Below are 72089 nucleotides of genomic sequence, written 5' to 3'. Positions count from 1 at the left end.
TCTCAGCAGCAGGTTCCATGTGGGCTTTGCTCACCACTGGATACTAGCACATCTTACATAATGCTGAATACCTTATAATATTGAGACATAAATGGGTTAAATGAATGAACGAACGAACAAATGATAATCAAGGGATCATACAAAGATTAAAAATCTCCTGCCCTATCTTCGTCAAATGACAGTTTTACAGATCAAATGAGATAAAAAATATATGCAAATGTGTTGGGAAGCACAGTGATTCACAGGTAAAATACCATGACTTTGTTAACCTGTCTCAGGAGTTTCATAACTGGCTAGGAAGCAAAATAGTAAAGATTAACTATATTTATCAGTCCTAAAAAGCCTTTTTGAGAATGTGGCCCAAAAGGCAGCAGAGACTGCAGTGTTGGGGAGATTTGTTAAAAGTGTGCTTCTGCCTCTTGCTGAAGGCACGACACACGATGGTAGCAGGACATAGAGGAACCGAGCTGGAGCTGACCTGGAAATGTCTCCCTGCTGGCTACCTTTCCTAGTGGCAGAAGGTGCCTCTGCATTTGCTGAGGGAGAAAACTCATGAACAGACCTACCCAGAGATGGACCCTGCGTGCAGTACCAACCTGCCCGGCAAGATGCTCCCACTGGTGTTATAGTGGCATGGTGATTATGGGGGTAACCCAATCAAATTGGGTTTGAGCTCTGCTACACAGGAGGGAGTTTGTGACTGGTACTGCAAACCTGATCAAAAGCTCATAGCCAGGAAGGTCATCAGCTATAGGGAGAAGTTAGTATTAGTTTGCCGAATGGACATGGTATCAAGCCAGCTGCCTTCTAAATGTTTATATCTATTCACATAGATTGATGCTGCTCTCAACTCGGCCAGAGAAGCTTCTGTAGTGGGCAGTTGTCAATAGAGAGACCCATCACTGGTTAAAGTATTGAAAATAAGTGACTGCTGAGTGTGTGGCCATTACTGGGACATCTGCCTCATTCTCCTCAAGGCTCAGGGAACATTGTGAAGGGGTGGGTAGAAAAATGTGAGAGCTGGAGGATGAAGAGAAGCTCTGTGAAATGCTTTCTTGTGAACATAACGTGGCCATTGCATTCATGAACTGATAGCAGCTAGTTACCTGCATAGGATCTGTACCAAATGAAGCCTGTCAACATTCTAGCTCAGATGAGGTAGCCAAACACCAAACTGAGGAGCTATTGGAAGCTGAGCCGGGGGAGAGACAGTCATTTTTCTTTAGTAATGTGGATGCTGGTAGGTTGTCCATGCTTAGATAAGGGGTCCCAACCCCATGAACACACAGCAACACTAACTGGACTCAGTGGGTTTTAATAGAAGGGAAAAGGGCATGAAGTGTAGAGGGGGGTGTATTGGAGGATGGAGCAGGAGAATGGGAGGGGAGAACTGAGGGTGGGTAGGATCAAGATACATCCTGAGCACATAGGAAAGGTCAATAAGTAGCCTGGTACCTCTTAATGCATTCCTAGACCCTACCCAACACCACTGAATCAGATTCTTGGAGAACCAAGCTCCCAACTCTGCATTGTCGTAAGCTGTCTAGGAACTGGGTCAGACACAGTGTCCTTCAGGACACACTTTCTCCCTTTCCATTTAATTTGTAGTCTGCTTTTAAAAATTAGCATTATGCTAATTGGTTCTTGCTGACCTTCTCCTATGTCCCCTTGGCCCTCTTACACCCCTCTACCCTCAGTTTCCCTGTCTAGTGTCACATGTGTCCTATTATCCCCATTACCTTTCTCAAAACCATGTTTTCCTTTCACATGGTCCCCTTTTTGATTACATGACCTGGCTTCATACCATATTTAAACTGCATACATGAATATTAAAATCCATGATCCACATACGAAAGAGAGTATGTACTATTTGCCTTTGTGAGTTTGGGTTGCCTTGCTTGAAATTTCCAGATACAGCCACTCTCCCCCAAATGTCCTAAGTTCGTGCTTCTTTATGGCTAAATGAAGTTCTGTTGTGTGATATCGGTGCCACATTTTCATTACCCACTCTTCAACTGATGCCTTCTTCAATTTCCTCGATATTGTGAAGAGAGCAGCAATAGATATGGATGCCCAAGTATCTCTGTGATAGGAGAGAGCCCCGGAAGTGATACAGCTGGGTCATATGGTGGTTTTACTTTTAGTCTTTTGAGAAACTTCCACACTGGTTTCCATAATGGATGTGAAAGTGGAAATTATAGTTTACACCCCTAACCACAGTAAATAAGTTTCCCTCTCCCCCACATCCCTGCATATGTTTTCTTGATGATAGTCATTTCAACTGGGGTGAGATGGGATTTGCATTTCCTGATGGCTAAGGCTAAAAAAAAAATTTTTATTTATTTATTTATTTATTTATTTATTTATTTATTTATTTATTTATTTATTTATTTTGCATTTCCCTGATGGCTAAGGATGTTGAAGCATTTTGAAAAGTACTTATTGGCCATTTGTGTTTCTTCTTCTGAGAACTGTTTTTTAAGGTCCTTAGTCCAATTGCTGATTGGCAGTTTTATTCTTCTGTTCTGTATTTATTTTTACTGTTTATTTTTACAGTTCTTCAAATACAGAGACCCACAACCACACATTATGCAGAGAACGAGACCTTGGAACACTCAGCCCTAAATGGGATGTCTCCATCAAATCCCTCCTCTCAGGGACCTTGTGGAAGAAGAGGCAGAGAGAGCCAGAGGAGATGGAGGACACCAAAAAAAAATAAAGCCCTCTAAATCAGTGTGACTGATGCACACATGCACTCACAGAGACCGAGGCAGCATGCACGGGGCCTGCATGGATCTGCACAAGGTAGTGTCCTAGAGATGAAAGGAATAGACAAATGCCCCATCCCTAATCCAGAGACAGCCTCCAATTGATAACCTTTGGCAAGTGAAAATTTCGTTTCCTCCAAAGGAGTCTCATTGGGAAAACAAACTACTCTTAAGGGTAGGTTGAATGCCCAGCAGTAGATGACCAACACAAAAAGAACTCAATGGCATCTTTGGAGGTTCCTTGTCTCATGATGCCATGCCAGGGCTTATCCCCCCATTAAAAACAAATTTACTATTTCTTATTTCATTTAAATAGTTTTCTTCTCTCTTTCTACCCTGCAGGTCCTTTGTGTATATAGTATATACTATACATATATACTTTGCGTATATACTATGGCTTCCAATTTATTGTTCTTGTGGGATTCCTGAGTGTGTGACAAGTGGGTCTCTGTTTCTTGTGTCTTTTCTTGGGCTCTTTTCCCTATATTTGTTTGTGTCATCCTATTCCAATGGGTTGGTTTTTGTTTTATCTTAATTTATTTTATTATAATCCCTTAGGAACCTGTTTGTTTTCTAATGAGAGACAGAAAAAGGGTGAATCCAGATGGGAGGGGAAATGAGGAGGGACTTGGAGGAATAGATGGAGGGGAAACTGTAATCAGGATATATTACATGAGAAAAATCAATTTTGAATAAAAGGAAAGAAATGCTTTTCTTCTATATTATAGAAATTAACATTCTTGAAGTACAGCTAGCAAAGATTTTTCACTTCTATGGGGTCCCTATAGGACACTCTTAAGAAGGCTTTCAGAATGACTACATTTTATAATTTGTCTTTAAAATTATTATTTTACTTATTGTATTGATCGTTTTTATGCCAATTGGACACAGGTGAGTGTCATGGGGGAAGAGGGAGTTTCAATTGACAAAATACTTCTATGAGATTTGTCTGTAGTCAAGTCTGTAGTGCATGTTCTTGACTAATAATTGATGTGGATGGATCAAGATCTCTGAGGGTGGTGCCCTGACCCTGGGCAGGTGGTCCTGGACTGCATAAGAAAGCAGGCTGAGCAAGCCGTGGGGAGCAAGCCAGTAAGCAACATTCCTCCATGTCCTCTGCTTCAGTTCCTGCCTCCAGGTTCCTGTCCTGTTTGAGTTTCTACCCTGACTTCCCTCCACAAGGGACAGCTATAAGAGTCAGCTAAAATAAACCCTTTCCTCCCCAGCTTGCTTTTGGTCACTGTGTTTATCACAGGAAAAGAAACCCTGAGACACTTATCTAAGTAATCGCTTTACATCTCAGATTATGCTGATCTTAATTTTGAAAGGCCAAAGTCCTCATAAAGGCCTTCAGTAGATATTGGTGTCATAAAGAAACATCGGTCCCTGGTTTATTAATGTCATTACAGCTGTGGGTTTTTATTTGGTATACTTACTTGGTTTTTGTCTGTGTCTCTTAAATAGGTTGAGGTTTTCATAACCAACAATCATCCGTGTTTGTGAACACATTGGCTCAGAGTAAACTAAACAGCACCTGTCTACTAGGGAATGTCCACAGCAATGCTTTTCCAACAGCTCAGGCCTGTGGACTGAGACAGCACAGCTTTGTCACTGAGGCTGATGCTTGGCCTCACAGGGAAATTCCCACCTGCTTCCTGAGAATCGATATAGGTCTGGTGAATTCTTCAGTTCTTTAGATTTTAATATTGCTTTTTTCCTTTATAAAAGAAATTGAGATGCCCATCTGGTGGTGAGGACTGAATGTTCCCTATACCCCTGGGCCAACATCATTCAATCATATTTCTGCTGTAATTTAGACTTTCCCAGCACAGGAATTCTGTATCGTTAACTCTTGGTTACCTACAAGTAATTTGTTTTTCATGAATTTTGTTTGAGTCCTTGATAGAATTGTATAGATTTAAGTACTCCATCACTCCTAGCAGAATTCCGCCCAGCAACATCTCTTCTTTCAAAAATAATCACGTCTCCCAGGAAAGAAGTATATGCATGCTAAACTTGGAGTTTTCTTCCGACAGGGTTGAGAAAAGAGATTGCTTCTGTCCCCATCCTTAGCTGCTGGATGGAGAGGAGCCTGAGCATGGATCCCGGCTAGATGCCAAGTTTCTGGACCCATGATGCCCTTATTTCTCCAGTGTACATTGACTTTATCCAAAGAATGGGGCTGTAGGAATAGCTAAGTCTACCCACTTTCCACAGGAGTCCTTTTTTTTTTTTTTTTTTTTTCCTGGAGCTCACTTGGTAGCCCAGGCTGGCCTCGAACTCACAGCGATCCGCCTGGCTCTGCCTCCCCCACAGGAGTCCTTTAAGAAAGTGTTTGCTATTGGATTGCACATAGCAAACTGCACTTTCGAAAGAGTCAAGGGAAGATATTTCTGTAAAACCACATTTATAATGTTACCCCCAAAACAGCCACATATTTTACAACCAGGTGTCACTTGATCAGGGGATCCATTGTGAGACGTATGTCATTAAGAGGATTCATCCTCCTGTGAATGACAGGCAGCGAACTTACTTGTGGTGGTTGGCTTCAGCTCTCAATGTCACACAAACCTAGAGGCACCTTGGAAACGGAACCTCAACCAAAGAACTGCCTGGCACAGCCTGGCCTTCAGCCATGTTTGGGAGGCATTTTCTTCATTGCAAAGTGGTGTAGGAGAGCCCAGCCCATTGGGCTCAGGTTGTATAAGAAAGTCAGCTGAGCAAGCCATGGGTACAAGCCAGTAAACTATTCCTCCATGGCCGCTGCTTTCAGTTCCTGCCTCCAGGTTCCTACCTTGAGTACCTGCTTGGCTTTCCTCAATGATGGACTGCAACCTGTGAGCCAAATAAACCCGTTCTTTGCCCAGGTTGGTTTGGGTCATTGTTTTATCATAGTAACAAAAAGCAAAGTAGTTCATGCCTTAACTCTGGATATTATAACCTTCCACACAACTAGGTAACATGAGAAGGCGCTGAGTTTCTGTCTGCCCCCCATGACTGAAATGTAAGAAATTTGTGGCTAGATCTAAAAATAGTCCAGTTCTAAAAGGAAAAAAATGCCCAATAAATCTGATGACGTCATCTTCTAAGGGAAGGAAGTGATCTCAATCCCTTCTGTGGTACCGGCAAGGGGCGGGGCAGGGACAGTTCCTGCTTAGGACCAAGCTGACCAATGAGTTTCTTCCAAGCTACAGATACCACTTCCTCATACTCAGCCTGCTTCCCTTCCCCTCTTCCTTATACTCGGCCTGCTCCACCGCCCCACCCCCCTTTTTAAACTAACATCACCTATTGGGATATTTGTAGGTCTTTTCTTCCCTAGAATGAGCTGTTATGTACTCAGTGTCTGTTAAGGCTAATTGAGAAATTCATGAGGAAAGCTTCGAACCATTACTTTCTACAAGAAAAAGCAACAGAAAGCATCCAAAGTAACCATCGTGGAGAAGACAATGGTTTGGAACTGTTGGATGCTGGTCTTTATCACACTTCTAACTTCTCTCCTGGTCTTGGGATAGATCCATAGCATTGAGCTCTGCTTGTGAACTGTCCCCCAGCCCCTTATTTCTAAGTTAGCAGCTGGAGCCACCCCTGGACTCCAGTTTCCGTCTCTCTTCCTAACATTGCAGTCCATCAAATGTAACCATCACTTCCTTGATTTGATTTTTCATTAAGAGTATTCAGTTCTCTCCCTCTAAGAAAGTTTCAGATGCAGGCAATGGAGGAGAGTTAACAGATCTACCCATTTATGATACCTTTTAGACTAAATGACACTCACCCTAGTGGAACTCAGCCACACGTAAAAGTCACACTTGAACCAACCTTTAGATTAGACAATAGTTATCTTAATGCATCTCTACCACGTGCAGATGTAACCTTTTCCCCCTCATTGTATGTATATGTATGTTCATGTGTTTTGGAGGCCAGGGAACAACCTTGAGTATCTTTGTTCAGGAGCCAGTCATCATATTTTAAGAGAATGCCAAGCCTAGGCTGGCTGGCGACAGAACTCTGGGCTTCTGCTTCTTCAAGTGCTTGGATTTTCCCCCTGGGTCCCAGGATCAAACTCAGATCCTCATGAGTCATTAGCTAAATGTTGGAGCCGCCCTGTCTTCCCATTAGTTGTAATGCACTGTCCATCTTGTTTCTATGCCTGAAGCCATATTGGAGGAAGGGGCTGACCAGACCATTCTAAATGTTTTGTTGTTGTTTGTTTGTTTTGTTGTTGTTTGGTTGGTTGGTTGTTTTTTGGTTTTGGTTTTGGTTTTTGTTTTGCTTGCTTGCTTGCTTGCTTAAAGATTTCATTCCTTACTCTACTAGGATCTCAATGGCCATAGCACTGACTTGTTGGTAGGCAGTCAGTAAGATGGAGCTGGTCATCATTAGCACAGTGTCCAGTGACTCAAGAGGCTAGAGTTTCTCAAGATCAGCATCCTTTCATGGAATTACCCTGCTTTCCAGGCAGTGTAAGAGTGAAACTAGGCCTTAAATTGGAAATTAGATGTGTGGCATCAAGAAGTCATGGAAATGTCACCAAGGAAGATAACAGGTTTGGGGTTTTATGGCGACGATGATGGCTGGTTTCCAGTTTTGTTTTATGAAAAGCAGGTCCAGTGCTTTAGAGGGCATTCAGCCCTGGCCTATCCCTGCCACAATGACCAGAGCCTCACTCTGATTCTTGCTCAACAGGAAGTGAATAGTCTCCCCACCTCCCTCCTGGTACCACAAAGGGCAGATACCCCACTGCATGAAACCTAGCGGCCACCATAGACTGAAAGCTCTGAGCTCTAAGCAAAAATCTCTTCTTTCTACTGTTCATATGAGGCATTTTGTGATGCCAAACAAAGCCCAACAGAGACTTCAAAGAAACTGATTCACGAATTAAACAGATTGGCCCAAAGTATACACAGGGAAGGTTAGAGGCCACACTGAGTGGTATAAGAAAATAAAGGGCAGAGTAAGCAGGACTTTCTGTTGCTGCGTGACCAATGCAAGAGAAGTCGCACTGGCTTTGGGCTTACGGAGGGCATGAAAATACATTAAAAACTCCAGTGAGCCAAATGAGGCCATCCATGAAAGAGAAGATCCAGAACTTTCCATCGGGTCTCCAAGAGACAAGCTGACACAGCTTTAGTGGAGAAGTGCTGCTGTATCCTGTGAGGAACCAGGATGAGACTGGCCAGACAAGAGCCCCCTCCTATGAAGAGCACTGTGGCAGCTACCCAAGGAAGACAGACGGAGAGCCTTGAAAGGCCCTCGCATCAGGCTGTAAACACCTCCAAGGCCAGCGGGCAGCAACCCACTTTATTGCAGCATCTATGAGACTTCTCCAGCATCCCTGGACCTTTCCTTTCCAGCCCTTGCTAGGCCCCTGCAGTCCTCAAGTGGAGAGGCTTGGAGCTGACTTCAAAGAAGGATGGAACTTCCAGGGTCACCTAGTTTCAGCGTGGTAAATACTGAATTAGGATTGCTTTGTGATAAAGAGACTTCGGGGCTTTTGATTTCTCGGGGTCTATTCAAGTTTTTAATCTAAGAGTATGGAGGGGGGAAAACCCTACCACAATGAGCAGGCATAAAGGGAAAATAAGAATCAACATTAAGTTGCTTGACTGTTTATATCCCATGAGTTCTGCGCTTTCAATGCACCAGTTACTTTTCTATTATACACTGACTGTGTGTTCTGCACTAAGAAAAGAATTTCAGAATGGAATAAAAGCACACACAATTACAATTTCGTGAAATTGTGTATTGCTGAGGTGGCAGAGACAAGGCTCTTATCTATTACTGAATGCACATAATTGTGACCATAAAGCCTTGTCTCCAAACTCTTGTAAACTATTGATGCAGATGGAAATTGCAGCCATACGATAATTAGAAGAGCTGAGCTCTAGTTAAAGTTTTGTTACTGAGAAGCAGTGAGACACAGGCTCTTCATCTAACTTTTCTGATGCTTTGTTAGCATATCTGTAGCTTGAGCGGGACCAGGCTCCATAAACCAAATAGCACCTTATAGGTTTGAAATTCTATGATCCTATTATCATTAGGTAGCATTATTCATCCTAGCTAAGAATTGGAAATAAACCAATTTGTTTTATTATTAAATCGTGCCTAGATGGATGAAGTGTTGTATAGCCGCACTTGACAACAAAACAAAAAGGAGATAATAATACATGTTTCAAACAAGTGGGAGTCTTGAAAAATGCCACGCTAAGCAAAAGAAGCCAGACACAAAAGACCTCACGTTCTCATGATTCCACACAGGTGAAGATTGGAATGAGAAAATCTACTGAAGCAGAAAAGAGATCAGTGACTGTATCGCTGCTGAGAACGGATGAGCCCTGGAAAAGGGACTACTAAACATCATAGAAATCACTCCTGAATCAACTGTGACAATGGCTGTGGGATTCTTGATATACCGTACACTGCAGATCTTCTACATTATATCAGTGAACTGTATGACTGTGCTTACCGATGTTAATGACACCTTTATTACTTTTAAAGCTAATACTTTGATATAAATTATAGGATTAAGTCCCGAGAACACACTAAACAATAGAGTACCAGCTCAGAGGAGGGCCTGTGGTAAGCTTATTTCATAGTAGTACCACACCAGCTAAAGAGGGGGTGTCTTTATTGCTAAAGACTTTTTATTAAAGAGTCACTCTACTGTTATTTGTTTATGTGTGTGCTTGTATCTGTATGAATGTATGACATGTGTATGTAGGTGCCTGCATTGTCCAGAAGAGGGCGTGGGATTCCCTGGAGCTAGAGTTACAGGAGGTGGTGAGCCACCTGGAACTGAACTCAGGTCCTCTGAGAGAGCAGACAGCTTTTTTAACTGCTGAGCCAACTCTCCATCCTAATGTTTACTTCTCACATTTCAGCAGCCTGGAATCAGGCACAGTTTACTTCATAGGAATAATGAAATGAAAAAAAAAAAAAACGATTTGAGTCAACAGACTAATTCTACTATTTTCTCCTTTTAACATTTAAGTTTTAACACTAGAATTCTGAGTGCTTGTGATACATCATTGGTGGCTGAGTATTTAGGATGTACTGGTACTTCTTAACTTTTGACAAATAACTGTAATCTATGGAGGGGAAGGGGTGGGGAAGGTGCCTATATTAGCTCAATTTTGTGTTCTAGGCCTTGTGCCAAGTGAGTGAATTATCTGCGTCCCATGCCAATGCTTGATAAAAAACTGGATTATCTCGATGACACAGTGGGGTGAACCAGGACCGAGAAAGACACTATTTGCACAGAGATACACAGAACTGCTCAGTAGATTTTAGACTTAACTCTAAGCCATTGGAAAACAAAGATGGAAACTGACACACCAGTGAGGGTAAAGACAGCCTGTCAAGTCTGGAGTGAACTCCCTAGCTCAGTGCTGAGGCCTCTGCTAACCTGGCCTCAGTTTAAAGCCTCTCTCTCTCTCTCTCTCTCTCTCTCTCTCTCTCTCTCTCTCTCTCTCTCTCTCTCTCTCTCTCTCTCTCTCTCAGGATTGCAGTTCCTAATTTGCTCACCCATAGTTTTCTTACTGGATAACGATAATTTCCTTTTCACATTCCGAGGTCTATCCCTCCTTAGTAGAGAGTGCTAGTCTAAACTTGAGTTGACATCCTGTCTTAACTGTTTTGCTAAATGATGGGAATGGCTCTGGAGGTCAGTCTGCTGACTACAGGAACTGATGGAGAAGAGAGGCCCTGCAGAGACGAAATAGGAGAGAGCCCTATGTCTTCTGTTCTGGCTCCGTGGTTTGATGTCATACAGCTTTGGGAAGAGAGGTTGCAAACATTTCTTTCCTTCAGATGCCATAAAATACAGACCTGAGGGAATTATTACCATCACAGATGAGAGGTTGTTAACTAGAACATGGCAAAGGCAGGTTTCCTGTTATGTTTATATAAAACAGAGAATGAGCATGGCCCCAAGATGTGCCTGGGAGAACTCGACACCCCCGCCTTACCCCAAACCTGGAGTGTGAAGGACCAGAACATGTCCTGCATGTCATGAACCAGGGCCTTTCTCACAGCTAGCACTAATGTCAGCACTGATGGCATTTCCCCTAAGTGACCCCTGAGGTCATCACCATCCATCGGAGAGGTGTGAAAACCTGAGAAGGGAGCGGGGAGCTGATGTACAAGTCATTAAGTGTCAACAGAACTGACAGGATGAGATTTCCTAGCAGACCAGGTTCCTATAATGACAGAGAACTCACGTCAGTAAACTTGAATCTGTGATCGCTAAAGTGATGCTTCAGTTTGCATGAGGTAGAGAAGGCAGGGGAAACAGTTATGACTTAGCCTACACACTGTACAGTAAATGTGTCTGCTGCTCCAGTCCACATCGATCTCTTTTCTATCTATACTATTGTTTCGTTGTGCATTTACAAAATGATAAATTCATCTAGATTGTAGTCACACAGGTTGACTCCCTTATGTCAGGGGATGACCACAGGGCAGTAAGTCTCAGAGAAAAAGAAAGGGAATTGACCTTTGTTGATCACTTACTTTGCATAAGACCTGTCCTAAGTAATTTGCATGTTAGCATGAAGAGTCTTTTTTTTTTTTAAGCATCTATTAATTTGTAGAAAATACCAGATTTCATCAAGATGCCATATACATGTCTGGGATGCATTTTCATCATATTTCTCCATCACTCTCTCTTGCCTTTATCCCCCAAGGTTGCATCGTCTTAGGGACAACTCGTGTGATAACTCACATTACTCTCTCTAGGCAATAAAGAAAGATGAATCACTTGCCCATTCAAGTGCCTGTGCTAAGGTGCTACAAGATGGTGAAACTAGGTGCATCTGGTTCAAACAGCCTCGTGGCTGAAGGAACCAGACATGCACGACATTTGAAGCTTCCTCAAGTCTGAGTTGAAGAGGTTTGCAGATGCAATCAAGGAAACTCAAGCAGGAGATTCACCAAACATCTCATTAAAGCGCAACCTTCCAAGAGCAATGCCCAAAGCTATCTAGATCTGGCCGGAGATTTTGTTAACGGGATGGAACCAAAACAGACACTGTGAAGAGCTCTGACAGACATTCCTTTCACATGTGTGGGGCTACTACGGTTAACCAGGGAACACGACTTTGATCCTCCAATCAGATAACCGGGAAGCGATCTGGAATTCTTTAAATATTCATTACCATGCTCCAGGCAGAGCACGGGGCAGACATTTTTACTCGGATGAAAAGACCAGGCAGGGCCCCAGGCAGTGTTTTGCTCTTCAGTTTCTACTTTGAACAGGGCAGGAAGTCGCTGAAGATTAACAAAGTAAGCAAACTTGTTGGCTGCCCAAACTGTAGATCAGTTTGAGGGTAACTTCGGGGACTCTGAACCCTTGGACTGGGCTGTGACGTTTCCATAACAACGAATGACAGGCAACACGGCAAACAGACGTGACTCATATGAAATGCTTCGGTTCAGTTCGCAGAGGCCAAATTTGGTCACTGGGAGACCTTTAAAGAATAGTCATCCCTGTCTAACTAATCACATTCAAAGAGCAAAGCATCCCTCAGGAAGAACGGCCTCCCCCCACCCCCACCCCTTCAGGAGCCGCCAAGAATCCCTGTTAGTCAGTCACACATGGCAACTCCCTCCAAAGGCCCACTGCTTGACCTATAGGGACTGAGTAGGGTAGGTCTCCGTGGTGCTGGGTGGTGCTGGGTGGTGCTGGGTGGTGTTGGGTGGTGCTGGGTGCTAGCTAGTCTCCCATTTCAGAGGTGGGGTCACCTGCAATGGCTACAAATGGCAATGGCAGTGGGATGAGGAAGAAACAGGAGAGCGCCCCCATTTGTAAAACGGAATCCTGAGGGTCACACACACACACACACACACACACACACACACACACACACACACACACACACACACACAGTCTGCAAGCCTGCAGGCCACCTGCCCCAGCCCTAAGGCAAGCTTGCTAAGGCTGCTCCTCCGGGGTGTGTGCCCTGCTGACTCCAGCTGCTGCGGCATCCTGGAGACACAGCCCTCCAGGACTTGTTTGTTGCCCAGTTTGCGCGTCTAGCCCCTCCTTGCCCCCAAAGCTTACTTCCTCCATGCCACCTCCTCGATGCTTGGTGTCACCCAGGTCCCTTTATTCTCTCCATTTACAGTTTCGTCCCTTGTCCTGTCTACCTGCCACACAGTAACTACAGAGAGTTTTGAGTATCCCTTTGTCTTGTTCTAAGGGCAGGACACATATGCCAGGTGCTGAAATCCAGGCACCAGCTTCCCCCCTCATCCCCCAGAACTTTCTTTCTCTCTTCGCAGCTCTTTCTGAATCTTCTCTCGCTTCCTCACCTGGCAGGTTTTCCTTCATGAGTACCGATAGAAAGTAAGGCTTCTCTGGCATTTTCCCTCCCATGATCATATTCTGCAATGATGCATTTGTATTTGTGACTAGCTTTTCTTCCCATATGTACAACTACAGGATCCAAGCCTGTTTTGCAGGTTATATTTGCAGCCCGTCCGCCACAGAACCTGGCGACAGTACGAGACACATACACACACAACACAGAGAGACAGAGAGACAGAGAGACAGAGGGACAGACAGAGAAAGAGACACACAGAGAGAGAGAGATTTAACTGCATCTGACTCATCTTATTTACGCACAATGGATTTCACGGGGAGGCGGCTTTTAGATCCACCCACTCTGCAGGTGGAGATTGCCAAAGACAAAGGGTAGACCTGATTTCCCAATGTTCAGCGCCTGTGGAATAACTGAGTAGGCCTTTCAGGGAAGGCTGGTCGGGCAAGCCCCCTCCTGCCAGCGCAGAGGCAGCCAGGCGCTGGCTCCTGAATCATTTCCTGTTGGCTCCCGCAGCCCTGCAGCCCTGAAGAGCCAAGCAGAACTGCTGTGACAGTGAGCTCAAGCCAGCCCTGTGTTGTGGGGAATGTCTTTACCTGAGGGCGTTTCTCAGGGAAAGTCGGGGCATTCTAAGTTGATGCAGTTGGCAGCTGACAGAGACACTGTGCCCAAGACACTCGGTAAAACGTTCTCCTTGCTGATAAGCTGCAACGGTGAAATCTAAACCAGAAACTTACCCATAAGGAATCTAAGTCATCAAGACAGATGGTCCTTAGCCCTCCAACACTGCCTTTGGTTGGTTTTTTTTCTGTCCCGACATCTTCAATTTTAAATCGGAATGAAAGGGCTGGGGCGAGAGGAGTAGACATAACTTCAGTAGTTATGTGTGGGCTCATTTATTGAAGAACGAGCCTCTGAAACGGGTATTATCTACTTCATTACTCCAGTAAAGGGAGTGAGGTTGAGCCATGAGATGGCTGGTCTACCATGCCAAGTGTGACGGGGCCAGGCAAGGGCCCCGAGACCTGCTCACCCACGGCCAGCCAGCTCTGTGCAGCTGCTCTGTTCTCAAGTGCAGAGGTTTCTGCTGAACCAAGAGAAAAACACAGCTGGATGGATGGTACAGTTGAAATGCTGGGAACCAAAGGAACGTCTTTCCTAAAACACTGAGTCGGAACAGTTGGTGAAAATGTGCTTCTTCTCTTCGTTGGAGAATACGTTTAGTATAAATCACTCAGAATTGGCATTTTCCTACTTTGGAAACAATGGGAAAGTGGTAACTTCAAACTGAGTTTGTTCTCAAATGGTCTCTTTCTCCTGATTCCACTCTGTTTTGTCTATTTTTAGCTAGGAGAACATCAAATCCATAGCAGAAACCCAGGAAACATTTACTGAATAAATGAACAAACTAAAAACTCTGTAATCAGAAATGCAAATGTGCTTGGAGAGTATACTTTTTGCATACAGACATCCAATTTTAATACAACAATTGAAACTTACTCTAGAATCAAGTGCACGGGCTGTGGAGTTGGGGGAGTCAGTTTTTACCTTCGGTGTTAACTCTGGGGGACCTCAGGCGAAGCGTCAGTCACCCCTGCCTCTTCCCAGGTCTGTAAAACAGAAAAACAACGGAAACTGGGCCGTGTAGGATGAGAGCGCAAGCCTGCGAGGATTGCCGTGCAAATTAAATGATACGAAACTGCAGAGTGAATATAACACACAGCCTTATCCCCCACTCCTGACTGTGTAAATTAAATGACACACAACTGCAGTGTGTCTATAGCACACAGCCATATCCCCACTCCCTAACTGCCTCCAAGTTATCGCTTACAAATAACTAAGTTGCCATTTAATTCTCTACAGGAAAACATAGGCCATTAAACCCATCTGTTAACATGGATTTCAGCTAAGTCCCAACGATGATGCTTAGCCGGCAAGAGAACGTTTATAAGTTATTTTAAAATCTGCAAACAAAAACGTTTCATGAAGCAATCTTCCTGGAGTATTAATTATGTGACTGCCCTACCATATTAATACAGCATATTAATGTCAGCAGCGTGGAGAAAATGAAAAGGCTGGCCTCTTTTTTCCTTTGTGGGAGAGGTGCCTCTGTAGTGGCCTTCTATTTTAGTACAGTTAACGGGTAAACTTCCTGTGTTCCGAGTTCATTACCATCGCCTGCCCTATGAAGATGATAATGGTCAGCAAAACAGGGTTATTTTGGTACCACATAGAGCTGCAAAATCTTCCTCATCAGCAGAATTGGAAAGAGACAGGGAAAGGATTTCATGTTTGGAGTGAAGTGGGTCTCTTTTGATATTTAATAGTAACAAAACAAAACCCTTGTTGATCTAACACAATTTGGTATGCTAGGGGAAAGAAAAGATAATTCACAAGAGAAAATGTCTTAGATTTCATTTTGTTGCTACTGATTAAAAAAAATGTTCTTCATTAAAGAAACATGTAATGTGAATTTACTATATGGGAGGGAATTCCGGTTTCTCTGGCTTTCTCTTGAGTCAGGAAATGCCCCCAAACACCACCCTTGTTTGGTTTTTCTCCTTATTCTGGCAAAATGAGGCTCTTACCCCAACTTTGGCCCCTTCCTTTTCCAGGGACTAAATTTGTGATTATCCACAGAATGGAAAGGTTCAGTACCTTCTTTCATTTAGCGTTTGAAAGATATTTATTGATTATTCACTCCACACAAAACACAGTTTAGGGTCTGAAGGCCTTAGTATCAGCAAGTAAAAAATAAGTCTCATCAAATACACATTGTATGTTATTTCCTTGCCTTGATAACTGCAGTCTACATTTTATTATAACTCAAGGTGACCTGTGTTGTCTGTCCTGACTCACTGAATAGGACATTATATACAGATACACACAGACGCAAGCATACACATGTACACATTTGTTTCCACATACAGTAGTATTTTAATTCAAATCCAACTGAACAAATATTTATTAAAGTCCGGCCCTATAACAAGCAGATGCCTACCATCTGAGGATCTGGGTGAACCAGACCAAGTTCTCCTTCAAGGAGTCTTTGATTTACTTAGGGAAAAGACTTGGGAAGAAGCACCCACCAGGAAGGGCAGAGGTCAAGTGTACTGATGAAGCCCAGAGCAGTGGAGCACACCTGCAGTCCTACAGAGTGTGGGCCAGCCAGGGACACCCAATACAATGGATACCAGCTCAATCAAGGGGAATGCCCATAGTCTCACTCTTAGCAAATTCGGAGGTTTAGAAGAGGGATGTTTCCAGGGAGTCACAGAATTACCACTACTCTTCACTTTGTAGACCCATCAAAAGCATCACCCGGAAGCTTGTTAGAAAAGCAAAATGGCAGAGATCACCACAACCCCCCACCCCGCCAACACCAACCCTCCAGGATCAGAATCTGCTTTGTAAGGCTGAGCGGCACTGGGGCCCCAACCCAAGATGGGACTGTGGCCTACTGGAAGATCTGCAACCAGAGTCAACATTCCAGAACCCAGACTACTACCAGCTGGGACAGGGGACAGACAGACTGAAAACAACAGCCAAGGATGAGAAAGCCTTTCTTCAGTCAAGCTGAGGCGTGCACAGCTTCTAGGCAAGGACCACTTAGCTAGTGCCGTTATTGCAGTACTTTGGTGTGCGGCGCCTACTGCCTCACGTTACAGTGATTTGTAGAGGTGTCTACCCTCATTCTCTCCTCCCTAGCTCCACTGTCAAAATTTAAAGCAGGCCTATCCATCTTTGCATCTCCTGAATCTCGGGCTTTAAGAAACAATGGGCCTGGCGCATGTTCAGCCATGCGATTGTTAGAAGTGAGAGCAGAGCCTCCCCTCATGGCTCACAGGTCAATACTGTAGGCTTGACGTGGCTGTTCATCATTTATTCACTCGCTCAGCAGCTACAGCTTAATGCTAGCTGTCTTCAAGTTTGAAATCTTGCCCCGATCAGCATCCCAACCAAATTCTGATTCCACCCACAAAGACTCTTAGATACCAGGCTGGGGAAGTTGAACTTGGTTCGGCAGACAATGAGTGAGAGCTGAAAGTTTTGAGCAGGGAAAAGTGTCACATTCTGAGCATGACCGTATCCCTTCACCCTGTAACAGGGCCAGCTACGGAAGGCTTGTCCCCAGCTGGTGGAACTGTTTCAGAGGTCGCGGAAACTTAAGGAAGGAGCCTGTAATTAGAAGAAATAGGTCATTGGGGCCATGTCTTTAAAAGTTAAATATGACCCCCAGCCCCTTCCTGTCTTGACTTCCTGTATGCATTAGGTCAGGAGTCTCCTCTATTTCCCTGTACCCCATCCCTGCTGCCCTGATGCTCAGCCATAACTCAGGCCCCAAGTCATGAAGATCTCTGGAACCATGTGCCCAATAAACCCTTCTTTCCTTCACCTTTATGTCAGGGATTATTGTCACGGTGATTAAAAAAAAAATTCTGAGATATGCAGAAGTTACATGAGTGCTGTGGCATCAAACTCATGGGCAAGGGCCCGACCACTGGGCTACCCCTTCATATCAAACTCATGGGCAAGGGCCCCACCACTGTGCTACCCCTCCATATCAAACTCATGGGCAAGGGCCCGACCACTGGGCTACCCCTTCATATCAAACTCATGGGCAAGGGCCCCACCACTGGGCTACCCCTTCATATCAAACTCATGGGCAAGGGCCCCACCACTGGGCTACCCCCTCAGATCAAACTCTTGGCCAAGGGCCCCACCACTGGGATACCCCATCAGGCCTTGCAGAGTGATGCTTTAGAAAATAAGAGCTAGCTGTAGGGGGGGAAAAAGGCACATTGAGAAGTAAGATCTGCAGACTGTGGACTTCAAGAGAAACAGGACATTAGGGGATGCTGAGAGGCCCCAGGATGGCGGTGGTAGTGCTGGTGAAAATGACCGATTGCCAGCGCATCTCCAAAGTCTGTGGATACTGCCTCCGAAAAGGTCTCCAAAATCTAACTACTGTGTCCATCTCCGTTTCAACTGTCTCTGATCTGCTCAGCGCAGTAGCTACTGGGGAGACTCACACTGTATGCTGTTGCTACCCTCTGGTAGAAAGAAAGCCAGAATGCCCTTTAAAAGGCACAAATTAAGCCAGTTGTAGCCCCAGCACATGTGAGACAGAGGCAGGCAGATCTTTATGAGTTCAAGACCAGCCTGGTCTACACAGCTACAAAGTGAGTTCCTGGCCCACCAAAGCTGCATAGAAAGAGCCTGCCTATAAACACACATTGCGCGCACACACACACACACACACACACCCCAAACCATTCCTTTCTCCATCTTGGAATTCCCCAGGGGCACTGCTGACACCATTGCACCAGGCACACTTTGAGGACCCCCCTGGCCAGCCATGCTGTCACCCCTGACTGGGCTCCTGCAGCATAGCCTTGACCTAATGGTCTTGGATCTGCTTCACCTCTCCAAATACAGAATTGTGTTATTTAGCAGCATCTTTCTTGGTCTTGTGTCATAATATGCCCACACATCCTAGTCACTCTGGCACAGTGACTGGCTTACTTACAGTTCCTGCCTACAGAGGCTACAAGATTTTGAAATCCATCAAAGTAATTCTGAGATTAGACGATGCTAACACTTCAGGAAAGGGGACTGTTCTTAAACATTGGCACTAAAATCCTACCTTAATTTTAACTTCAGTTTTATTCTAAAATGTAGTTTGTTTATTTGTTTATTTACATTTGTTAGTTTATTGATTTAGATTTTTACTGAGATCTTTAAAGGTATGATTTCACTATATATTCCAGGCTGGTCTTGAACTCACTGTGGAGTCTAGGCTGATCTGACTAGAGATCAAATTGACCCAGTCTCCCCAGTGTTGGGATCACTGCTGTATACATCTTCTTTATAATATAATTATATTTCCCACTTTAGGTATTTTAGATGTAAAGTTAAGTGGCACAAAGCACATTCATATTCATATCAACCATCATCTAACGCCAAAGTTCTACTACTTCCAAATTAGAACTCCAGATCCATTAAACTCTCCATTTCCCCTCTGCCAGCCCCAAACCGAGCCGCCTGCCCTCGCCTTCACCCCCAGGCCTCACTCAGGCCTATGAGAACTGGCAGGGCTTGCCCTTTAGTGCTTGACTTATTCTCCTCAGCATGATGGCTTCAGGACTCACCCAGGTCTGGTGTGCGTCAGAACTCTAAGGCTGAATCACATCTCATTTATCTGTGTAACTCTATATTATCCATCCACTCACCGAGGTGCGCCCCGCCCCTGCCTTTGGCTAATAGGAATTAGGATAACAGGAATGTGTGTGCACCAGGGACTTGCTCAGCTCTGCTCTTGGGTTCTCGGGGTGCAGAACCAGAGGTCAGTTTGCTGAGTCTTCGGGTCATTCTACAGCAAAACATCTAAATACCTGCCATACTGTTTCCCACACTGTCTACCTAGAGTGGGCAAGGATTCTACTTCCTCTGAGTCCTTGGTGACACTTAGTTCCTGGGTCACTCTTGTTACAGTTGGACTGTAGCTATCCTAATGGGCACAAAGTCCATTTATGACTCCATTGTAGTATAGAAACAAGGGTGGCTGAAATTCTATTTCATTCTCCTTCTTTATGCACAGAAGGTGCTGGAATGCCCCAAGTCAAGTAACTTATACAGCGTTACATAGAACGGAATCAGACCATTGGCTCCAGTCCTCTTTATTCCCAAAGCCTCTAAGAGTCTCTTGACACTAAATACAGAAATGGGGACTAAAAACTGCTAAGTACCAGAGTTTGGAATTCATTAGGGATAACAGTGAGATGTTGTGTGGGATGGACTTGGAGCCCTGGGCTTGTAGTTTTCTTTCCAATAAAATCAGATAGGCACCGGGAAAGCAGATGAGCCTCAATGTACCTCAGTCTACCTGTCTCCAAAGTGGAGATGATAATACTTGCCTGCCAGGAATGCTGAAAAAATTAACTGAAATAATGAATCATTCTATATAGTCCTGATACTATATACCCAGGCATTGAAAAAAAAAAAATCACGACACTTCACCTGGACTTGCAAATTTGACGTGGTTTGAAGACAGATTCTAAGTTGGTTTGGCTTTATCTTATTTCTGGTAGTTTCTTTCCAGTTTAGGGAGGGTTCTAACAAAAGGTCAGAGGAACAACAGCAGCAGATGGACTTCCTGAACCGTGTGCCAAAAGGATCCTTGGATGTCTTCAGGCTGCAGCCTCCGCCCGCCACACAGTGTGGAAGCTCAAGGCCAGACCCCAACATTGTGACTGCGCCTTCCTGGACACTCCCTGTGCAGACTCCAAGTCTGATGCGGAAAATGTGCTGCGATCATCACTGGGGCCAAAGCAGCTGCTCGAGGTGGAGTCTATTGTCCCGGTTCTCCGGGTAACAAAAAGAGGAAAGGCCTATCAAAGCATTTCCTGCTTGCAGGAGCCATATGCTTCCATTAATTCTTTGCCCTGAGTCAGTCTGTCTCCCCCAGGCCAGCATCGCAGCATGTCCACTGTCCCCGAGAACAGAACAGGCAGTTAATTTTAAAACCTTTCCCGGCGAAGGTTAATAAGTGAACAAGTTCAGAGGCCCAGTGACATCACCTACACTTCTGTGGAGAATGGCAAGGAGACTTCACAGTCGGTCAGAATCCTGCTGATCTTTGCTAACCGCTTGGGCGCTGCCACAGACATGTGAGGACAAGAGTGAAGCCTTTGCTCTTCCCATACCACCAAGGGGGTGGTATAGAAAAAGCAATAACGGATGCTCTCTGAACACTGCTTTGGCATATTCACAGATTATGGAAGAACGAGCTAGTGACAGAGACAAGTCACGAAGCATTTCTGAGAGGGTGGTTGAGTGTTGAGAACTGCACTAGTTATCCATGGGGTGAGTTAAAAACCCCTAAATGAACTTGATTCTCAGAGCTAGAGTGTAGTTATGCAGGTAATCTCACGGAGAACATGTGCGGTAAGCAGAGTATACAGCAATGAGGCAGACAAACAGGAAGGAGTTGAGAAATGCGTAGATAGCAATTCTGTGGCTGAGTACAAAATGCTAATCTGGGGCCCAACCTGGTAGAAATCAGGTTATCCTGGCCAAGAGCCTGCCAGTCACCTTCCATCTGGGTGAGGTCGTCTCATATCATCCAGCTCCCAGCTGACCACAGAGGCACCACAGAACCTGGCAGAAGACGGTGGCATTGGCTCGGGCTGGAAGAATGCCAACAGCCCCACACAGAGCTACGTGCTAAGCACGGCAGGGTTCACCTCAAGTCACTAGGTATTGGGGTGATCTGTGACACGTCATACCCGTATGTCTCAGAGGTCAAGAGGTGAGCTCTGCTGTGGAAAGTCCTTCGAAGCTTGCCAAGATGAGGTGAACGCCCTCAGGTCTCTCCAACTGTCCTGTTATTTAGGGGTTAAATTTCTCCCATAAATTAATACATCAGGAGTCACCCTTTATATTGCAGATGGTGCATTTTGTCTTCCTGAGTCTCTCAGCTGTGATCCCCAGAATGTTGAGTGTCTGGTCTTTCTTAGCTTGGCTGCAGAGCTCTGAGTAGGAATATAGCGGATCTGTCCCAGCATGGCCCAAGCAACCATTGTGCCTCATTTGACCTGTGTTTTTTACAGATGTCTCAGAAAGCAAGAGTGAGCTTTAAATTTAAAAACTAAAACTTAGTCCTTTTGTATCTCTTTAAATAACAAGAAGCTACTGTAAAGTAATAGAAAGAGGAATAGGTTTGAAATCCAGCCAGTTGGACATAGGCCCATTGATATCTTTTAGGACTGAGACAAATTCACATGCTAGGCTTGATCTTCCAATGTGGAAGAAAAAGATAGTCATTCTTGGCTACTCACTGCGACTGTGAAAAAATTGAAGACAAAAATCAGATACTCCAATTGTTACTTTGTCTATATAATATCCTGTACTTACTTCACTGATTTAGTTCAGCCAACTTATCTTATTAAATGATTATTTACGATAACTCAATATGATCTTTGTAGTTGGTAATTAAATTCAACCCCCAATAAAGCTTGGTTGGGAAAACATAAGCGAGACTTCCTTCCCCAGTTCCCACACTTCTTAAGCACAGATTATGGAGCTGCCTAAGCCATTCCATTGATTCTGAAATTCTTTCCCTACAAGGTAAGATATATAGAGTTACTTCTGTGGTCAGCACAGCCTTTTCCTTGTAGAGGAACTACCTTCCCTTTGTCTCGTTCACCCGGACGAAATGCCCAGGCTGGGGCAATAACCGGTTGTGATAGGACTCTGACTGGAAGAGGCCAGGACACAGTGTTCAGCTGTCTTAGATCTGTACCAAGACATACAGAGACTCAATCAAAAACAACAGACTAGAGTGTCAGCAAAGCCAGTTCCCCAGTGATCAGAGAATGTGTTTGCTTCCACTGAGGGATTTCAAGCTACCAGGCTGGAGGGAAAGAAGGCACCGTGCTTAGTAGAAGCAATGGACCCTGGCAGAGTGCTGTCGTTCTCAGGCCTTTCAACATGAACCATGGCTCTCGCTGATGGGCCACTGTGGACAGAGCCCTCTTTTGATAGCCTGGAGTGATAGAGGGATGCCAGTGAATGTTCAGAGGGTACTGTGGTTACCACAAACAAATACCTGTGTTGAAGTGATATCTGTTTGTGTTAAAAACTGAACAGACACTTGTGAAGTGCCTTATTCCACATTAAACTCTATGCTAGAAGCACTTGTAATGTTTAACCGAGGGCAGCGCTCACACACCCTTCCGGGCACTTATCCAAGAGCTTAACTGCCACATGGGTTATTATGTCAGACTTACAGCAATCAAGAGAGACAGGTACAGAGGTGTTAGGAGTTGTGGTACAGCCTCAGTGAAAATCTGTATGCTGAAATATCTCAGAATATGACTCTATTTGTTGGTAGACCCTGAAAGAAGAAATTCTCCAATTAGACTGGTATCTGGACTCATATCTAGTCCAATATGACTGGTGACTTTATGAGAAAGGCACTTAAGCCACAACCATGAGATACACACAGAAGGAAGGGCGTGTGAAAGGCTTGGGAGCCTGTTTTCCACATGGAGAGGAGCCATAGGCAACAGCAGCCCTGAGCTTACACACGGCCTCCAGAACTGGGAAGAAGTAAATTTGTCCCGCTGAAGCTGATCAATCAATGGTTGTATTAGTTATGCTTTAGGTCACTGTGACCCAGTCCCCGACAGAGCAGCTTAAGGAGGGAGGATTTACTTTGACTCACGGGTTTAGACTATACAGTCAGCAGGGCAGGGAATGCATGGTGAGGTTCATGGCAGAGGGAGAATATGGCTGTATCGAGATATATGATAACACTGTGAACCCCACATTTGCATTTGTGTTAATTAAATAAAATAAACCTTGGGTCAGGAGGCAGAGCTAGCAACTAGTTGGCAGAAAGTAATCATAGAGAGTCAGAGGGAGTCCAGAAAACTGATGCTGAGACACACAGGAAATGGTGGTAGTGGTGGTGGTGGGGACTTTGAGTGTGGCAGTCTCTTTTGGTTTGGGGGAGTGGAAGGACGCTCTTTTTCAGAGATGTCAGCAAAGGGGGAAGGTCTGCTAGTTGCTCCTCGGCCTCTGAGCTAGCAGGTTTTCACCCCAGCCTCTAGCTCCTGAGTCCTATTGGTAAACAGAACAATAGAGATTTAGTTAAAAACTGCATTGGCTGCGTCAGCAGGAGGCGGATCTGGATAGATGTAGAAGTCCCACCTGGCTGCTCCCAGAGAAGCAAGCCAGTAACTGCCCCACAGCCACAATTACTGGCTGAAACATGAGCAGATTCAGGTGCAGCACTGTGCCGGACATAAAACAGCTTGTGGTGATTGCTGTTTGCATTGTGGTAGATTGGAAAACAGAGAGCATACCTGAACCAGGATCTGCTCGAACCTCCAAGTGCTCACTGCTAGTACCCGACTTGTACCAGATGTGTTCTACCTCCTAGAAGTTCGATAAACTTTCAAAACATTGCCACTCTTTGGGAATAAGCCTTCAAAACATAAATCAGGAACATTTCAGATTCAAACCATAACAAACTGAAATACTATTATATTGTCACTACTATTTTTTCTGATAATTACATGGCTTTAGCAAAGCATAAATAACTTCCTCAAAATTCCATGTACCTAATAAAAGTCTACAACAGGACTTGAACCAACCCAAATCTTACAAAATCCTATCACCCTACTCGGTTTGTCTTTCTGTTGTCTGTCACACAGTATGGACATGAAGTTATCGAGAGGGTCACCAGAGAGGGTCAAGGTGGGAAAAAAAATCAGAGAGCAGATTTGTTCTTTGGCATACTGTCATGGCTGGTTGTTTTATTGTTGCTGATTTCAGGCATCCCCTGTTCCTGACCTGGGTCTTCTAGGTTGTCTGCTGGGCTCCCTGTAGGGTTCTCTGTGGAGGAGAATCATCAGGAGGAGGTTGCTCCTGTAACTGCTAATGCACTAACTGGAATAAGTGACTGCTAGTGATGTTCATGAAATCATCCTTTTGAAAACACTAAGTTGTCTGGAGTAAGGTGGAAACTTCTAGAATAGCAGATATAGGGGAATCTGTGAAGGGGATAAAGACATTCCCTTCTTTTGAAAAACACAGTGAGGCTGGGTGGTGGTGGCACATGCCTTTAATCCCAGCATTAAGGAGGCAGAGGCAGGTAGATCTCTGTGTTCGAGGCCAGCCTGATCTACAGAGTGAGTTTCAGGATTGCCAGAACTACATAGAGAATCCTTATCTCAAGAAGAAAAAAAAAAATCACAGTGATTGTTAAGACTATATGCTTTGTGGAATTTCAATAATGATGTAATCATTGGGGACTGGTACAATCAGGTTAGATTCCTCAGAACAGAAAGTCAAAGGCATGGTATTATTTGATTAGATATGATAAGAATGAGACATTTCATGATAAGGGACAAATCACGCCTTGGGTCAATGGTTTGCGAACAGGTTGGCCCACAATGCACCTGGGGATGTATGGATGAGCAGAAATGAGCCGTGTCTTTACAGTGAGCACAGTGTGTTACTCTAATCTAGGTCAGTGGTTCTCAATCTGACTGAGCCGAGCTGTAATGGGACCCCAGGAGCAATTGCAGCAGGGTCCAGCCCCACAAACTCTGGTTCATTAAATCCAACCTGGATTTCAAAGTGCTCCCCATGGGGTTCTGATAAGAACGAATCGCAAGGAAGTGTCTGGACCTGGGTCTTCCACAGTGTCAACAGGGGGGGCTCCCCCAGAACCACGGCGTTCTCCTGAACCTTCCAAATGCTAAGAGCTAGGCATAAACTCTAAGGACAGAAACATTTCAGGAGAATGAGAAACGAAAGTGATGGGAGGCAAACCCTCCTGATAAACCTACATGTATGCCACATGTCGGACTAAATCCAAAGAAAATACTTGTCAGCAAAGTGAAGGGGATAGTCTACACCTACTGTAATCATCACAATCAGGGAAATGCTCCCCTCAAAATGTGATCTTCTGAGCCATGTTTTCAATGAATGACAGAATTACTATGCTAAGAAAGGCTACATTGCCACGAGATAGACCCTTTTTCTTGGTCTTACATTAGCAAGGGCCAGAAGATCCAGCGTAACCCAAGCAAGGGTTCTGTAACTCTGATGTTTTCTACAGTGGGTCATGGAGCTTTGTGAAAAGGTATCCGTGACCAGAGGGTGTGGAATTAGGAAAGCACACAGATGTTTACAGCTCTATCCACAGTGGAGATGGGCTCAGTGACTCTGCCCTTGAGTAGAAGTCAAAGCGGGAAAAACATTAACAGCCCAGTCTGGGCAGGGAGCACCAACCACCCACCCAGAACAGACAGGGTCTGTAAGCACAGGGGACCCACACAAGGCCACGTCTCTCACCTTGTGCCTCTGGCGACCATGGCTAAGCATCAAAACTTGGCACTGGTTTTTCATTGTATTTAAGAGAAATTTCTTCTTCTGGTGGAATGCCAGCTGATCACCGGAGGCAAGGCAGGTCCTGCTCACCATTGCCCTTGAGGAAGACGGAGAGGACAAAAGAGGGCAGATGTCATCTAGTCACAGACAAAGGTCAGAAAGGAATTTGTCCAAAGAAGAGTTAGGAACCCTCCCTCCCTGGAATCCCCACCTCAATCTGGCGGTATTTGCACAATGCCACTGTCCTCAGGTGAGGCGACAAGGCCAGGGGGTGGGGGTGGGGCCAAGAGGTTCCCTGGGACCCAGCAGGTATGTCTGCAGTTTTTGGTGTAGTGTATAGAGGGCAAGTTGCTACAGGAAAAACCTGTTTGTTTTTTATTTTTTTCCTAAGCTCCACAAAACTTTATGGGGACACAATGTTTATTGCCAAAATTCTGTAAGGTAATTTTGCTAGCAGGTTTCTGAACTGGGTCTACCAATCATGTGTGTTCACACTGAAATAGAATCGTTTTCATGGGCCTGTGGCAGACGCCCCAAGTATCTAGACACTACCGAAGGCTTGTCCATATGAGAACAGCCAGGCAGCTATTGATGCTAGCGAAATCGTCAGACTCAATGCATGATCTAAGCAGCAACGGATCCGAAGGTTTTAACTGGGCAGTACGGGAGACTGACATTCCCCCATCTCATCCCGCAGCCTGTTCTTCTCGGTGTCTTCTGTGTCATCGATAGCTGCCTCGTAGTCGTTTGCTGTCCCCAAGTAAAGTGCCTTTCCCTCTGCCTCACATGGAAAAGGTTGTGGGGTTCTGGAGGAATCTTTCGAGTGACCGTGAGTTCAGCGGCTCTTTAATACATTATTTTTCAAGGTCAGATGTGCACTGCCAGCTGCCAAGTGTCACCAGCGTGTGTAAAGTCCCTAATAATTCTGTTGCTTTCGGGACAAATCAATCCTGACCAGTCCTTCAAGGCCTAGACATCTTCTAATTGTCTCTCTATCGCTTAGGCCCCCAGTCACTCACGTGACCCACTCTGTCCTGCCTCCCTACCTCTGTGAACTATGTGTCCATGGACCAGCAAAACGGTCTTCCTTCTTGTCTGCTATTCCTCCACGGAATCTTGAAGCATCTCCCAGGTTAGGGCTATGTGCTAATCTACCCTGGACACACAGATACAGACTGACAGACATATTCACATAACTATAGAATATAGACATGGACCTACATTCTCACAAACCACACACACATATGCACTCACCCCTACATATGACACAGAAGCATACATGAATGTGCAACCTCACACAGATACACAGACACACGCACACAAAGAAACACACGTGAACAATCACACAGATACACATGTGTACATACAGATGAACACAGATACACACATGGAAATACACATAGATATATATTTTTTCACACATGCATACACAGACATACCTATATGCACACACCCAGATATACGTATATGCACACACACACAAACACAGATGATGCACATGTGAATACACATTCTCATACAGTCACATAGACACACACACATATAATTACCAGATACATGTGCATTCACCAGATACAAACATAAATATAGACACACTCACACAAACATACCCATGTATGCACTCTTCCAGATACACATCCATACACATGAACACAGATGACACACTCACATAAACATGCATTCTCATACAGTCTTGGGACAAAGACACCCAAATATTCACTTGCCCATTCAGCCAACTGTGTATACAAATGAATAGAAAGACACACATGTATGAACATACATCCTCACATGGATGCATACATAGACACACACATGTGCTCACATAGATACATACATGTGAACAGATACATACAGACACACGTACATAGAAACACAGTCACATAGCTGCATGTACACAGTGTATATTTTCAAATAAATATTCAAATAAACACAGCAACAGAGACACATGCATGCATAGACATCCTACCCATGAAAAACATATGCAGCCATGAAGACACACACAGACACATAGACTCACAGTCCAAAACACATGGGCATTCCCAGATACATAGCCACACATACATGCAAATGTAGTGATATATACATGTACACTCAGATACAGACACATATCCACAGAGGCACATACATATGTACAAATACACACACTTTATGCATCTACACAGACAAACATAGTCTCTCTCTCTGTGTCTCTCTATCTCTGTCTCTCTCTTACACACACACACACACACACACACACACACACACACACACATACCCCAGACACAATTAGGCTCATTCAGACACACAGGCAGATACATCACTTATATAGCCAGCCACAAGACATGCAGCCTCCACACATATGATACACATTCAGACACATATACATACTAGATGTACATACAGGCGCACATAACACCAAATGCATATGCTCACAGACACAGACGTGCAAATATATGCAGGTCCATACACAAATACAGCCTACCAAGAAATACACACACGTGCACAGGAACAGATTTGCTTAGACACACACACATAAAACATGTTCTCTCTCTCTCTCTCTCTCTCTCTCTCTCTCTCTCTCTCTCACACACACACACACACACACACACACACACACACACACACGTGCACACACACACACACACACACATGCACAGTCACAACCACAGTTTCTGCTGTTCAAATGACTGCTTCCTGTTTGTTTCAAAGCCCTTGTCAACCCTCTAGCAGGAAGCAGTGTCTTTTCTGGCCTTGGCTAACACTTCTAGGTGCGTCCTGTACGAGTGGATAAGGGACAGATTCAGCCCCCATACATGAAGGGTCATCTAAGACCGAGGCCGTGCTGGGAACTTGAGTGCCAGCCAAAAGGTGCCCTATGTGTTCTGCAAGGACACAGATGCCCCAGACAGTGGCCCTCTTTTAAGTCAGCAGATTCAACGTCTCAGGGAAATGTCAAGTCACCCTCAGATCACCCCACGACGGTGGAAGAGCCTGTAGCTGGACACGCGACCTTTCTCAGTAGAATCCATCTGCTATGGGGGCCTCCTTTTACTGTGAGCAGGTAGGAAACTGAGTCAATAAACGGTGCTTTCCAACACTCCTCGTGGCCTGGAGGAGACCTGAGGAGTGGCCATGGCTCCGAGATGCAAACACGGTGCTGCCTCAGCTGTGTGAAACCACCAAAACTATCACCTAGAACGTACGTGTTCCTCGCGGTAAACAGACGGACAAATGCAGGTGGAAACGAAGTGACCAGCAGAAGCCATGCTTTTCTGTCTTCCCAGTCGACTAGTGGATCCGTCACTACAGAGGAGAAGGGAAGTTTGTCTGTCCTGGACACGTGGTCAAAGCTGCTGCGAGGGCACGGAGGCCATCCTTCCTGGAGCTGTGTGTCACTGGCAAGGTTCCCCAGCTACTGAAGCTCACAGCCTTGTGCTCACAGGAGACATAAATACAGCCACATGTGCTCCTACCTCTTACATCACAAAAATATTTAGGGAATTATCCGGCCACCGGGACTACGTCTCACTCGGCAAAAGTTAATTATTACTATGACCCAGTGAGCTGATGTCCTTAATGAGTTACTGAGCCCTTTATATTTTTATTTCTCTTATTACAAGATCTTACCATTGATTTGACTCTCCCTGTGCCAGAAAGAGAACTCAGGGCCGAACGAATCCTCTTTTACATTTGTTTAAGATTTATTTTTGATTATGAATGTATGTATGTATGTATGTATGTATGTATGTGTGTGGATTTGTACACATTAGTGCAGAGGCCCACTGAGGCTAGAGGAATCAGATCCCTGGGGTTACAGGTGATTTTGAGTCACGTGTGTGTCCTTGGAACCGAACCAGTCCTCTGCAAGGACAGCGTGTGCTCGTAACAACCCCGCCACCTCTCTGGCTCCGTAGTCCTCCTTTTCTGATAAAGCCTGTTTTCATCTGACACTACACAATGTGCATTACGCACCTAAAGACCGCCCTGGGCAATCACACTGATTCCACTCTGGGTTCTCCCCAGAGGAGAGAAGAGCGCTTGTAACAACCTATTGGAGGGGTTTTTGTTTCTCCCCCTCATGTATTGGGGTTGAAATCAGAAAATAATAATAATAATAATAATAGGTCACCAAAACCAGGTTAATTAATGTGCGTGTGTCAGAGGACAAGACCACACTGCACACTACAGGGAACAACAGCAGCAGACGAGTTCTGAGTGCATTTCGTGCACTGAACCCCCATCTCAGCTCAGCCTCAAGATGCACTTCCTTCATTGGGGGGCGTGGAGGAATGGGTGAACTGATTTGATTTTTTTTTTTTTTTTTTTAGTTTTTCGAGACAAGGTTTCTCTGTGTAGCTTTGCGCCTTTCCTGGAACTCACTTGGTAGCCCAGGCTGGCCTCGAACTCACAGAGATCCGCCTGGCTCTGCCTCCCGAGTGCTGGGATTAAAGGCGTGCGCCACCACCGCCCGGCCTGATTTGATTTTTAAGACTTGCTGGCCTCAAACTCATGATCCTCCTGAGCGGTAGGATTTCAAGCAGGGGAGGCCATGCCCAGCTCTGTCTTTGAATGAAGTGCAGCTTAAAAGTTCCCTATGATGGTTCCCATAAGGAACAGGAAACTTATTCCAGGTGCACACAGACAGCAGACAGCTAGCTCAGGGTGCATCAGGTAGAGAGACAGGAATGAGCAGAGGGCTGCTCCACGGCCTCCATTTTCATAATCGTATTCTGGGTACCTGACTGTTCCCTGTGAAGCCCCGCTCTGTGGGTCTTAAATTCTTTTGGTTTAATTGTTGTCTTTGAAAATCTGATGATGATTGTGAATAATACTCCCAGAAAAATGCTCAAGGGCATTACACACACACACACACACACACTTCTAGAATAACTTTTCCTTCACTTTTTCTTTATTTCCTGGCCAAGTGATCAAATACTAACTACAACCCTAGATAAGGATCTAGGGTCCCAAGGACTAATTTGTAATGACCTTCAACAACTTAATAATTATTAGCTGAATATAGTTTTATTTTAGCCACCTTACTCTCCTTTTATAAGTTTTGTATTTAAAATCCTGGCTTTTAACCCTCCTGAAGATTTCAGATAGGTCAAGTGTTTTGATATACTGTAGTCAGCATTTAAAAAAAAAATCTTGGTAGGTTTTGCTGTAATAATTTCTGGGGACTGTTTTGACTTTCTGTTAAGAAAGCACAGTGGGTATTTGTGTATGCCTCCTTATAAATGCTTTATTATAAATTATGCTGAAATAAGGAAAGAGATGGTAATGTTATAATAACCCACAGGAACTTTATCATAATTCACTCTAACTTCAAGACATACTGTTCAGAAAGAAATAAGTAGATACACACGCATATCTGCTTTAGTGACAGAGAAGACATTTCACAAACATGAAACTATATAGTGGATATATAAAAGCAGTGTTGGCAAATTAACTCTGTTGATAACCATATCCATGCCACAATGTTTAACACTGGGGCAATACTTTGTTTGGGGCAAGTCTGGCAGGTCAGCTTAAAGCTGTTCTCAAAGCCCCTTCAGCTTACGACAGCCCCTATAAAAGTTTATAGTCATCCAAACTTACCGTCCTATTTTTTCCTTTGGGACCAATCATCACAGACCAAGAGAAGCTAAATTGATAATAATTTATTAGGGCTGCGTATCGCTTACAATCTATAATAAATTATAAAGACCACAGCATCCTTCTGAAATCTTCCATATTCCCTTCCTAACACTTGCTGCAGTATCTTTAGGACATTTCATTAGATTCGATGCTAGTGTTAGTCAGAGAGTAAAAAACATTAGAAAATTGTTCACAGTACTTCAGATTTATGAAGAGCCCCATTGTTTCAACTTTGTGCAAACCTGTTTGAAATGTGTGTAAGTCCTCTAGAAACATGTAGACAGTGGTGCGGGTTTTCCCGGGCTGGGCAAAGCACGCAGTTCCTTGACTTTAACACCAGGCGATGCACTTTCTTAGGCATTGAAATAAACGCAAGCAGTCAATTACTGATTTCTAAAAATCTTGACCAATAAACAGCATGGAGGTTTAGCCACGTTTTAAACATTCAGATTTAAAAAACGCAGTAAACCATCTGTTCGATAGTCTTCCTCCTTCCTCCCTCTCCCTACCCACTTTGACACTTTTTTCTTTTAAAAAAAAAAAAAAAAAAAAGGAAAAGAAAAACAAAATAACAAACGAAACAACAACAACTAAAACCAAGTTAGGTTTGAGTTCAGTCTTAGGGCCTGGCGGGTGACCCTGGGTGCACTCAGTCCCCGTCTGCCACGTTCTATCCTGTGCTTCTGTCCTCATCTACCAGGTCCGTGTCAGCCCTTTCCTGCTGGGAGAGTTCTCAACCGCCTGCTGAAGGCACTTTGCTCTCCGTGTGGCAGCTCAGCTCAGGGCTGACACAGAGTTGAAGTCTTTGTAGCTGGTGTGCTCCGTCCCTTTCCATCCTCAGGGTCCTGATGGAAGAGGCGCTCAAGCCGGTGCGCGGGACGCTGCCCTGGCCGGGCTGGCAGGCTCACTGGGTCTGTCTTTAAAGGTCCATTGGTGGATAAGCTCCTTACCCATCCTTCGAGGAGGCTCAGTGCACCTTGATGGAATACTTCCGCAGCCTGAGAAACTGCAGAAGCTTGTCTTTCGTCCTCTTCTTCAGGGCCATCAGGGCCCGTGTTTTCTCCTCCAGATCTTGATCGATGGCAAGGATGATCTTGGCCCGTTCCTCTGCCTTCTTGTCTCCGGAGTTCCTGAAGAGCCTCTGCAGGGACTGCTGGTCTACGTTTTCAAAGATGTTGCCCACAGCCTTCTTGCGGGAGGCCGTGTCAAAGTGGTAGCCGTGGATGGACGGGCTTACTCGGAGAGACGAGGACATGCTGGTGCCTTGGTGGCTTCGCTTCGCTTTCATCGATATAAGTCTTTCCCTAGCTCAGCTCGGGCCCTTCCAGGGAGTCTGTCCTAACATCAGCCCTGGACTGCTATTTAAAGTGTGAACAAAGCTCCCGGACTCAAATTACACTGGTGACGTCACATTGATCCCAGGGAGGGGAAAAAGAAAAAAAAAACCACAGAAAGTTAACAGTTGAGTTGCCAAATATCTGGCTCCGGATGCTGGAATGCCTTTCAAAGCTGTGTTCAGTGGGAGTTGGCTACGTACGGGGCTTCCCAGACGACGCTGTGTTGTACAAACGGGCTCTTCGCTTCCAGAAGAAGCTGAAACCAGAAGAGAGAAAGGAAGAGCCCCAAGGCTCCAAATCTCCGCTGAGTCCTGCCGAGCGAGCTCAAGAGAGTTTTAATTAGTACAGAAGTTTAAAAATGCGGGCCAAACCCTGACAGCCTAGGGCTGTGAGCCTTTTGGGCGACCCTGTTGGGGAAGGGCTGCTTGCTGAGCGAGGGTGTGTGGAAGTCCAGGAAATACTTTGGTGGATATCTGATTCTAGAGCCACAGTGTTCTGACGGAAGACTGACCCGGCTCGGCCCCGAACCCAGGGCTCTCAAACTGTGGGCAAGTGCAATCTGCGGTCTCCCCCAGGAAACTGCAAGTGAAACGGTCAAGGGCAGCGGATGGTAACTGTGTAGGTGCTTGGGAGGGGATTGATAGCCACAGCTATCTAAAAGCAGGGAGCAAAGGTTAATGGGGCGCTTTGAGTACTTCAGGCTCCCGAGGAAAGAGCTGACCTTTTGTTTTGAGGTTTAGTTTGGAGTCACTCAGCATAATTAGAGTGATGTTGTCTTCACTAAGAGTTTCAATTTATTACTTTTGCCATCTACAAGACTCAGGCATGTGTGGCTATTGTATGCTAAATGTTACCTTCACCTGGCCTAGAGACACCTCTTTGTGAACCAGATCTCTACTGTACTTTCTGGTCCTCCAAAAAAAAAAAATCAGGATGAGCCTTTATTTTATTTCTTATATAGTCAAGAAAGTCACACACCTGTAATCCTATCTCTCCTGGAAGGCTGAGGCAGGGTGGCAAGCTTCAGGACAGGCTGAGCTACACAGGAATACCCTGTCTCAAAATTGAAATAAATAGCATAGAAATAAAATCGCTATTTTACCTTAATAAAGTTTACATCTTACTAGGAGAAAGGAATGGGGAATTCTTGGGTACAATCTTCATGTGATCTGAAAATAACATCCAGTATGGATAAACATGCCCCAGAGCTGCATGAGCCTAGAAGGCAAGAGAAAACTGGGGTTTGTGGAGGCTAGAGGGGGAAGGGTGTGTCTTAGTTAGGATCCCCGTTGCTGTGATGAAACACCATGACCAAAGCAACTTGGGGAGGAAAGGGTTTATTCGGTTTACATTGCTGTATCGCATTCATCATCAAGGCAGTCAGTTCCGCAACTCAAACGGGGCAGGAACCTGGAGGCAGGGGCTGACGCAGAGACCACGGAGGGGAGCTGCTTACTGGCTTGCTTTCCATGGCTTGCTCAGCCAGCTTTCTTACAGCACCCAGGACCACCAGCCCAGGGATGGCACCACAGTGGACTGGGCCCTCTCCCATCAGTCACTAATTAAGGTGATACCATGCAGCTGGATCTTACGAGGGCATTGTCTCAATTAAGGTTCCTTCCCTTCAGGTAACTCTAGCTCGTATCAAGTTGATATAAGGCTAGCCAGCACAGGTATCTTCTCATGTGACCTGGGCAGCCCTGAAGGAGGTGGGAGCGAGCTGGAGTACCACCCGGGGCAGGAGTGTGTCATAGGCTGGGGGAGCAGTAAGTACAGAGGCCTGGCACAGAGCAGGTGTGTGGCTAGCAGGGGCCAGTGTGGTTGGCCCTACACTGTGAACTGGCGGGTGGGGTGAGAGGGGAGCCCAGGTCAGGAGAAGAAGGTGGTAGAAGACAGCAGACCAGACTATGATCTCAAAGAATCCCATCCCTGCTGAGCCGATTCCCCAGGAGGCGCGTGGCCGCGGGACATACTGAAGCAGGGGAGTGGGGATGTTTTTGTTCATGTTTTAAAGAGCTGTCGCTTCTCAGTGAGGAGTGGGGGGAGTAAGAAGACCCTCTTGGAGACCTCCAAGTCACCTAGACAAGACATGTCGGAGCACATCTGACTCTGGGCCTTCCTCCGTGAAGTTGAAGTCAGGAGGATTGAAGGGTCAGAGGTGAGGCAGGAGGACAATGTGAGCCGTGGGTGACTTTCTCTGCAGAAGCTCCTGTGGAGAACATTTCTTCTTAGATCGGGAACCGTTACTGCTATGGAAACAATGATTTATTGAGATTTTATGATGTGCCAGGCATGGCAACAAGAAATTTCTATAACTCAGTTCCTAACGCTCTTCAAAGCTGTGGGAGCCGATTCTTACACAGGCTCTGACATTCTATTATGCATCGCTTATTGATGGCTCCCAAATGTTACCCAGCCCAGACCTATACCCCGAAGTATAATTCACCTTCATGTGGCTGTATAAAAATATGGCCCGCGTATCTATTGTGTTAAAAATTTGAAACTCCGTCTAACTCCCAGCACCCACAGGTTAGTGGGTACTCACCAGCTCTCAGCAGACAAGCTTGATTTTGCAATGAACAGCAATGAACACAGAATGCCCCTGGTCAGCGTGCAGAGGATACGTAACTGCGGACTGCTCATGCCTATAGGAGACATTGATAGCACACCCGCTCCAACCAGGTTCAGGAAACATTGAAAGACTGAAAGAACCAGGGGTTAGGCAGAGTGTCTGTGAAGCAGTGTCCTATGACCATGCCCAGTCCAGTGTACTCAGGAACTCACAGCGACCTGCACAAGATCTAGACAAGAACAAGCAAGCCGAGGTTCCAGAGTAGACGATGCCCAAGCCAGAACTCCCTAGCTGTCACCCCCATCACCGACTACCACAGTGGTAGCCACCAGGAGATATATAGGTAGCTAGGAGGGAGGAGCAGGTTATTTGGGAGACCTTCAACATGAGATGCTCAATTCTTTTAGCAATGAGGGGTCAGGTGCACTTCAGAGCATCAGCGATGCTGGCTGAGATCTTCCTCTGCCAGCTCCTGTTCCCTACCACTTTGCAGGCATGGCTCCCGGGGGCTCTCTGCTATGGAGCCTCCTAGCCTGTGATTGTTTTCTGTAGATTCGCTCCCTCACAAGCTGAGCCTGTGACACCCTATGCTCTCTCCCCAGGACTGAGACCAAGCCTTTGACCCGCATTCCAGACCCCAGCAATGCTCTAGATTCTCTACCCAGAGACGTGGTCTTCGATAGGCCGTCTGACGCAACTTCTTTTAGCGTTCCTCTTGGGATCACGCCGGGAGCTTTTCTAAATTTTGAAAAGTTCTTTAATTTTGTACATGGACATAATGTATCTGGGGTCCTTTTTACTCCTCGGTTCCCTCGTCCACTCATTTCCCACTCCTACTGAATCCTTTATTCTTCCCACCAAGTCCCTCTCTTACGTCCACGTCTTGTGTTTTATTTTGTTTGTTTTGGTATTTTCTTGTGACTCACCGCAGTTATTTAGGGTTGCATGCATGAGCATGAGCAGGGGGTTTTGTTTGTTTTTGTTTATGGAAGCACAGGGCAATTTATCAGTGGCTACACCACTAAAGAAACTTACTCTCCCGTCGCCTAGCAACCATTGGCTGACAGTTTCTCCTCAGGGAAGGGGGGGGCTCAGGATCCCCTCCTCTGGAATGTTAACTGAAATAATCTTGCGTGGGTGACCCCAGCCCCTGTGAGTTTGAGAACACAGTCCCCGTGCCATGTCCAGAAGACAGTGTCTCACTGCTCTCGTCCCCATCTCCTGACTCTTGCGTGGTTTCTTCCTCCGCATCTGGGATGGTCCCTGGGTCTTTCAGAGATGGAAACACAGCCTCACGTAGAGATGAGCATGCAACAGGCACTTATTCTCAGGGCTTTGTCCAATTAAGCCCTAACCACCACCCACTGCAAACAGAAGCCTCTCTGCTCGGATCTTATTCTCTGGAACTAGCAGCACTAGCCTGTGAGCATAAAAATAAATATTTAGAAGGCTGTTAGACACCATATCCATTTATGAGAACAGTAGTAGGTTTCTACCTAGAGTCTAGGATATCCACAGCCATTGGCTTTTAACCAGGTTTACGTTACAGACATGGATTCCCTCCTTGGGATTGGGCCTCATAGCCAATAAGAAGGGGGTCGCTTACCCCACAACAGTCATGCACTGTAACTGGATTTTTCTGAGTGTGAGCAGCTGTGGTGTACCTCTGCAGCATCTCATCACCCAATGAGACTCTGCAGACCTGAGTTGAGAGTCTTGTGGTGTTGCGATTCACCCTCTTTCAGGAGTCAGTCTGCTGAATGAGAGGAGTCTTTTATAAGAGAGACGTGGAAGGTCCGAAGTGAAAGATGCTGAGCTTTCAAGATGGTAGGAGGAGCCATATACCAAGGAATCCCTGTTTTATAGTCTACTCTGATTCCCTCTCAGGGTCCCCAGAAGGACTGTATCCCTGAAGAACTAATTGAGACTGCGGGCTTCCTAACATGCATGGTAACAACTTTGTGTTGTTTTTTCTTTAAAGCTACATAAATTTGTGGTGATGTGTTATTGCAGCAGACAGAACTGAATACACTCTTCAAGCCCTGTAAGTATGAAGACTTGATCCAGAATTCCTTGATTCTAAAGCCTGTGAATATAATCCTATGTCAGGGAATTCTCAAATCCATCATAAGCTCTGTCTTCATGAATTCTGGCTCTTATGTATATGTCGTGTGTGTGTGTGTGTGTGTGTGTGTGTGTGTGTGTGTGTCTGTTTGAGCAGCACTCCTGAAGGGCTGCCTAAGAGCATTCACATGAATTTGAGACACGAAGAAATTTCAGATCTGTTTGGGTGACAAGCCCCGTCCACAGGGAGACAACGTCAGTGTCTTTGTCCAGCAATGTGACACGGGTCTGATCGATGCACTTTGCCCAGGGAAACTCCACACCGCTGGGAAGCCCTTTGCACCTGCTTCCTCCCTTCCTCGTCCGACTATTTTCAGCAACTGATGCGGAAGACGGGATCAAAAAGCTGCTTGAGGGGACTCTGAGGTTGCACCTGGATGCCCGGCAGTTTTTAATCCCTGCAATAAAGAAGAGAGCCGATGAAGGTATTTTAAAGGGAACGTCTACGTGACCAGTGTAGTTCCTTCTGGGCATTAATTTTCCAGTATTTGCTTATTATGGGAAGAGATGAGATGTTTGCCAGCAACGAATGTGTATGTTAGTTTTGTGCTCAGTGGAGGAATTTGGAAAACACAGGGAAAGAAGCATCTACTATGTAGACATACCTGTTTTTCTTCCGTGTGGGTCATCCCTCCAAACAGCACTGGAGACAGGTAGTGTTCTGACCCTTATCTGCTCCACAGGAAAGGATTGGAGATGGTGAACCCCCAACTTGTCTCTAGGGACTATTTTAATCCACAAACTCTCCTCTGAGGACATTTTCTGACCCTTCGCCTAGGTGACTTCCCTCTCTTGAAGGAAATACGGCAGGAAGTAGGAGAAGTAGTAGCTCGGTAGGGAAGCACCCACCTAGAAGCAAACCCCAGAACTCTGCACCATTAGCTGTAGGCTGCATATCCACAAGCGCTCTGGCCTTAACAACAAGGATGTCATGTTACTATGACACAGAGTATCCTTCCATACTCTATCTCACCTGACTTTCACAACATTAGTATTCTCATTTACACATGAAAGCATGGAATATTCCAGAAGTTGAAGAACTTTCCCAACATCTTGGAGCCCATTAAAATGGCAGAAGCGACCGCGGACCTGTCACTTCCGGTCAGCAAGTTCTGCATGTCGCCTGCCGTTGCGTACCTTCTCTGCTACGTTCCCAGGAGCTTATCTCCTGCAGTGTGAAATTTCTATCCAGCTCCCTTGCACTTGTCCTTCCATGCTTTCATTCAGTGGTTTATAGATTCATTCACTGTTATTGCTAAAGACCAGGTAACATACCACGTGCCTGAGGAGTAATTGGGGGAAATGGACATTGTCCTTCTGTTTGCAGAACATGAACCATGTTGAGCAAACAGGTGAGCATGTAACTGTACAAAGAGAAGGTTGTAAGTACCAGAGACTGAGACGCCCATGGAAAGCTTTATTCAGACTGGCAGGGCTGTCCCGGCACGATTCCACACGCCTTTAATCTCTGCACTTGGGAGGCAGAGGCAAGTGGGTCTTTATGAGTTCTAGGTCAGCCTTGTCTACATGGAGAGTTCCAAACCACCCAAGGCTATGGAGGGAGACGCGGTCTTAAAACAAACAACAACAAAACCAGACGAGCAGAGCCATGCACCGGTGTGAGAGCCAACTTGCTGTAGATGGAGAATCTAGCCAGAAGAGGCTCCAGAGGCAGAGAGGAACGTACAAGTCAAAACGAGCTCCAGGTCAGGGAAGCACACACAGGGCAAGATGCCCTGAAAATAGAAAGCAGAGACAAGAGAAAACTAACGCCGGTGGGTAATGAAGGGCTCAGACGCTGCAGGGAGATGGAGGGTGTATTAAAGATTTATAGTCTTGTTGTGGGTGAAATAGACAGGCTTTTAAACACAGGCACGCAGGATGAGTGCCTTAAACTTTTAAATCTTGTCTTTAAAAAAAGTGCTTTGGCTACTGGGCAATCAAAGAACAACTAAAGGGAACAATTGTGTCTTCAGAGAGTGAACAGCTTATCCTAAGTATATTTTGGAAATAAACTCAAGCATACTTGCTCATCAGTAGGGTGGCAAATGGAATCCAGGTCAAGGTTAAGGACCAGGTCAATTCTTAGGTTGGTAGAAGTGAAGGACAGGGAGGCTGAAGGCTGGCAGAACCTGAGGGGAAGCTCAGTTTGGTAATGCACACAGTACACCAAAAGGTCTGTACACAGCCAGGAAGTAAGCTGGGGTACTGATGCGAACCCCTGTGATTTCCACTCTTTCTTTCTCCGGTAACACTTATCAACAACTCAGTCAGGCCACAGCTGTCTGTACCCCACCCACATACAAACCCAGAACCTAGAATATTAGAATATTGCCTCTATCCAAGACACTTCACATTGTTTTGAATCCTTTTATTTAAGAAAAATCTTTTAAATGTTTAGCATTTGAGATTTAGCCCAAGAGGGCTGGGCAGGGACCACACTGAGGCTTTTCATCCAGTGCTGAATCTCCTCCAGTTTTCTATACTTAAAAAATGATGATTCTCTCCAGTAATTGCCGTGGGAGTTTTACTATATTCCGTGTCCTCATAGGAAACCTTTTTTGGAATACAGTTAATCCTTTTTAAAGTTAGCTCAGATTTTTCCAGGAAACTTTGTTAAATATATTCTCAGTCTTTAATTATTATACCCTTACAACAAAGGGTAGGAATTTTATTTAGAAATTTTTATTCTGACATTTAGTTTACATTAGAGAAAGGAAATAATAAATTCCAAAGAAACATAAGTTCAAAAACAAAACAAAAATAACAAACAAAAAAAACCCCAAAAAATAAAAAACCTTAGACCCAAATGCATTTTCAAATCCTTTCAGTGGAGCTGTGGGAAAAATCTCCAACTTTATTGGAAAGAATTGCAGTCTTTTTTTTTTTTTTACAAAGTGCTTCTTTTTGAACGATGCTTTTGCATGTGAAATGAAACAGCTGTCTTTGGTTAAACCATCAGTCTATATTTGAACCGTTTCCTAAAATAGAAAGCAAAGATAAGCTGTTCCTTTTTAACATTTTAATTAGCTGTCCAGATTCAAATACTGAGCCCTGGTGTTTACAGCTCCTTTAAAAAGAAAACACTTGTGAACATAAACTCACATGTTTTTCTAAGGAAGTGCGTATGTGGTGTTTGTAATATCTATAGCAGCGTGTGTGTGTGTTTCTATAATCTATGACTAGAGCTAAAATGAGTCTTTGTGAGCAATCTCCTCCCACCTGGAGCTCCCACCCACTCCACGCACACATCTGGCTATGGGGCGCTAGGGTATTTCCACCATTCTCCAAGTGGATCCAAGAGAAGTGAGGATTTCTGGTGTGTGCCTTGGAGTTTTATGAGTAATGCGGTACTGCAGATGGTCCCCGCATCCTGTAGAAAACCTCTCCAATGTACTTTATTTTCCTAAGTAGGGTACCACCACGTCTATCTTCACACTGGAGCAAGTGGACTGTGTCTAACTTTCTAGTACCTGTACATAACCGATCTTGGAGCTTTGAAATGCTTTGTTGGTAAAAACCAGCCTGAGCAGGGACAAGACTTCTCATGTTAGCTATTTGGAGGATTTTGCAGCAGAAACAGTGGACCTGCCTGATAGGTGCCTGCCGATGAAAAGGGGGCCATGCATGGGCCATACAAGGCACATTTTAAAAACTGCATTTGTATTTCATTACTCTATAGCTTAATTCAGTCTTTTTTTTTACATATATGCATATGAATTTGAGGTGACTTTTCTGAAAGTGCACAATAAATTACTTATGTTTACCTGCAATTTAAAAATGCTGATGACAGAACACGGCCTAACATGCCACTATTTAAGAACGCCTACTTTTCTTCAGAGGCAAAGTGGCTCAAAATAGGAACAAAGCTCAGACCACGAGACAAAAACCAAATAAGACTAGAAAGTGTGAATTCCATCAACTTGTCGCTCCCATCTTTATCATCAGTTTTGTTTGGCTTTGAGACAGGGTGTTACCGTATAGCGCAAGTTGGCCTGGAACTCACAAACTCCATGGTCCTCCTAGCATGCCCGTGCCTGCTCCATCCCAGGATGGCAACCCAACACTGTCACATCCAGCTTCGTCCATCTTTCAGATATTGAGATGTTCGCCCTCGGAGTGTCTGAGTTAAAACTCTCCTGATGGCAAATGGAGAGATGCTATGGGTGGAGTTACTGTCATAAGAGCCTAGAGTAGAGAGATGTAAAGCGAGCCCAGAGCACCACTAAGTGCTGGCCCTGCACACACTCCATTAGACCAGACTAGCCAGGTCTTTCTGGGCTCGGAGCCTGAGCTGGCCCTGAAGGTCATTCTTCCTTTATTGTGTTCCATTTTGCCTTGTGTTTGCTTGTTCCGCTATTTTGTAATTAGGACAAGGTCAGAGGTCCCACTAGTCTAAGAGACTGTCTTACTCAAACGTTCTTTTTTACCCTGAACGCACATTTGATTTCCACCTACAATTATTTTAAAGATATATAATAGTCAGCTTAAAAGACAGGTGGGGCACGGGGCTACGGATGGCCGCCACCCTTGGGCATGTCACTGGTGAGTGAGTTGCCCAATGGTAAGAGGTCACACACAATGGCACGAATCACCGCCTCCCTCCGGCCCTGTAGCCCAAGGTCATGGGTGGAGCAAATACTACTACATTTCCCCTTTCTAAGTAAGAAGGTTCTAAACTTAATGCAAACTATCTACAATAAGAATGGTTATCAAGTGTTATCCAGGAAAAACATAGGGTAAAGGTAAGGGAGAAGGGTCAGGAGCCCCTTCACTCTGTTGTCTGCTTCCTGGTTCATCAAACGGCCAGGTGGATTGGCTCCAGGTCAGATCAGAGGATGACTTCAGCTGTCTGCTCCATTCTGTATTCGTGAGTGTATTTCCTCAACTAATATCTTAATAAATCCCTATTACCCATTTAAAAAAAAAAAAGAAGAAGAAGAAGAACCCACGTGACCCCTCTCCCTTTCCTTTTAAGAGGTCACTTACAAGGGCAAGAAGCACCTTATAGCCCAAGGTCATGGGCGGAGCAAATACCACTACAAAATGGTGATGGGCAGGACCAGCCAGTGAGTCTTCTCCAGGAAGGCCGTGAAGCACTTGAGGCATTGCTAGTACACCAGTTTGAAGTCGGTCATTGCCATAACAGGGATCCCAGGAAAACACATTTTAATGTGCTAATGGGGGAGGGGTGCAGAGAGACAGGACTCAAAACCCAGAGGCTGATGCGCGTGAAGCAAGCCTGAAGCTACCCTACAAGAACCTGGACTTAGTAAACTCACAGAGACTGAGCGAATGGATATGTGCCGAGAGTGTTCAGCTGTGCTTAGAATGACCACTTTGTCAGCATATTATAGAGGTAGATTATTAGTTGGAATAGTTACTGTTTATTTTGTTTTATTATTTTCACACCACAGTCTGTATCACCAAGTTATACATGGATCTAAACTATAACATTTTCCCATTATAAATAAGTACATACATATATAATGTACAGATGGTTGATGAACACGCTAATGGAAGCACAAATTTCAAAAGGATACTTTCTAACCTTGTGTTACATTTCCTATTCTTATTCTAGTCTCTCTATTTTCAGAAAAGACTGGTTATAAGTCATGAGACTGACATTCTCTCTAATGGGCCCCAGCTTGCTGTCTGAAAAACCACTGGGCCATTGGAGTGTCCTTAACCGCATAAGCAGAGAAGACCCCTGGAATGACAGAAACTAACCTAACTAATCTAAGGCCACTGTCACAATGACTTGAGGTTACTTTAAAAGTCTCAACTGGAGTGCAGACTTGCCTAGATGTGTCTCCACGGTTCAGACCACATGGGCATTCACTTTTTCCTTCCTCTGCTCTGTTGTCCATTCATTTCCCAAAACTTCCTTTTTTGCACATCTCCCATCTACTCTTCTATCTCCTCAAGAAACGATCCCGGGGTTCCTTCTTTCACAGTCACAGGAGAATGAGACAGAAGCTGCTAGACCATGGCAGTGGAAGGAGACATTGACTGAGGGGAGTGACGGTCGCCTTGGACAAGGGATGGAGACCGTGGGCAGCCTCAACTGCCGATTTACTGTTTATTGATCGGTGAGCTTGAGACTATTTAGACCTCCAAGCGCGTTCCACGAAGGCTGGCAAGTCTAGGCATCTATCTCTACAGACAAACTTGCGTTAAGACGGATTGAAGCACAGGAGACGGTCCGGGAGGAAGAAGGGAAGTTGTCCTTAGTGTGCTGGTGAGTTCAGAGGCAGGGAGGCTAGTGTGCAGTGGGGTGTGCCCATGCCATGGGTTCTTCTCAGATGCAGAGGAAGTACCACGCACTCTCTGACCTTTGTTTTGTTTTGACAAATGAGTGTCGTTTAACAGTATCGAGCCCTTTAGAGTGCGTTGACCTTCAGTTCTTTTACCATTCTTTTCCTTTATAAATGGTCTTTCCATTCATTCGTGTTGTGTTTGACTTTTCCTTCCCAAGTTATAATACACTACACATGTTCCCCAATCTTCTTAAATGTCATTTCTCGTTTATTGCATTCGAAGTTTTACTTTAAATTATCTAGAAATTACTCACATGGGACAATTCTTTCAGTCTTTAAGTGAATGGATTGGGGTAAATGTGCTTTCTTTCATGTAGATTTGTACAACTGATTTGCCAGACACGATTCAAGAGAATGAGGCACTTTTCAGGGAACACAAATTGGTTTGAGAGCCCTACCAACAAGTATTATAATTTTAAGGTGTGTGTGTGTGTGTGTGTGTGTGTGTGTGTGTGTGTGTGTGTGTGTGTGTGCATGTGCATGAATGCACACCCCACATGTTTGCAAGTGCTCACAGAGGCCAGGAGAAGGCCCTAGGTCCCCTGGAATTATAGCTGCAGGTAGTTGTGCGCCACCTGATGTGGATGCTGGAACTCCAACTCCAGTCTTCCAGAAGAGTAACGAGTGCCCTCAACCACCAAACCGTCCCTGCAGCCACTCACCAATCAGATGTGCGAAATTTAGCTGTTCGGTCGTGAGTGTGACTGCCAACGCCGGTGTTTGGCATCCCAGCCGTGACTCCTGGGAACCCCCAGGCAAACATCGCCTTTCCTTTGGTCCAGGCTTTCTCTGCATCTGGAAAGAGAATCAACACCTCTTGCCTTCAAGCAGAGGAGCTCGACTTTGTGGGCTTTGAGGATAACAGAGCAGACATCTGCATAGCAGCATGGCTTCCCTTCTGCCAGTGGACAACAATCTGGGAGAGCAGCATCCCTTGTCATAGCTGCCATGGTTTCCACTCCATGTCAGTCACTGATTCCCCCCACTGGATTCCACCTGTGACCAAGAGCACTTAACAGGAGATTACAAAGTGTGTATTGAGAACCCGCTTCTTTCTGGTTTGGCTTCCAAATGAGCTCTGTGCATTATTCTGGCAAATTACGTTCACCTGAACTAGACTGGTTCTTCACCACCCGTGTGCGGCTCATTTCCAGCTTTCTGTTTGTCTAACCTTAACGTCCCTTCAGAACGAGGAGTTCCCGGACTTTCCTCCTAACGAGTCGGGCTCAGTGTCTACACTGTGTACTGCAATTCTTGGCAGCCTAACCAAGGCCCAGCTCAATCCAAAGGGAAGTGTGTGTGTGTGTGTGTGTGTGTGTTGTGCCGGGGCAGGGAGCTGTACAGCAGCCACAAGGTTGGATCTCCCCAGCCCTGCCTAAATTATTAAACCAGCTACAGGAGAGACTTATGCTGTGCAAAAATGAAATTTTGATTCTTCCAATAGCCCTTCATTCCTTCTCCTCATCAAGTTACAGATAGTCGATACAGGCTGGATGCAGATCAGTGGGAGAAGAGAGAAGGCGAGCAAGGGACCCTGGGATTTGTTTAGTTGGGAGTTTTGTTTTGCTTTTTCAAATTACTGTGTCAAATATGTTGCTTGTTACAGACCTATTGCAATTATTGATCTCATCTCATTTTAATTTTGGTAGGTGTGATGGTTTGGAAGGAAATGGCCCCCAAAAGGAGTGGCACTATGAGGAGGCATGGCGTTGGAGGAAGTGCGTCACTGTGGGGGGCGGGCTTTGAGGTCTCTTTTGCTCAAGCTTCCCTCAGTGTGACAGTCAGTCGACTTCCTGTTACCTGCAAGATGTAGCACTCTCAGCTCCAGCACCACATCTGCCTGCACACGGCCATGCTTCCTGCCATGATGATAATGGACTGAACCTCTGAAACCGTAAGCGAGCCACCTCAATTAAATGTTTTCCCTATAAGAGTTGCTGTGGCCATGGTGTCTCTTCACAGCAATAAAATCCTGACTAAGACAGTAAGTCATACACATCTAAAAGAAAGTAATCCATTTCTTTTGGATTTTTCTTCATAGTGGAATCTAAGTTTTCAAATCATTTTCTAATAATTTTCTGCATTTCGCTTGTATCTGTTGGAATCTGTCTCCCATTTTGTCCCTGTGCTGGCTAGTTTTATGTCAACTTGGCACAAGCTAGAGTCATCTGAAAGGAGGGAACCTCAATTGAGGAAATGCCTCCATAAGATCCAGCTGTAGGGCATTTTCTTAATTAGTGATTGATGGGGGAGGGCCCAGCCCATTGTGGGTGGTACCCTCCTTAGGCTGGTGGTCTTGGATTCTATAAGAAAGCAGGCTGAGCAAGCCATGAGGAATAAGCCAGTAAGCAGCACCCCTCCACGGCCTCTGCATCAGCTCCTACTTCCAGGTCCCTGCCCTGTTTGAGTTTCTGTCCTGACTTCCTTCAACAATGAACAGCAATGTGGAAGTGTAAGTCAAATAAACCCTTTCTTCCCCAGGTTGCTTTGGTCATAGTGTTTCATCACAGCAATAGAAACCCCAACTAAGACAATCTCCATTTGTGGAGATAGATGCAAAGTGTCTCCAGTAGGGGAAACTTCAGAAGAAACATTTCCCTTCCATCTTCTACAAACACCATGACTCCATACCTTCAGCCCCCAGGCAGTGAAGACATCATGTTGTTTTATGCTATTCAGTTTGTGGTGATTTATAAGAAAGTCTCAAGAAACTACTTTAGGGTTTAATCAAGAATTCTCCCCAACTGGCCATCCCATAACTCCGTTTAACCCATAGTACATGCCACACTATGAAATAATTTCAGGTGCCAGTCCATGCAGTAAGCAGACTAATTGGTGATATTCACACCTATATATTTACATCTGTAATGCTTACATACATCTACAATGGGTAGATATTTGAAGGTGCACAGATTATTTGTGTTCCCCAATGTCCAGATGGTTGTCTGAGTATTTGGGTGGTCAGGTAATTGTCTGTTGAATGAATACATGAACTTGCTGGCTACAGAAATGGAACTAAACTCAGATAATCTCTAGATAAAATCCTTTATCATAAAGTTTGTGATGAGGCTTTGTATCAGTTGTGGGATGTATGATGTAGATTACAGTGTGGCTTATACCGTGGAATTTAATATCAATAACCAAATGGTCAAGGAAGAACGGAATCCATCTAAATCACAGTGTGTCCTGTAAAAACACTCCATATTTTACCCCAATGTCTTATTTTGCTTTCTGATTACTTCATAACATATAATAGAAACCCAATTTTCCAAGAATGAAGTGCTATTTTTTTTACACGATTTGTTTTCTGTTTTCTGAAAACATAAAAGAGCAAAGGCTTCTAATAGCTCACAAAGCACACAGAAGCAGTATTCCAAATATAAATTGGCCAGTCTTCCCAGCCTCAAATGAGACTACTTACACACTATTATTTTTTCACTTGTCTTTGCATGAATATGCATAAAATAGAAGAATAGAAAAATGATAGGTTTACCAAGAAAAGGTGCACATATGTAACATAAAGTTATTGTATGCATCAGGACAATATAAATATCCATGTCTTTCATGCACTGTATTTGTGAATTTTTTATGAGTGTGGTTTTAGGTAGCTACTGTGTTTTAGTTATGTCAACACACTACACATTAGCAAGTACTGTATTGTTGCAAACCTGTAATTGTGATAATTCGAAAAAGACACCAGAAATACTTGAGTGTGAACTTAAGCACTCCACAAATATTTTTCTTGCATTGGATTTCTGTGGAACCATAGAGACAAAATGCATGAACACTTTTAAGGCTTTGGTGAAAGCTCTGCATTCCTTCCGGAAGTATTCCTTCCGGAAATACCTTGGGCTCCACCTACATGTGTGCACAGCACAACTGAACACACCTCATTGTTTGCACTTCCTTTGTGAAGAGTAAGAAGGTCAGTTGTTTCCTGTGTCTACACAGCTTGTATTCTCTTCTTTATCTCTTTGCCATACGCTTTCTTTGGAGGGACTAATGTTTTCCTTTCTTTCTCAAAATATTTAACCTGTATTAAATATATTAACCCCTCGACATGTTGAAAATATTCTTACTTTGTTTCATAATTTCACTCTTGATGTTTTTTCTTATGTAGATTTTTAAGTCTACAGACAGTATGTGAATACTTTTTATTATGTTTTCTCCAACTTGCATGTTGGGAAGAATAGCCTCACTATTAAGATGTCTAAACCCATCCTCTGTTGAAAGCCTGCTGCACGGTAGATAATGTCTGGGTGCTAGGGTTGTAGAAATGGTGAGGGGAAATTCTTGCCCTCACTGAGTTACAATCTCGTGTCTGTAGGTTCACAACCATCAACCAGAACTGACAGACAAATAGACAGATGACCAGACTGTTCTTGGGCCTTATAAGTTCATACTGGAGGTGATACCTGACAGTTGAAAGTTCGTTTGCGAGTGATGGGGGTCTATGCTAGCATATGCTGTCCAGGGACCATACGTGGAGGAAAAGATCAGGTTCTAGGAGTACCTGGGGGAAATCCCTCACTGCAGAGAAGATAATAGCAAGTTATCCTTGCTAACTAAGCCTAATTGGAAAAAATCCACGGAGTGTATTTGATGGTCAAAGGAATTTATTTGGGGGTTAACTCACAACCAGAATAAAGGAGTTGGTAGCAGAATCCTGGAATGGTGGGGCACAGTCCAACACAGTTCTCTGGAGAGCTCTGCCTTGATTCTCACCAGCATCCAAGACCACAAGGTAGCAAAGGGAGAGCACACAAGTGCATCTCAGGTCTTAAGGGTTCCTGGTGGCCACATCCCAGGGGCAGGTACCTAGCAGCTCCCTGCTGCCTCACTAGGGAGGGTGCTTCAGGGTGTGGCACAGACAACCACCCACCACAAGTGCCAAGTCTGTGCAGTAAGAACTTGCGTGAAGCTCCTCCACAGGGGCAGGTCTGAGAGATGGAAACCGGGACCATGATTCAGATGGTGACATCAGAGTGGAGAGCAGCAGGTCCCCACACCTTCACAGGCTGGGTAGAGAGTTTTGAGTGCAAACTTAAGCACTCCCGGAAGTGTTTAAGTGGGAAAGTCATGTGTCTACTGGGCCTGCTCAGGGGAAAGTGATTTGGAAAAGGGAAGAGACAAAATAAAATGCCATTATTGTCACAGACTTAAGGCAAGATGGGACATTTGTCTAGAGTTTACTTTGTGGTTTCATTTATTAATTATATTACATTTTATTAGTTAAATTAGCAGTTACCTGAGAATCAGCTCTTTGTACAGTTAATTCTTCGACTTGTCTGTCTCCCTTTAGATGTCTTTTTTGTTTTTCCTCCTAAGTGTTCTAGTTTTAACTATTGTTCCTTTAAAATATTGCAATTATGATGAATTCCATTAATACCACTTTTTTTAAATGTCAATATTTTTTCTTATTACAGATGATTTTATCACTTTTCTTTAAATCTTATACATGCATGCATGCACACACACACACAGTTATTTTAAGCAATAATACATTAAAACTATTTTTGTGGCAGACCTGGCACTATGTGGTAGTTTTCTTGTGATCTCTGGGATGATAACCTGCAGATGTTATTAGCTGCAGCCATCTAAAGCTCAGCTAGGCAACACATCTAGATAGCTCGTTTACATGACAGAAGAGAAGGCTGGAAATGTAACCAGGGCTTTGGAAGATGGTCTTCCCTTGAGTTTCTTTAAAATCCAGAAACTGAATTCCAAAAATATATTTCCCAAGAGCGCACCCTCTTTGGCTAAAGACAGGTAGGTATTGCAAGGGCATCTGTGAGTTGGGGGTAATTCCCCACATCACATGCCTGGTGGGGATGCACCTGTCTGTGGCCCGGCTGACATTTCAGAGACTCTTCGCTTTGCTTCAGTATCAGCACTCAGATTTGTAGGGAGGCACTGAGTGTTTGTAAATGTCATTGGTCAGTGTTCCCTGGTTCAATAGATGCTTCACGTTCATTATTGATTTTTTTTTAATTTGAGTCATTGCTTTAATTATTTGATACTAAATAGTGAATCAATAATCAAAGTTAGTTTTGTAGGCCATCTCAAACAATTTCTAGAAGGATGAGGTGTTCTGGTGGTGATTTTATGGCCACTCTCCTCTCCTCTTCTTCCTCCTTTTCTTCCTCCTTCTCTTCCACCTCCTCTTCCTTCCTCCTCTTCCTCCCTCTCTCCATCTCTCCTTTAATTTCCCCCTTATCTCTATCTACCTGACCCTTTTCTAGTTCTCTTTATCATGTCTTCATATTTTATTTCATTTTAGCTTTCCGTTTATGTATAAAACTGAATTCTTAGAACTGAGAAATAGATGGTGGATTAAACCCAGCCACTGTTTTCAAGGGAGAGAAATCTAGGGATTTTTTTTTTCATTTCACAGAGCATCACTGACAAAGAGGAAAGCAGCAGTGAACCCCTAGAAGAGGTTCTCAACCTGTGGGTCACAACCCCCTTGTGGGGGTACCTCTCAGTTTGTCCGGCACATCAGATGTTTGCATTATGATTCATAACAGTAGCAAAATTACAGCAATGAAGTAGGAATGAAATACTTTTATGGTTGGAGTCACCACGACATGAGGAGCTGTATTAAAGGGTCACAGCATTAGGAAGGCTGAGAACCACTGTGCTAGAAGAAGATAATCCCACAGTGACCACTGGGAGCCACAAGCCCCCATCTCACACACCAGCATTTAGCTTTTCTTTATCTTATTATACGAATGCAAGTTAATCTCACCATGTGACACCAGAAAGAAATAGTATGGCCAATATTGGATTCTCATTAAAAATTAATAGTCGGATGCTTCCCATAAATCCAGTGTCATCTGGTGAGTTCCTAATAGAGCAGCACATGACAAGGTAAATTGCTAGTGACTTTGGGTAAACGTCAGGGTTTAAACAGTCTCAGAAGCAAAGTGGCTCCAGTGACACTCTCGGTGATCACAAGGCAAGGTGAAATGACTCACAACCAGACCGGAAGCAAGCAGCAACCCAGCTCTCCCAAGACCCCATGGAAGATACTGCACCAGACATACTTGACCGAAGGCTGAGATCAACGATGATCATTAAGTTCACCCAAAGAAGCACACCAAAATGGGCACACCAGCATCCTGCCCAGGCCCACGTAGACACGCTAACACAGGCATAGCCCATCTCACGTCATTTTGCCAAGAGTTCTGCTTACCAGAATCTGCTTTAGCTGGGGCGGGAAGCAGGGTGTGAGGGCAAGAACAAATAGATGTCCTTCTCTCCTAATCCTTCCCTCTCCTCCCTTTCTTCCTCCCTCCCTCCTTTCTTTTCTCTTCATTACTGTCCCTATTAGATCATATTTCTTGAGAATTTTCAGTATTTCTCAGTTATTTATACGGTCCATGGTGAGAACTAGGTAATTGTTTATTATATAAATTAATGGTGCGGAGTAATTTAAAATGAGCAGACCCTTGTGTGACTCTCTCTGTGTGTGTGTGTGTGTGAGAGAGAGAGAGAGAGAGAGAGAAAGGGAGGGAGGGAGGGAGGGAGGGAGGGAGGGAGGGAGGGAGGGAGGGAGGGAGGGAGGGAGGGAGGGGGAGAGGGAGAGAGAGAGAGAATTCTAATGTTCTGACACCAGTAGCTTGAGTCCTTGGCCGCCACACTGCACCTACCCAAACAGAAGGAAATGACTCATTTCTCCGGGGAACTCCATGTTGCTGGCTGGGACACTGGCCTATCACTGGACCACACAGTTATGTAGTCCTAGTTCTTCTCAGCACGCAGAGAGCATTATGAGGTCACCCTCTGCTTTTTTCCCAGGTTCTTTTCTGCAGTAGAGAACAACACTTCGAGCTTAGCCATGGCTGTGTGGAGAAAGGGGCTACCACACGGGCCACCTGGAGAAGAACAGAGGTGGTGGTTCTCATAGTTTTACCCTATAAAGTCACAGGAGGCCCTAGGACTGTGCATGTGAGTGGGTGATTGGGGAGGTATAGGGTTTGCTCTCACAAGACTCCATTCACGTTTTTATCAACTGATGAGTGAGTATACACCTGATCTGGGGCGAGCTTCTTGTTTGTTTGTTTGTTTGTTTGTTTGTTTGTTTGTTTGTTTGTTTTTTGAGACAGGCTTTCTCTGTGTAGTTTTGAAGCCTGTCATGGAACTCGCCTGGCTCTGCCTCCCGAATGCTGGGATTGAAGGCGTGCGCCACCACCGCCCAGCTATGGGCTGAACTTCTTAAGAAACCTTGTTCAGTGAACATTGTTGAAAGGGTCACATTGCTCTCACAGTTGATGGAGCTGTGTAATTCCTGCTGGTGTGAAGCCCATCCACCTGCCTGATTTCTGGACGAGGACACAGAGGCCTCTGTGTTTCAGGGCACTACCCAGCACTCAGCACTACGTTGGACCTTTTGTGCTTTTTGCAGTCCTGATTTTGAACCTTGGGCCTCTGGCATTCTAGGCAAACCCTCTACCACCGCGCTGCCGCCAAACCCCTCGGCACTCAGGCGACCACACAGAAGACACTGTTACATGTGTGGGTCCAATGCACAAAAGCACAATGTCACTTGGGCAGGCCTCCGTAAAGATCAGAATGGGCACCGGGTGACATACGTTATTCACCACTTGCACATGTCTGTGAGTGTGCTACAACCAAAGGTTTGAGGGTGGCAAACAAAGCTTAAGGAATAGGCAGATTCTTCACTACCCAGCCTCTGGACGTTAACAGGCAAATCAAAAATCTTTCAAAGATGTGCAGCGTTAACCACACCTGGCACATATTGTTATAGGATAAATAGGAAACAAAGCACGTAAGCCTAAGGACTTTGGGGAAATGTATTCTCCATTTAATTTGGAGTGAGCAAGAAGGATTCTCATTTGATGACCCAGGAATGGAATTCTTTAAAAAAAATCCTGTTTTTGTACCATATAAGACCTCACGGCATAATGAAGACCATGAACACAAATGGGCACTTGATGAGTGAAAAAGGATATGCTGTCATAACGGTGTTCAGCTGTCTCTGGAGCTGTGTGTGAACCATTAGACGCCACTTCTAAAGGAGACATCATCACACTGGGCGAAAGTCCAGGAAATCCAGATCTTCCCTTAAAATAATCAAAGAACCAGAATTGCCTGTAGATAAACAGATTAAGAGTCTCAGCAAATTTCCATGTGTAAATTTCTTTGAAATATCTCATTATTGCTAGGCCCAGCAGTTTGTAACAAAATATTACCAACTCCTTAAATAATGAAACAAAACATTACCAACTCCTTAAATAATGAAACAAAATATTACCAACTCCTTAAATAATGAAACAAAACACTACCAACTCCTTAAATAATGAACACAAGGCCACATCCAGACACTCAATTGATTATTTTTATAACTACTTGATACTAAAAGGATTTGGTTGTTTTAAGGATTGTTGAAAAACTGTTGTATAGATGAATTGTTTCAAAATTTAAAACCAGAACAGGCTGCTCAGCTGTGCAGGGATCTTGACATCAGAATCTTGGCCCAAGCTGTGAGCTAAGCAGCATTTCTGGGACCCGAGTTTATCTAGACTGGCCTTTGAGCAGGGAGGCACCACAGTGTCCTTTCCAGGAGATACACCCCTAAATCCTCTCCTTTCTCCTTTGATAACAAGGCTCAAAGGGCATCATATTCTTCAAGCCTCACCAACAATAACACACCGCCATGTGGTTGAGTGCTGGGTGTAAAATGAATGGAGATCATAGAGCGTTCCCATTGAAAACTTCTACAGAGACTAACATGCTGACATACTATTATTTTCATTCCCATTTCCTCACCAAGGTGGCTGTCCAGCCATTCTGGATCACACTCTGAGAACTCTGACCCCCTGTTGTAATAGGGGAGGTCCATCACCAGCACTGGTTACCTGTCTCTGTGGAAAGAAAGAAACAATTCTGGCTTGTTTGGGACCTTGAGTTTGGGGTGACTAGTGGTAGCAGCCAAACATAGTCCCTAAACTGGCAATGACATGGGTGTTGAGCTTGACCCGAGTGGTGAACAGGTCCCTGTGTGGTGCATGCCCGAGACTTTCAACTTTTCCTAGGAATTTAACATGGCTAATGATTGCGGGCCACAGGGCTTTACCCCGATTTGGAGATTTGCATGATCATTGTTCAATGTTGGTTTTGCAGATGATGGCATTGAGTCAGCAGAAGTGTGAATTAAAATACCTACTTCTGTTTTGCATCCTGGGCACAAAGCTGGGAACTGGGAACTCATTTATTTTAGAGGTAGGAGTTTTCAGATTTCTGAGTGTTGTGGTTGATTTTGGCCAGCTCTGTCTGAAATATCCTTTATAACAAACAGGGCCTCTGGCTGGGCTCCAGGCCAGTTCTTCCACAACTCCTTGGCCTCTTCCTTTATCTTTCATGGATTCTGAAGGACTGGCTTGGGATAAAACTCTTGTGTTTTCTCTTAATTTCAGTTGACAGTAAACCTCGCATGGTTACAGAAAAGGCTCTCAGATTACCCCGTGTGGTAAATGAGGCTGAAGAAGAACAGAGGGCGAAGTGAGGGAATCCCAGCTATGAAGGCCCAGTCCATACTTTGCTAAAGGGGGAAGAAGGCCAGAAGGGCTGTGAGTGGCTGTGTCTCCCCATTGTCTGGACCAGATGGTGACTCACAGTGTTGACAAGCCAGAGGAAATCCTGCATTTCCCCCTTCCTGGGGTCTTTGGTCTATCTGCCTTGAGAGAGGCAAACATTTAATTGTTCTGTTGGAGTTGGATGACAGTCATTCAAACCCTCTTGCTATGTCGCAGGTAGCCTCTAATAAGTGATGTCATCAGCTCTGTGGGTTTAGATGCTTGGCAATATGGCTGGTGCTGGCATCTTTCCACTGCCCCGGGAGATCTTCAAAGTCCTGCTGTGTTCACCTGCTGTGTTCAGTGGCACTGTTTGCTGATTGGTGCTGGGCTGAATCAGCACCACATGCACTTAGGTGAGTGCTAGACCACTGCACTACACCCCCAGCATTTTCTCTGTTATTATGAAGCGATGTTAATCCCCCTTTCATCATGTTCCATCCTAAATTTATATAAGGTTAATTACCCACTTCGTCATATTAAGAAAATACTACACAAGCTGTCAAATGATTTACAGTGCCGAGTATTCATTGATTTTCTCATTAATTTGCATAAATATTTAAGACATGGTTCCTGCCTTAAATGATGCCGAGAATAGTGGCCTATAACTAACATAATTCCTCAGTCATGTAACCGTGACTGAAGACCAGAAAGGATCTGGAGCGTATGCTCGCATGAATGATAGTCAAGGGAAAGTTCACAGAAGAGATAACGGTGATGCAAAGGGTGGAAGTTTGTGTAGGTTTTAAATCACTGGTTCCCAACCTTCCTAATGCTGTGACCCTTTTATACAGCTCCTCATATAGTGGTGACCCCCAACTATAAAGTTATTTTCATTGTTACTTCTTAACTGTAATTAAGCTTCTGTTATCAGTCATAATGCAAATATCCGTGTTTTCCAATGGTCTCAGGAGACCTCTGTGAAAGGGTTGTTTGATCCCCCAAATGGGTGGGTCATGACCCACGTTGAGAACCACTATTCTACAATATTATGGAGAGAAAAAAAAAAAGTCAGTTCTTACAAAGAATGGAACGGAGTACATTGAGCCTTGGAATCAAGCTGAGCACATGTTGGCAGAATGCAGTAAATTAAATCTCTGTCTGGGCAAGAGGTGTTCTCAGACAACTGGTAGCATTTGGTTTACCAGGCTTTGCCTCCCATAAGCTGATGAGGACAGTGTGGAATCCACAGTGTTGTAAATTACTACAACTCATGTCATTTTCCTAACATAATGGTGGAAATAACTGGCAAACCTATAGAGTGACTAATTCAGTAGCGGGGTAGCTGTGGAAGGTGCTAGAGCTTGACCTCCTGGGAAATGGTGACCATTCAGACACGCTCAGAGACACCCTGGGAGCAATGGGCTGGAAGGGGAATGTGGCATGTTGGTTAATTATTAATCTACTCACAAAGCAAATGAGTGCTACAACTCAAGTTTAATATAGAGATGTTTGAATCATTGAAGGGGATAAGCTGCTTGCCAACTTTGATGAATCCATTTATGGACAGTTAAGAGGCTGTGTACAAATTAACTGGTAGAACAAAAGGGTTGATCTCTTTTAACCCTCCAACACCCCCTTTTAAAAATATATTTATTGGCGCATGCTTTTAATCCCAGTACTCAGGGAGGCAGAGGCAGACAGATCTCTGTGAGTTCAAGGGCAGCCTGGTCTACAAGGCAAGTTACAGGAGAGCCAGGGCTGTTACACAGAGAAACCCTATCTCAAAAAACAAACAACAAACAAACTGTGTGTGTGTGGGGGGGCCTGCGCATGTGCGTGCACGTGCCTGTAGAGACAAGATGAGGACATCCAACCCTCCCCTGGAGCTGGAGTTACAAGTGGCAGCACTTGATATGGGAGCTGGGAACCACACCCAGAACCTCAAAAAGAGCAGCATGTGCTATTAACCATCTCAGGCACTTCCAACATCTTTGGTGAAGAACATCCTCTAAGCTCTATGCTCAGTTTTTGTCTTTACTGTAGCTGGTCTGTGCTGGCACAGACAGCCTGGACTGGTCATATCATTGGAAAACAGCCTGTTATTTAGACCTCTGTAGGTTCTGGCGATCATGAGTGAGTAAGCATTCCATTGCTCAGGCTAAGGGACTGCTTCCTGCTGAGGTGTGGTTGTTGACTATGCTGTGCCTGCCTGGCTGGCAACACAGGTCTGTGGTGGTAGACTGAGGTTCTCGCTCTTATCCACTGTATAAATGTAATGCTTCTATTCATCTGTCTGTAAGAGCTGGTGCCTGTGATTACTTTTTTTTTTTTCAAAAGTAATTACTTCGAATTCAGTTGATGAGAGTTACTTTTCCTCTCACTCGGCCCTTTTGCTTGTTTTAATTTGTCTTAGGATATTATTGCCTAGATTTTTTTTTTAAGGCTCAATGACTCACTCTCTTATTTTATTTTATTTTATTTTGAAGGCTTCAATTTTACTTGATATCTTGGTTATTTCCCAGGATGCTTTCTTGGCTGAACTCGTCTCTCATCTGTCACTCTGACACATTCTAATATCAAAGGATCTTTGGTATCCACCTGTTGAGCCTTTAGATATTATCCAGGAGTGTCTATTTCAATCCCAGCATGCAATGTGTGAACAGGTTGAGATAATCTTCCTCTTATTGCACATGAAATACCTTAATGCAAGGGCTTTAACTGAAAGCATGCTTATTGGAAGAATAACCAAGTCAAATCTCTGGATATAGCAACTTCCCATCTAGAAAAGAACCGGCCATGCCAGTCTTAACTTACAGAATGTTTCGGCTGAAGAGACATTTGCGATTTCACCTTCCTGTACTGCAGTGTCCATATTATTTATGCATTGCAGACCCTGGTTCTCACATCAAAGTGTGTTTGAAGATGAAAGCTTCCAGGTCATTATGTGCTTGTCACTGCTGTGACTTGAATCAGAAATGCTAAGACAGAGTCTTCCTAATGCTGGAGCAAAGAATTGGAAATCATCTCTCTAGTGCAGGAGACCAATACAGTGCCTCCCATTTCAAACTTTTCAACTAGTCTGTATTTTTCTTTCAATCAGAGGATTAATTGCTGGGTGTGTCTCTGTGTATTTTAATTTGCCACAAAACTCAGCAGCCAGAGATTTTACTGGGTCTTACATGGTCATTATTGACAGAATCACTGGCCACACATTTGAACTCAGTATCCCTCTCTCTTCGCTCCTCCAGAGTTGGAAGATGTAGCTAGTCTTAAAGGTGTGATCTGAGGAATCCACCATGAAGAATGAAGATTATCCTATCTCTTGGGAAATCCCAAAGGTTCATTCAGTCCTCCTCTCAGGAGCCAGGGACCAGGACCAGTCAAAGAATCTGGTTATTTAATGAGGTTCAATAATTGTGTGTGTGTGTGTGTGTGTGTGTGTGTGTGTGTGTGTGTGTGTGTGTGTATTTTACTAATATGCTGTGTCATGTCCTAGTAACTTTGAGAGGCAAAGCAAGTTTTTGCAGTGAATTTCTATATTGTTATATTTAGAAATGAGAGAAGACAGTTCATCTATGTGAATGCGGTCAGTTGGAGATAAAACTTCTGACTCTATGAGAAATTAGATTCTTTGGAGGAAGTGAGGGCCACCACCAGATGCTTCACACATATGCATTTTCATATCTATAAGCAGAAAAGCAGAAAAGACACACATAGCATAATTCTGCAAACCATGTCAAAAGCATATGCTTGAGTTGTACGCTAATCGGGTAGAAGAAGATTAAAGAATAACTCCTGTAAATTAATTGAAAAACTCTTAGTTTGGGAAGAAAAAAAATACAGACAGAAGGCAACCTGGGATTAGAATGACAAGATGCAGATGTTTGACATCTGCTGTTTACAACTATTATCATTGCCTAGTGGTAGGCAAGGGGGGGGGTTCTGTCTAGTGTTCTGGGGGTTGCTGCATTGATGTAGGTTTGATTTATCTTATATCCCTCTCAGAGAAGCAGTAACAGACTTATAAAGATTACATTAGCATTTTTATGCCTTTATAAGAGTGGGCTAGGTGATGGCTTTGCATCTTATTAAACAAAAATAAAGATATTTTAAAAAGTGTTCTTCAACACTTCTAACAAGTAAGGGACCCTGTGGTTTACTGGGCTGCGTACCTGAATCTCAAGCCATGCAGAGATCAATGTGACAAGCGAGACTCACTTCGCCATAGAGGGGGTCAGGAAGAGAATTAACTTAATTGGTTTTTGAGAAGGGGCCATGAGGTGTTATCTCTTTTGTCCTTCCTTCAAATGGTTAATTCAGTAGAATTTTACATTTAAAACAGTGAAGCCCCAAACAAGGTAACGTGAGTAAGATCTCAGCTAGCTCTTAATGGGAATGATAGAGAAACTATTAAAACTCTGTTAGCTTTCTGCTACTATAAGTAAAGACCTGAACTAATCAATTTGTAAAGAGGAAAGGCTTACTTGTGCTGATGTTTTGAAGGTCTCAGGGAAGGCTCTGTGAATACTGTTGCTTCTGTGTCTGCGGCCTCATTGCCATAACAGATTTCACCTTACCGTTAGGAATGAAACCGGAAGAGGAAGACCCTGGGCATCCAAGTGCATTTTAAGGGCACAGATTCAAAAACCAGAAGACCCCAGGGCCCAACTCCTAACAGTTCTACTACCTCCAAAACCCAGGACGCTAGGGCCCAGGCTTTTAAATACAAAAATATGTGAGTGTTTTTTTACAAGCCCAACTATGGAAAACTGCAAAGGCAATGAATTTGAAGTCTTTCCCAGCAATGCCCAAGCTGTACATGAATTAGAAGTGATAGACTGTTAAGAAACGGTATACCAGGAATGAACTTCACCCAAGAAGAAATGGCTGTTAGACGTTCCAAGTCACCTTTCTTATGTCACTTTAAGTGGACCTTTTGTCAGATTGCTTGTGTATGATCAGCATGATTTACTCGAGGATTACATTAGCACTGTAAGAGAATTGGTCCTTCTGCGGTGCTGGGAATGCTTTGTTAATGTAATGTGTCAGAATCATAAACCATCAAGGGGTCTGTTTGGTTGCTAGGCAGCACAAACATTGTTTCCTTCTCTTGTTTCTTGCTGACAAAACCTCTAGGGAAGGGCTGGACCTCAGGACAGGGACAGCTGGAAACCGAAAGGTACTGAACCATCCACAAACTTCCCATGAAGAAAGAGCAAAGTCAATTCCAGCCGGAGTCGCGGTTACTCCTTCAGATCTGGTTTCTGGACAGTTCTCTTCCCAACATCGTTCAGTGTTTCACCATGTACCATTCATAGGGCCCAACTGTGGCTCTAGTCTTTCTCTGTGAAGCACAGGGTTCTGTGTGAGAGAAACATGTTTTTCATATATACACAGATTTTTAACTAAAAAGGCCAATATTTAACTGCAGTGGGTGAATGTAAATAGGCAATATGTGAAAGGAAGGTCAAGTAAGTGATAACCATTGTGGGAAAATATTTACCCTCAGCAGCAATAAAAATGTGGGTGATGAACTACGCAGTGATATGTATTGATCCAAGGAGAAGTTGGTGACAGCGGCAGGCAGCACCCTCCTTTCTTGGGTGTTCGGCTGCTTCCAGTCACAGCTTTAAGGGATGGGACAATGAATGAGCGTGGATCCTCTTTAAGTCTCTGAATCAGCAATCGCGCGTGGAGAATTTGTGTTATGTAAGAGATGATCAAAGTCCTGTTGATAAAGAGTACTCAGAGCAGGGAGAATTTGGAAGTACACACTTTAGTTATGGGGGCTTATTAAGTTATAGGATACTTCATGGGATGGAATCTTTATTACATGTTCATTTGTTATTGTAATGTGTCAAATTACAGGCTTATTATGTATCAACACATTATGGTCTCAAAGGATAACGTTCATAGGAAAGTGCTCATGATGTATTAGGTGTAGAAGAAAGCTTCCAGGAAACAAGAACAATTCCTAATTGAGTATAAAAGACAGTATGTATAGAAAATACTGAAAATGCAAACTAAAATGTTAATAGAAGCTGCGGGGCTGGATTTGATTTTTTTTTCTTTATTTGTTAATTTCTTTTTTGGGTATTATGGGAAGATTTAGAGCTCAATGGATTAACTTTCTAAAAAAGAGAAAGAGAGAGAGAAAGAGAGAGAGAGAGAGAGAGAGAGAGAGAGAGAGAGAGAGAGAGAGAGAGAGAGAAGGAAAGTAGTCCCTGAGACAGGATGGGTCACTGAACCTGGAGGTGGGTAACCAGAAAGCCCCAGGGGTCCTCCTGTCCCTGCCCTCCGCAATGTTGGCATCATGGGTGCAAACACGGCCACACCGGATTTTTATCTGAGTTCTGGACATTCAAGCTCAGCCCCTCCTGCTGGTACCACAAGGGTTCCTACCCACTGAGCCATCTCTCCAGCCCCGCCATGCTCCTCTTCCTCCTCACAAGATTGGATCCGTGGACTGCCCCAACCCAAGGATGCCGTTCCTCTTTCAAAACTTAAGATAGCCACCTCACCATTATTATAGATGACCCTTGGAATGAAAGATGAAGAGCAGGACTCACAGGAAAACTGTATCCCATCAATTTATGCTATAAATCCCTCTGCTGATACTCACATTGCTCAACAGCTGGGGAGGACCTCCCAGGCCATGCTAACTCATAAAAATATTCTTAAACAGAAGCTACAGGAAAGACGAAATGCTCAGCAGCACCCCCTGGCTACAATACGTCCAATAGGTTAACTTTCTCCCTTTCTCCGCCCACCCTAATGTCTCTAACTGCTTCTTTTATACATCCTGCAACAGATCTCTGCTGGCAGCTCCATGGATCAGTACCACTCTCCTTTACGTCACTTTAATATCACTCTTTCCAGGCCGAGAGGTATCGCCGCCCCTCCCCTTCTTCTTTGGTGTAAGGGAAAGATAACCTCCTGTGTAGCCACCCCCCTGCCAGGGTTTTGTACCCGTGTTGTGATTTTTCCACAGGTCTATCTATGTGAGGAGAAGGAAGCAACACAACTGTTGACCAAAGATGAGAGATATTCCGCTGTGGGATGTCGTTCTGTACGCTGTGAACATGCGTCGCTATGATTGCTCAATAAAGAAGCTGATGAGTCAGGACATACATAGCCAGACAGGATATCCAAGAGAGAGACAGGAAGAAAGGCAGAGGACAGGAAGATGCCAAACCACCATCCAAGGAACAACATGTCACGGGATGCAGGTAAAGCCACGGAACACGTGGCGATACATAGATGAATAGAAATGGGTTAACTTAAGATATAAGAGCTAGCTAGCAAGAGGCCTGCCATAGACCTTTTATAAGTAATATAAGTCTCTGTGTGTTTACTTGGGTCCAAGCAGCTGCAGGACCATGGGTGAGAGAGATCCGTCTGGACCGTGGCGGGGAGGGGGTTCCAGACAGGACCTGAGAAACATATGGCTATCATATTCCTTCCTTTACTGGTAGGACTAGGACTTGTCATCTCCCTTGGATCTTCCAGGGCTGCAACAACTGCCATCGTCCAGACACGTCATCTGGCTGGAGACTTCAGACACAGACTTGATCGGCCATGGTATCTACACCTCAGAGCCTCGAGTCACTCCAAAGACAGATGAACTGTCCTGCCAGGGTTGTGCTTCATGACAGAAGAACACTAGACACAATAACTGCTGGACATGGGCAGACTTGCTTGGTGTTGGAGGAAAGTGTTGCTTCTATATAAACAAATCAGACATTGTGAAAACTAATGTCAACACCCTCAACAATCTGCACAAAGACCTACACTCAAAATTCCAGCCCATGGAGCACATTAGCTGGTTCCATAACCTCTTATTTTTGTGGCTCCTACTCTTTATCAGTGCTCTGATTATGCTGTTTCAGTTTGATGCTTCAGTTCTTCCATTACTAAAATTACCACCAATCAGGTCATGGCTCATTACCAGGCCCTGGACCCTTCTAACACAGGTGACAGGTTCTTCAGGGCTTACGATGATACCTTTCCACCACAAAATGGGGAGATGTTGGAATGTTCTCACTGACTGGTAGTGGTTGTAGCCTCCCATGGCCTGGTAGCTTATCTCAATAGATCGAAGACACGGGACTCCCTCCCTCCCCAGCAGAACTTCCTGCCTCCACCTGCCCTTATCCGGAGAATGTCCCTAGGTCTAGAGGACTGACCTTATCTGAAAGCTGCCAGATGCCTGATTTCATCAAAAGCAGTCTCCGGGAGGACTGTCTCCATTCCTGCTCATGGGCCCTGTACAAAGCTTTCTGCTGCCAATTCTGCCTCTTTGCATTCCCAGACTGATGGCTGCCAAGCCAAGAGGAAGAAGAGGACTGCCACACCTCCCCATATGACTTATGAATGTGTATGGAAAAACAATCAGAGAAGTGTGCTCAGTTCTTTTCTTGATAGGACTCCATGATCAAAACGTGTAGAGAATGAGGATACAGACTGTGTCCAGGAAGAGTGGAAAAGGGGGGGGGGACTTCAACCAGTATACCCATCTGTGCCAGTTTGCCCCCCACCCCCAGGTCAGGCAGAGCCCAGCATGTTGGAAGATGGCAGACTGTGACCTTTCAACCATCACCTTACCTTTTCACTCGCTTATAAGCAAGAATTTAAGGTTTTATGTGTTTCCCCCCCCTTAGGGGGCAGTGTGTGGGTTCCTGAAAAGTGGACCCTCCCCCATTCCCCATTGTATCTAAAAACATCCTGCCTTACAGTATTGGAGATTCAGCCTTCTTATCTGATTCTCCTAGTTGATGAGCATCAAGGTCCACAGGCCTAATGGAGATATGATTAATCAGAGTGCTGAGTTGACCTCCTCTGTCCTTTGTTGTGGTCAGCATGAATGGCAGACACCCTTCAGGTCTCTTGTTCCAGACTAAAGAATGTTTTCCTAGGTAACTTCAGCATGCAGTTAAGCAATAAAAAAAGAAACTCAAGTGTACAGCTAACCATCTAGTGACAGAGCAGAGGAGCAAGGAGCCACCTCTGCTCATTGGGTGGCAAGGGGACAGGAGACATGCATGCTCTCTCTCGCCAAGCTCTCCTCATAGGAACACGAACTGACTTGAGTCTTGAAGCTGGGCTCCATTAGGCCAGATGCATGGATAAAGGATGTAATGCAGAGTTTGATGCTCAGAGGACCAGCTCCTACGGGAGTCATCGGGGGATTTCAAGAGAGATGGGAATCAAATCTAGAGACAAACACACAGGAAGAGGAAGGGGACACCCTGGAGCTCTTCTGAAGGCACCAGAGGTCTGGAGGGGTCCCCAGCTGTCCCTCACTGGTGTCCCTAAAGCCAGGGGTGCCTTTCCTTTACTCCTCTTGGTCCACTCTTCTCTCAGCTGTGCAGCTCAGTGCCCAGGACACTGATGTGTGGCCAGAGGAAAGGGTTCCCTCTCTCACGTCATTCATTGGGAATCATTGGCCAGCAGGGTGAGATGGGACATGGAATGACAGAAGCTGAGAGCAGATCCTCCATGGATTGCTCTGTACCGGGTATCCAGGGTGGCTGTGCTCCACGCTAAAGGTTACAAGCCATTTGCAAGCACAACAATGAGGGGAAGGATCCCAGGACACTGGTGAGTTCAGCATGTCGTTCTGACAGCTAGCTCATACATGTGTGTTCTGCTGTTTGTTCCCTCCCCTTGTTTTTTGAGAGAAGACCTCAGTGTACCCTAGGCTGGTGTGGAACTCACGATACTCACAGCCTGGCTTCAGGAGTATCAGGACATTTGTTCTTGTAGCTGTCCATATGAATTTTATAAGCTCTTCCGTATGTTCGGTCTATTTCACAGCTTAGCGCGCATTGTGGTACCTCACTTTGCGAAGTGTCCTTATTCATCATCTCAAATTAGTTCCTAAACTAGGGGTTTTACATAGCTCGTTGTTGTAACCAAGTCCCCAAATGAAGTGAGTAGTATGTTTACCTATTGTAAGAGGCATCTACCATTTTCTCTTTGTAGTCAAGTTTAAAAACCAGGGAGCGCATGGTGTTGTTTTGTGATACACAGTGAAGCTGAATCAAATGCCAGCTTCCCCACTTTCCTCAAGGTTTAGAAATCACTTAAGACACAGGAAAGACACAGGGTGTATGGTCACCCTGGTGACAATTATTTCTACTGGCTTTTATTTATTTGTTTCTTTTATCTTAAAGGAGATTGGAGATAGCCTCATCTAGCTCAAACTAGTGAAGTCCAGCCCCTTCACTTGGGTCTCACTAGAGTCTGGTGACCTACTTGTGGACTTCACAGGACCCACACTCCATTTACAGGTCACATTATACCAAACATGCAGAAGAGTTCATCAGATTTATATGGACAGCTACCAGAACAAATGGATGCCGATATTCAGGAAGTCGGGCTAGGAGTACCATGAGTTATATGAAGAGCTATGACATCCCATTAAATGCATGGACCACCAATGAGGTCGCCTTTCCTAGCCTCCCATCACTACACTTGCCTCACTTCAGATTATCCTGTTTCTGTATCCCATAAACATCCCTAGGCCTCAGAGAGGCAGGTTTGAGTCTGGGGCCTTCCCTCCTCATGGTGGCTACCTCTTGAATAAACTCTTGTGTAAACTCATTGCTTGGGGGATAGAATACTGCAGGATGGACAAGGCAAACCTGAATTATCACTCTCTGAATAGTTTTTACATATTGCCATAATATTTTAAAGTTCAGTTAATACAAAATTATAAAAACCTTTTGCTAGCTGAGGGGGAACTTAAAATATTCAACATTAAAATATATACCACATTTTTTTAAAAAATCAGGCCTTCAAAAGCAAAAGGGGAAAAAAATCTCAATTTGTCCCACTTATCCCGGTGATGTTGGGAGCTTATATAAAACCCAAGCAGGATGAAGTTTGCATTATCTGGTTTCGGAACAGAAAGTTTCTATGCGCATAAAGCACCCTTGAGATTGACCTAGCAACAGAGAACACTTTAGGGATGAAAGAGGGAGGTATTTATGCTACGCATTCCCTCCGGAGAATGCAAATGAGGACCAAGTCCTTATTAAACCCCCTTTGAACTGGGCTTTTCCTCCAAAAGCCCACATTTACCGCTCTTGGCTTCATTTTGAAGCTGATATGAATTCAGATGTGAGGCAGGGGATGCCTGATGAGTGTGGGATTCCTGCCTGATTTATACACAGCAGCTCCAAGGCACTAGGAGGGAAGAGGAAAGTACTTCACTCTCTGCTTAGAATTCTTCCCCATACTCCATAAGAAAAACCCTCCTCCCTGGCTATTGAGTTGAAAAATACTTAAAACCCTGATTTAAAAAAAAAAAAAAAGCAAACAAACAAAAACACCTGGACTCTGGCCAGCTCAAACACAGACGACATTTAGACAACAGGTAAGGAACTGATGGATGAGCACAATACTGCCGAGTGTACTGATTCCAGGTCATGAGTTATAACGTTGCCATGATAGTTGAAAACAATAGAACAGGATTGGGTTTTGGAGACCGTTGAGGAATAAACACAGCATTCTCCACTTGCCAACAGTAGATCATCATATGAGCTTGAGAGGCAGATGATCTGATGATGCACACAGTGTTTTTCAGTGGAATTAGGTTTACCAGTTGAACCGTGTGCAGCGAGGACAAACTTTAGCATGATTGCAACAATGAAAACCTAGAATGGGGAGGAGTGGGTGGAGAGACACGTGTAGCCAGTGATTTCAAAGAAATAGGAAGAACTGGTGGGAAACATGGACCTAGAAAGGGTTAGAGGCATAAAACGCGAGAGTGATGCTTTCCGCCTTCAAGACTGAGGACAGGAGCCAGGGCAGGCACACTGGAGAAGGCTGGGCTCTGCATGCAAATGTGGATGTGGAAGGTCAGCTTCGCAGCATGCTGTTTATGATGACTGACACATAGACCTTTAGGTACACAGCATCTATTGTGAGTCGGGTGGTAGCCACCAAGTGGGTCTGGCTAGCTCAACAAAGCAACTAGATAGAGAAGGAAGACCAGAGAAGACAAGGAAAGCCCCGCCAAGGCTTACCAGTACAGCCAGGCCAAGATGAGGAGGATGGATGGACGGTGGTATTTTACAGAAACAGGTACCATGAGAAGTAGATGGACACAAGGTCTCCCTGATGTCAAGGAGGTGGATTTTTGAGAATCCACCTTTTGGTGGCATTACTGGGTTTAATGGAAGGGTGAAGTTAGGGTGAAAAGTCCAATCATGGGAGCTTATTTTGAATGTAGAGCAATGATAGGAAGATAAAGTAAAGGTGTTGGGTATCCATCACCATGAGAAATGAGCGGGGCCAGGGGGATCAAGGAGGTGTGGAATAGAATCACAGCTGGGGATATACCAGTGAGACCTTAAGGGTGTTTTGTTTATGAGTTTGTTTAGCCTTCAGGGAAAAACTGAAACATGAATGTGCTGGACAGTTTTATGTCAACTTGACAAAAGCTAAAGTCATCTGAGAGAAGGGAACCTCAACTAAGAAAATACCTCTATAAAACTGGACTGTAGACAAGCTTATAGGAGTTTTCTTAATTAATGATTAATAGGTGAGGGCCCAGCCCATTGTGGATGTTTCCGTCCCTGGGCAGGTGGTCCTGAGTTCTATAAGAAAGCAGACTGAGCAAGCCATGAGGAGCAAGCCAGTAAGCAGCATTCCTTTATGGCCTCTGCATCAGCTCCTGCCTCCAGGTTCCTGGCCTGCTTGAGTTCCTGTCCTGACTTCCATTGATGATGAATAGTGATGTGTAAGAATAAGCTAAGTAAATCCCTTCTTCCCCAAGTTGCTTTTGATCATGATGTTTCATTACAGGAATAGCCAAAATAATCAGCTTAAGAGCTATATTTCCAAACAATATTGCCATAGTGTTGACACCAGGAGAAGACCAGAGGTAATGTTCAATTTTATGTTTGTAGCTTGAAATTATCGGTTTCAATGTTTCACATTAATGAAAATGAGAAGCAAGAAGCTTAAGCCTTGTATATTATGGTTTCAATTTTTGGTTTTTATGATGTGTGTGTGTGTGTGTGTGTGTGTGTGTGTGTGTTGGGGGCACTATTCTGGTGCTTTTTCTTTGTTTTATTTTAGATTCTTATTTGTTTGAGTTTTTTGTTTGTTTGCCTATTTGTTTTCTAAAGAGATATAATGCTTCAAGTTGGGTGAGTGGGGAGGTAGGAATGATCTGGGAGGAGTTTGGGGCCAGGAAACCATGAACAGAATATATTGTATAAAAAAGTATTTTCAATCATATATATCTATATCTATATCTATATCTATACATATATATAATTTTACATGTATAATTATATATTTTATGTATTTGTGGTGTGTGTGTGTGTGTGTGTGTGTGTGTGTGTGCAATCTACTACTTCTATCTTGGATTTTTATTGTAAGAGGAAGCCCCATCAACCCTCTCCTAATGGCCACAACAGTGACTTCCAGCTTCCTTTCTTCCTGCTCTGTTCAGGCTGAGAGGACAAACTGGAACCAGATGTATCCTGACCTTCTCACAGCCTACACACAGGCATGAGGCCCTGACACACAACTCAAATGCAGCCCACATGTCACGAATGCAGGCTCTGCTTTCCATCATGGGCCCCACAGTCTGGGTGCAGCTGCTCACCACAAGGCCCTAGGCTGGCATTTGACAAAGGACAAGCTTCCTGAGTGGGGACAGTATGTCAGTGGGTGGCCACCCTTTTCCATCAAGATCTTCCCTTGAAACCTAAGCTTTATAGGGGAAAAAATTGACATGTGATTTTGACCCTTTGCAGTTTTCTCAAAATAGAAGGGATGGAGGTGGGTTCTGCCATGTCAACCCTCAGAACCTGGAAGGGTACAACATAAAGTGTACCATCAGGGTGCATTTGCGGCTTATTAAACATGATCTAAGTGATAGGGGCCTGATGTTTCCTTCATGGTTTGACCCCACTGTCAGTGTACATCTCCTGGAAACTTCAGTCACATTCACCTTAATTCACCTTCATTTGTGTCTGTTGCTCATTTTAGATTATCTCAAAAATATTTCTCTTTTCCTCCCTCTACCGCCATCCCCTTCTCTCTCCAGAGTCTCCCTCAGTGTGTGCCCGCATTTCTGTTTCTCGGCCTCTATCATTTTCTTTCTTAGAAAAACGAGTAATTGAACTCAAGGCCTTGCCATTTGAGACAAGCCCTCTGCCTTTGACTGTATGCATCTATTTTTGAATTTCACTTTTGAGACAAGGTCTTACTTAGCTGCCCAACATCAGTCTTGAACTTACTCTGTAACCCAGGACAGCCCAGAACTTGTGATCTCCAAGAGCTGGGGTTGCCATCCCTGCCTGATCAGAAAGAGTTTAGTTAGGTACTTTACCTCTTCATCTTCAAGATTCATTTCTTTTAAAGATGCATACTTAAAAGCAACTAGGCAATAAGCACTTCTTCATGTCTTTTTTTTTAATTTCTCAATTATTATATCATTAGTTTTTAATGTGTAGTCACGATTTACCTGCATGTACATATGTGCCACTAGATTCCCTGGGACTGCAGTTAAAGACAGGTGTGAGCTGTCCTGTGGGTCCTGGGAATCAAGCCCAGGTCCTTTGGAAGAACACCCACCCAGTGTTCCTAACTGCAGGGCCATCCCTCCAGCCCCTTTCCTGTCATATTTTGGAAATTCTATATTGGTTTTGGAGAAAACTGTTCCAACTGAAAAACTGACAAAAGAAAAATGTAAGAAAACGTTTCCTACCCCGTCATCCAAACACAACCAATGTTGATCATCAACTCTCCGTTATCTCTTCATGTATAGTTAGAAAAAAAAAATGTATGTCTTATGCATTATTTCTACTGCTGTGATTAAAAAAAAAAAAACCATCACCAAAAGCAATTGGGGATGGAAGTGTTTATTTCTGTTTACAGTTTCACATCATAGCCTATCATCAAAGGAGACCAGGACAGGAACTCAAGGCAGGAACTTGGAGGCAGGAACAGATGCAGAGCCTAGAGCAACACTGCTTACTGATCTGGTCCCCATGGCTTGCTCAGCACACTTTCTTATACAACCCAGGACTACCTTCCCAGGGACGTCATGGACTGCACTGAGCTGGACTTTCCCACGTCAATCATTAATCAAGAAAATGCCCCACGCACTCGCATACAGGCCAATGCTCTGGCAGCATTTTCTCAATTAAGATTCCCTCTCCCCAGAGAAATCTGAGTTTGTGTCAAGTTGACAAAAAACAACCAGCAAAGTGTGTATATAAACCTTTCTCTTCAAAATAATATGCATGCAGCCGGGCGGTGGTGGCGCACGCCTTTAATCCCAGCACTCGGGAGGCAGAGGCAGGCGGATCTCTGTGAGTTCAAGGCCAGCCTGGTCTACCAAGTGAGTTCCAGGAAAGGCGCAAAGCTACACAAAGAAACCCTGTCTTGAAAAAAAAAAAACCAAAAAAAAAAATAATATGCATGCATTTATATTAGAAAATTTTCACTTAGTATGCCATCACCTTCTCACTTATTAGTCTGAATTATGTATGCATCACACACACACACACACACTTAACTGATTTTCATGTGACAGCCATGTGCACTGTAATGATTTCTTACTTTTCATTCAAGCTTCAAGCAGTAATCTTCTGCATACCCCGTTTTCATTTTTTCTCGTTACCAATGCTTTGTCGGTAGGTCCGCAGCCTCCTCTTATGCCTGGTCCGGATCAGCACAGTGGATGCTCAGGGGAAGCTTTGAACGTCTGAAGGGCTTCCCATTTTATGTACCGCAGCAAGCAAGGCAAGCAGAGGACGGGACTTGCACAGAGATAGACCCTGGGTCCGCAAACATATCATACTAAATAATGTAGACCACAGAAACCTGTTGAAGCGGGCAGCTGGTGTGGTGATTATTAAAACAAACCCCACTTTATGGTGTCATCATAGAAGGAATCTCTGCAATGAGTGGGGAATTCCTAACCTTTGAACATGTTTGTGCTGAAGCTGGTGAGTAATTTTCAGCAATTACCAGCCCTTTGGTCCTGGGGAAATTATAAACAGGTTAGCCTCTTTTATTTCATTTTGACTCTAGTTCTCAAGATTCCAGCATGGAGCTAATATTGCTTTGCTTTTTAAATTTACCACAAATGTCCCAAGTCATCTTCTTCCCTCCCCACCCAGCCACCCTAGCAAGTGCGGGTGGGGTGGGGGGGTTAAGCTTTAATGGAGGACTTTTGAAAACCAAAGTTTGACAGGTAAACAGGAAGATATTTGATGCCATGAAGCCTTTCATGACTCCTTTTAAGATGAGAATTTTTCTAATTTCTATTTCTAAGTTTCACATTCTAATATCATGGGTCTGAAATGGGACCAACGTCCTCCTCCCCTTCCCTAACAGGCATCTAGAATGATGGTCCATAAGAATTTTCTAGGTTGAGGATCATGGGACGGACTAAGAAGAAGTAGTAATAGAGAGAAACCTGTGCATTCTGGTGTTACATTGATCCCTAGTTGTAAACGAGGAAATGGGATATTCCAAGGCACATGGGGCTATGTACTTGTCCATCCCAAGCCTGGGAGATGCAACAATGTGACCACTGCTTTATTTAGCAGCCTCAAGAGAAGCTGTGAACCCGGGAAAGGCATGATGCTCTGGCCTGCACCCCAGTAACAATGGCTTCTAAAGATAGACAATGGTTCAAATACAGCTTTGACAGTTTAACAAATAAGGGCCTCGGAATAAGAAGCGAGATACATTTTTGCTTGGCAGTGATTCTTTCAGCTCCTGCTGGTCTCTGAATACCATTCAGCATCTTAGAAGGGAATACTAAAGCAGCAACAACATGTGTGTCAGGGTTTCAAAGAGACAAGGACCGTCCATGTTCAGCAAGGATGGCAATGGCTTCCAGGGTCTCCAGACAGTGAGGTCTTCGAGATGTGAAGAGGACCGAAGGAAAGCAGAGTCTCCAAGAAAAGGGAAGAGTTTTGCTTTGACGGTGGTTCCTGCTTTCTTTGAGTGCTTGTCACATCCTTGACAATGACCCGATTCTCTTTTCTAAGTGTGTGCAATGGTTTCTTATAGCCCACGGCTGGGGTTTTTAATTGGGGACTCCTACTTTGAGAATTCACAGATGATAAAAATAGGCATATTGAAATCTCTAGGATGAGACATCTCCCTATCTCCCTGCAACTTCGATTAATAAATGGGAGAAGGAAAGAAAAAAGGCAGGGTGTATCTCCCCCCTCCCACACACACACACTGGATCCTTCTCCTTTTAGTTTTCATACATATTTGATTTACATAGAGCCCTGGTAAAACAGAGAGGAAGCAAGGGAGGGAGCAGGAAGGAGAAAAGGAGAAAGTCAGGGAGAGAGTCATTATAACTGGCTGTCTTTGTAGTCTGTAACACATAGATTATGTCAGAAATATAAATTTCTGTATGATGGAGAGATCCACCCACTCCCACCCTGAGTGGCTTCTGTGTTGATCTGGAGGGTTAGTACTTCCTGAATCAGAAGGAAGTCTTTGATCTCTTTCATCTACACCAGTTATTCATCTGGCCTTCATTTTCATCGTGGATTGATTTTGGGAGTTCTACTGGTTTACGCACAA

At 44.4% G+C, this 72089-nt stretch overlaps 1 protein-coding gene and 4 long non-coding RNA genes across 5 annotated transcripts; 1 reads left to right on the top strand and 4 right to left on the bottom strand.

The window, feature by feature from the left end:
* Nucleotides 1-15476: 15476 nt before the first annotated feature.
* On the bottom strand, nucleotides 15477-25947 carry LOC121823439 (uncharacterized). The gene is made up of 2 exons (XR_006064911.2): nucleotides 20108-25947; nucleotides 15477-17266 (listed from the first exon to the last, which is right to left on the bottom strand). It is a non-coding gene; the product is annotated as an uncharacterized LOC121823439 (long non-coding RNA).
* A 5673-nt stretch (nucleotides 25948-31620) lies between these two features.
* Nucleotides 31621-32985, bottom strand: Tcim (transcriptional and immune response regulator). The gene has a single exon (XM_006982966.4). It carries the CDS (start codon nucleotides 32898-32900, stop codon nucleotides 32580-32582), a length of 321 nt encoding a protein of 106 aa, XP_006983028.1. The 5' UTR covers nucleotides 32901-32985; the 3' UTR covers nucleotides 31621-32579.
* Nucleotides 32986-36972: 3987 nt separating this feature from the next.
* LOC121823399 (uncharacterized) lies at nucleotides 36973-51719 on the bottom strand. The gene is made up of 2 exons (XR_013045393.1): nucleotides 51618-51719; nucleotides 36973-38043 (listed from the first exon to the last, which is right to left on the bottom strand). It is a non-coding gene; the product is annotated as an uncharacterized LOC121823399 (long non-coding RNA).
* Nucleotides 51577-63468, top strand: LOC121823398 (uncharacterized). The gene is made up of 4 exons (XR_013045391.1): nucleotides 51577-51986; nucleotides 59643-60500; nucleotides 61498-61735; nucleotides 61982-63468. It is a non-coding gene; the product is annotated as an uncharacterized LOC121823398 (long non-coding RNA).
* LOC121823400 (uncharacterized) lies at nucleotides 52687-59549 on the bottom strand. Its single transcript, XR_013045392.1, has 3 exons — nucleotides 59415-59549; nucleotides 58991-59113; nucleotides 52687-53079 (listed from the first exon to the last, which is right to left on the bottom strand). It is a non-coding gene; the product is annotated as an uncharacterized LOC121823400 (long non-coding RNA).
* Nucleotides 63469-72089: the final 8621 nt, after the last annotated feature.

Source organism: Peromyscus maniculatus, chromosome 17 (genome assembly GCF_049852395.1).
Source record: "Peromyscus maniculatus bairdii isolate BWxNUB_F1_BW_parent chromosome 17, HU_Pman_BW_mat_3.1, whole genome shotgun sequence".
NCBI classification, from domain to species: Eukaryota; Metazoa; Chordata; class Mammalia; order Rodentia; family Cricetidae; genus Peromyscus; species Peromyscus maniculatus.
This window is presented reverse-complemented; position numbering and strand designations above follow the sequence as displayed.

Coding starts and splice junctions, on each gene's coding strand:
- Tcim (XM_006982966.4), bottom strand. CDS start 32,900: ATGAAAGCGAAGCGAAGCCACCAAGGCACCAGCATGTCCTCGTCTCTC.